The 68,420-nt window shown below is 36.1% G+C and overlaps 10 protein-coding genes, 1 non-coding gene and 1 pseudogene across 19 annotated transcripts in view; 4 read left to right on the top strand and 8 right to left on the bottom strand.

Moving 5' to 3' along the window:
* The first annotated feature begins 67 nt into the window (after positions 1-67).
* Positions 68-3,378, top strand: LOC117621545 (protein RST1-like). 6 transcript variants are annotated; one of them, XM_034352121.1, is made up of 9 exons: positions 369-627; positions 756-1,768; positions 1,989-2,085; positions 2,205-2,301; positions 2,396-2,459; positions 2,527-2,603; positions 2,724-2,802; positions 2,966-3,034; positions 3,212-3,378. In XM_034352121.1, exons 2-9 carry the CDS (start codon positions 1,742-1,744, stop codon positions 3,242-3,244), a joined length of 543 nt encoding a protein of 180 aa, XP_034208012.1. In that variant the 5' UTR covers positions 369-627; positions 756-1,741; the 3' UTR covers positions 3,245-3,378. The 6 variants fall into 6 exon arrangements, with proteins under 6 accessions (XP_034207997.1, XP_034207988.1, XP_034208029.1 ...); XM_034352130.1 differs by having other exon boundaries at positions 3,126-3,256; XM_034352114.1 differs by having other exon boundaries at positions 2,966-3,256.
* Positions 3,379-8,483: 5,105 nt separating this feature from the next.
* LOC117615837 lies at positions 8,484-11,717 on the bottom strand (annotated as a pseudogene).
* Positions 11,718-17,219: 5,502 nt separating this feature from the next.
* On the bottom strand, positions 17,220-19,753 carry LOC117614579 (pentatricopeptide repeat-containing protein At3g12770-like). The gene is made up of 2 exons (XM_034343439.1): positions 19,576-19,753; positions 17,220-19,439 (listed from the first exon to the last, which is right to left on the bottom strand). Exon 2 carries the CDS (start codon positions 19,376-19,378, stop codon positions 17,489-17,491), a length of 1,890 nt encoding a protein of 629 aa, XP_034199330.1. The 5' UTR covers positions 19,379-19,439; positions 19,576-19,753; the 3' UTR covers positions 17,220-17,488.
* A 1,280-nt stretch (positions 19,754-21,033) lies between these two features.
* On the bottom strand, positions 21,034-22,185 carry LOC117614489 (myb-related protein 305-like). Its single transcript, XM_034343314.1, has 3 exons — positions 21,982-22,185; positions 21,753-21,882; positions 21,034-21,666 (listed from the first exon to the last, which is right to left on the bottom strand). Exons 1-3 carry the CDS (start codon positions 22,139-22,141, stop codon positions 21,192-21,194), a joined length of 765 nt encoding a protein of 254 aa, XP_034199205.1. The 5' UTR covers positions 22,142-22,185; the 3' UTR covers positions 21,034-21,191.
* A 2,869-nt stretch (positions 22,186-25,054) lies between these two features.
* LOC117616774 lies at positions 25,055-29,203 on the bottom strand. The gene is made up of 4 exons (XM_034346185.1): positions 28,538-29,203; positions 26,884-27,639; positions 26,304-26,467; positions 25,055-26,211 (listed from the first exon to the last, which is right to left on the bottom strand). The coding sequence occupies exons 2-4, from the start codon at positions 27,494-27,496 to the stop codon at positions 25,135-25,137; spliced, it is 1,854 nt and encodes a 617-aa protein (XP_034202076.1). The 5' UTR covers positions 27,497-27,639; positions 28,538-29,203; the 3' UTR covers positions 25,055-25,134.
* A 1,116-nt stretch (positions 29,204-30,319) lies between these two features.
* On the bottom strand, positions 30,320-31,668 carry LOC117614831 (myb-related protein 305). The gene is made up of 3 exons (XM_034343744.1): positions 31,496-31,668; positions 31,174-31,303; positions 30,320-31,076 (listed from the first exon to the last, which is right to left on the bottom strand). Exons 1-3 carry the CDS (start codon positions 31,653-31,655, stop codon positions 30,563-30,565), a joined length of 804 nt encoding a protein of 267 aa, XP_034199635.1. The 5' UTR covers positions 31,656-31,668; the 3' UTR covers positions 30,320-30,562.
* Positions 31,669-41,562: 9,894 nt separating this feature from the next.
* Positions 41,563-44,069, top strand: LOC117615791 (surfeit locus protein 6). The gene is made up of 2 exons (XM_034344947.1): positions 41,563-41,868; positions 42,757-44,069. Exon 2 carries the CDS (start codon positions 42,764-42,766, stop codon positions 43,808-43,810), a length of 1,047 nt encoding a protein of 348 aa, XP_034200838.1. The 5' UTR covers positions 41,563-41,868; positions 42,757-42,763; the 3' UTR covers positions 43,811-44,069.
* Positions 44,070-44,252: 183 nt separating this feature from the next.
* LOC117615906 (membrane protein PM19L) lies at positions 44,253-45,678 on the bottom strand. The gene is made up of 3 exons (XM_034345083.1): positions 45,387-45,678; positions 44,900-45,077; positions 44,253-44,797 (listed from the first exon to the last, which is right to left on the bottom strand). Exons 1-3 carry the CDS (start codon positions 45,514-45,516, stop codon positions 44,563-44,565), a joined length of 543 nt encoding a protein of 180 aa, XP_034200974.1. The 5' UTR covers positions 45,517-45,678; the 3' UTR covers positions 44,253-44,562.
* Positions 45,679-55,494: 9,816 nt separating this feature from the next.
* Positions 55,495-62,519, top strand: LOC117636714 (histone-lysine N-methyltransferase family member SUVH9-like). The gene is made up of 2 exons (XM_034371363.1): positions 55,495-57,842; positions 61,997-62,519. Exon 1 carries the CDS (start codon positions 55,770-55,772, stop codon positions 57,777-57,779), a length of 2,010 nt encoding a protein of 669 aa, XP_034227254.1. The 5' UTR covers positions 55,495-55,769; the 3' UTR covers positions 57,780-57,842; positions 61,997-62,519.
* A 525-nt stretch (positions 62,520-63,044) lies between these two features.
* LOC117616471 lies at positions 63,045-66,888 on the bottom strand. The gene is made up of 4 exons (XM_034345798.1): positions 66,538-66,888; positions 64,647-64,717; positions 64,260-64,395; positions 63,045-63,399 (listed from the first exon to the last, which is right to left on the bottom strand). Exons 1-4 carry the CDS (start codon positions 66,692-66,694, stop codon positions 63,314-63,316), a joined length of 450 nt encoding a protein of 149 aa, XP_034201689.1. The 5' UTR covers positions 66,695-66,888; the 3' UTR covers positions 63,045-63,313.
* A 929-nt stretch (positions 66,889-67,817) lies between these two features.
* TRNAS-AGA lies at positions 67,818-67,899 on the bottom strand. Its single transcript has one exon. It is a non-coding gene; the product is annotated as a tRNA-Ser (tRNA).
* Positions 67,900-67,981: 82 nt separating this feature from the next.
* Positions 67,982-68,420, top strand: part of LOC117615694 (glutamyl-tRNA(Gln) amidotransferase subunit B, chloroplastic/mitochondrial) — a 5,315-nt gene continuing 4,876 nt past the window's right edge. For all 4 annotated transcript variants that reach the window (XM_034344827.1, XM_034344829.1, XM_034344828.1 and 1 more), the window contains exon 1: positions 67,982-68,255. The gene's annotated coding sequence lies outside the window, so the exon portion shown is untranslated. The remainder of the gene's footprint in view (positions 68,256-68,420) is intronic.

The raw sequence follows: 68,420 nt of genomic DNA, 5'->3' as shown, positions 1-68,420 counted from the left end.
TCATTGGTGTCATGACTCGTGAATAGCTGGTATCCTGCTAACTTTTTTTTTTAAACAGTAAAAACATTATTAAAAAAAGGAACAAAACCCAATATGCAAAGTATACTAGAGAAACACCTTGAGAAACTATGACCTGATATTACAATGATCTAAAGAACTTGAAGGGAAAAAAGAAAAAAAGAAAAGAAACAGGAGTGACAAATAGACAGCATTATCCAACTAGAAAAATGATCTCAGAAACTGAAGCTTCAACTTAGTGAGTGAAGTTCTGACTCAAATAGCAAGAAAAGAGGAAAAATAATTTACTCAGTGAAGTTCAAGGCTCTCCACGGTCTGATATATTCTCTCTTGCAGGTTTAACTTTTATAATTTGTAATGTCTCTATACTAGGTCTTACATGCTTTACCTCAACTTTAAATTTTGGCTATGGTTGCTGTTTGTTAGGTCTTGCCTCCATCTGCTCACGCTGTTAAATCAGATGCCTCAAAATTTCTGTTGAATTGGTTGGTCCAGCATGAACATGAACACCGCAAATGGTCTGCTGCGATTTCTCTTGGATTGATCTCAAGTTGCCTACATGTAACAGATCATAAGCAAAAGTTTGAGAATATCACTGGACTTGTTGAGGTTTGTAAATTTCTATTTGACATTCTCAATTCTTTTTTTTTCTTTCTTATTTGTTCTTCGAAAAGCTGGTGTTGATCTCCCCCTTTTTCCTTGCCTGTGTTTTTTTCACTAATAGTGCATGCTTTCAGGTTATGTGTAGTAGCAATAGCACCCTTGTCAGAGGAGCCTGTGGGCTTGCCTTGGGTTTTTCTTGTCAAGATCTTCTTACCAGGGTTGATGCTGGTGATAATTCTGACATGGACAAAGAAACAGGCAAGATGACAGAAGCAGACTTGCTTGGTATGATAGTTAAGGCATTATCACTCATGATAGGTCAGCTCACTCAGTTGCCATCTGATGTTATGGAAAGTCTATCTGCCTACTTTCCACCTAACACATTTGGTATAGATATGAATATAACTGCTGAACTGTCACATGAGAACTCTGATGACTCTCTCGAAGATATCTGGGGTGTTGCTGGACTTGTTCTTGGTTTGGCGAGTTCTGTTGGTGCACTGTACAGAGCTGGGGCACATGATGCTGTTCTCAAGATAAAAGACTTGATCATTTCATGGATTCCACATATGACTACATCAGTTCAAGGGTCTCGGTCTTTTAGTGGGGTTTCTGAGATAGTTTTATCAGTAGGATCCTGTCTTGCACTTCCCATTGTAGTTGAATTCTGCCAAAGATTAGAACTGATGGATGATAATAAAGTACGCCATTTAGTGAATGGCTACAGGGAGCTCATTTCTGAATTATTGTCTGTCAAAAAATCTGGCACCTTCTATCACAGCTTACTTATGGCATCTTGTATAGGAGCAGGAAGCCTCCTAGCCTGCATACTGAATGTAGGATTGCCTTAGAAATTGGAAATTGGAAACTTATCTTGCTGCTAATATGGAACTAATCAAAAGGGCAACTGTTTTTAAAGTACTTTCGGTTATGATCAAGTAAAAAGGGTTAAACGATGGGGTCCTGTGTTTATGCCATTGGGATTGTTATGAAATCATAGCAGATAAGTGGGAGTATTTAAGATTGTTGTGTGTTTTTGCATCAAATTTAGTTTTTCATATTTTTTTAGTGCTAATGTGTATTTGCAATACATGTGGTTTTGCAGGATGATACTCAAATTATGACAGCTTCTGGTGATCATAACAATGTTTTCATCTTCCTTAAAGGATTTTAGAAAATTGGATTGAATTTATTAGGAATAAGCTCTTACTACAATGTGCTATAACTTTTAAGTAACAGATAATTCTGTAAATAAAGCTATGAAATTTGGTATAAGGAAGGTTATATTTACATAATTGTCCTTAACATCACAGCTAGTTCAGTTTCTTATTGACTGTGTTTTCCTTGGCCTTTTTATCTTCCTCCAGATCAAGGTATGGGATATTCAGGAAAAGAAATGTACTGCAATACTGATGGGGCACACAGGAAGTGTGAAATCTCTCTGTCCTCATCCAACTAATCCTGGTAGGTTTAGATTTTCATCTGTTGTTGGTTTTTGTACTCATTTTCTCTTATGCTATATTTGTGAAATAACTAATGAGAAATACAACTAATTTAAACCACTGATTCTTCGTATCTGACAGAGATTATTGTCTCTGGTTCGAGAGATGGCTCCTTTGCTCTTTGGGATATGAGATGTAATTCAAGCTCCAAAAATATTCACGGGGAGATTGCAATATGGTAAATTATTTCATGTAAAGCTATTTTCATTTTCAAGAATCGGGATAAGTTTGTTTTCTGTTTTCCAAAATAAATTTATAATATTTTCATGCAGCTCAACTGCTGTGGTTAAAGGGGCTCATCTTTTTCCACGGGCAAAGCGTGTAAGGCGCAGAAAGGTTTGTTTCTGATAATAGGTCTTATTAAATTTGTTTTGTACTCTTTACTCAGATTTAGCTTTTTCAGGCTGCTTCCATGAGCATCACACCAGTTCTTTATCTTAAAGACGAGGTTTCCATTGCTACTGCTGGAGCTGTGGACAGGTATATACGGAACAGTGGCAGTGAAATGGCCGAATTGAATCCTAAATTTCTTACTCAGACGTTATGTCATACCAAGTGATATGAGGTTATTGTTTGATTTGGTCTTATGCTTCATTTCAGCATTGTTAAGTTTTGGGATACTAGAAGTTTGAAAAATGTCGTCACACAGACATCCCCTCACCTAGAGTCTACTGAGAAGGTTAAATGTCGTATGCACTTAACCCGTGAAGATTATATTGAGCTATAAAGATGAACTGAGCCTTAATGTCCACCTTGCTGTTTAAAAGTGCACTAACCCAGTTTGTCATGTCAACTGATTTCCTGCCGACTTACTAGTCTTGGTTTCAATTATGTAATTGCAGTCAATTATTAGCCCTGATGCTGCTCACATACTCAGTGGTTCCAGCGATGGAAATGCCTACATTTGGCAGGTAAGATTTGTTCTTTTAGGAGCTCTTGATATTGGTCTTGATTAGAGACTGACCTTGTTGGCAATGTCTGTTGAATATTTGGATTTCTAAGGGAGCTAAAGAATGTACTGAGTGAGAGAGAGAGCAGAGAAACTGAGATTGTTATAACAAATTGCTTACTCTGCATGAACATTGCAGCAGAGCTTATATTCCCTCATGACAATAGCATGATCTCTTACATCAGTCGATTCCAAATCTAACGGATTGTAATAGTAAGCCAATGTGAATATGACACATGGCAATACACAGCTGTCCTAACAGCTGGGAATAGAAAACAGACTCAAGCATTGCACCTGGCATATAAGCTCAAGGTCCTCAGCTAACACAAAGATTAGAACAGATTAAATATAAACTGACTTAGAACTTACTAACTAATCTGAAATTAGCTAGGCAGTTTACATTTTAACACTCCCTTCTAAAGTGCTAGCTGATTTCACTCCAAGCATTCTCCTCAAATAGTCGAACATGTCTTTGGGAAGTGCTTTGGTGAAGATATCAGCAATCTGCTCTTCTCCCTTGCAGTAGAGCAGTTCAATCACTTCTTCTTGTATTGCTTCTCTAATAAAATGAAACTTTCTTTTAATGTGCTTGCTCCGTTGATGAAAAACTGGGTTTTTAGCCATTGCTATGGCTGAAGTGTTGTCACAAAACACAGTTGTTGCAGTGGTCTTTTCTTCCCCAAAATCTTCAAGAACAAACCGGAGCCAAATGGCTTGTGATGTAGCTTCTGCTGCACTCACATACTCTGCCTCTACAGTAGAAAGAGCCACACTGTGTTGTTTGACTGATGCCCACGAAAAAGCACCACTTCCAAATGAAAACGCATATCCAGAAGTGCTTTTCATATCTTCCTCAGATCCACTCCAGTCACTGTCACATACTCAATTCCATAATCAATTGTGCCTTGTATGTACCTTAGAACCCTTTTAGCTGCCCCATAGTGCATCTTAGAAGGGTTGTGCATGAATCTTGCAAGCAGGCTGGCAGAGAACATGATATCTGGCCTGGTTGCAGTGAGATACAGCAGGCTACCTACAATTTTTCTGAACAAACTTTCATCTGCAGCTTCACTTCCATCCTCTCTTTTCAATTGATCAGTAGCCACTAATGGAGTGCTTACTGACTTGCAGTCTTTGAGTCCAAACTTATCCAAGAGAGTGAGAGCATACTTCTTTTGATGAATGAAGATGCTCCCTTCAGTTTGTGTTACTCCCATACCAAGAAAATGGTGGAGTAAACCCAAGTCAGACATCTCATACTTGCACATCATTTCAGCTTTGAATTCTTTCACCATTTCATCACTACTTCCTGTATACACTATGTCATCTACATAGATTGACACTATTAGTGTTCCCACACCTTCCTTTGTTCTCACATAGAGAGTGGCTTCACTTGGACTTTTGTGAAAACCACACTGATTCAAGTAGGTGTCGATTTCACTATACCAGGCCCTTGGAGCCTGCTTCAACCCATAGAGAGCTTTTCTTAACCTATACACCTTATCCTCATCACCTTTAACCACAAACCCATCCGGTTGATCAACATAAACTTCTTCTTCAAGGACACCATTTAAGAAGGCTGATTTGACATCCAATTGCCATAGTTTCCAGCATTTCTGAGCAGCAAGGGCAATGAGAGTTCTAATGGTGTCTAACCTTGCCACCGGAGCAAAGGTTTCATTGAAATCAATCCCTGGTTTTTGTGTGTATCCCTTGGCAACAAGCCTTGCTTTATGTTTTTGAATGGAGCCATCAAGGTTGAGCTTAATTTTGAATATCCACTTCACTCCCACAATTGGTTTACTACTTGTCCTATCAACCAATTCCCAAGTGGAGTTTTTCTCTATCATAAGTATCTCCTCAGTCATAGCCTTCCCCCAAGCTTCATCTTTGACTGCTTCTTCAAAATTTTCAGGTTCAATGATGCTCATCTTGCATTGAGCATACACTTCACTCAAACTCTTCCATTTCTTTGGGGTGTTATCATAAGTTTCAAATGGAGCAGAGTCTTGAGTAGCATGCAGATCACTACTTGTTTGTGTTTCCATAGGGGACTGCACAGTCTGTTGCTGTAACAGATTTGGTTCTGAATCCAAATCTGATACAGTTGAACTTGCTCCATCACCCCAAGACATAGGAATTTGCAATGCCTCATTTGTTTCCCAATTCCACATTGCTTCTTCATAAAAAAATAACACTCCTAGACAGCTCAATCTTTTGAGTTCTCAAGTTGAGTACTCTATACCCCTTTTCACATACTCCATATCCTACAAATACTCCCTTCTCACCTGTGTCTTCCAGCTTGTGCCTTTTCTGTGTGGGGATGTGGATATAGCATAGAGAACCAAATATTCTCAAATGCTTAACACCTGGTTTTCTTCCACTAAACTTCTCAAATGGAGTGGAATTGTCCAGTGCACTTGTAGGACTTCTGTTTTGTAGATATACAGCTGTATTGACAGCTTCTGCCCAAAACTTCAAAGGGATTTTCTTCTCATGCATCATGGCTTTTGCCATTTCCATCACAGTACGATTCTTTCTCTCTGCAAATCCATTCTGTTGTGGAGAGTAGGCTACTGTCAGTTGCCTTTCTAATCCCACCTCTTCACAGAACTTTGAGAAATCCAAAGATGTGTATTCTCCACCTCTATCACTTCTTAGCTTCTTAATTTGATAACCACTTTGTAGCTCAACCATGCTTTTGAAACTTTTGAATATGTTATCTGTTCCCTCCAAGAGTGGTGGTCTGCATTGGACCACATATATCTGAATGAATCAGTTCTAGTGGATGAGAGGCTCTCCAAGCTCTTTCCTTATCAAATGAACTTCTGTGATTCTTGCTTACAGCACAACCAGAGCAGACCTTCTCATATTCTTGTAGATTAGGCAATCCTTGAACCATATCTTTCTCTTGTAACAGCTTCAAACTAATATAGTTTAGGTGCCCAAATCTTCTGTGCCATAGCCAGGATGTTTCTCCAACTGTTGCTCTGTTTGCCATAGGAGGATTGACATAGTTTAGATTTAAAGGAAAACATCTGTTTCCCTTCATTGGCACTCTTGCAATGCAATCTTCCAGCTGCCTATCTCCATAAATATCAACTGCATTATCACCAAATACAAGACAATGCCCATGTTCTATCATTTGACCTACACTTAGCAAATTTTCATCTAAACCTGGTACAATCATGACTTCTTTGATATATCTAGTCACCCCCTTCATTTCTATAGCCAAAGTCCCTTTGCCTATTGACTGCACTAGATCACCAGTCCCCATTTTGACTTTACTCTTCACACTTTTATCAACATTTACAAGCAAGGACTCATGGGAAGTCATGTGATTGCTACATGCACTATCAACATACCACATATTCACATTCTTTCCAATTGTTGCAGCATGACATGCATAGAACATACTGGCAGGTTCAGTTACCTGATTTGCAATGTTAGCAAGTTTCCCCGCCTTGTTTGCTTGGTCACAGTCCTTGACAAAATGACCAAATCGATTGCAGCCATGACACTTTGGTTTTCCTTTAAACCAACACTCACCATAGTGTAGCTTCTCACAATGTTTGCATTTTCCAGATTTGTCTCCTTGACTCGATTTTCCCCCTTGATTGGCATTGTTTTGAGGTTTAGAATCCCATTTCTTATCCTTGGACTTCCAGTTCTTCTTTGATTTATTGGTGCCAGGACTAGAACTTGACTGAGATCCTTTTGAGTTTATGCTCATGCTGCTGAAAGCTTTCTCAGTGGTGCTTTCAGCATGTCTGTCAAGACGCTGAGCAAATCCTCTTAATGCTGCAATTACCTCTTGCACTTCAATGGTTTCAATGTCCCTAGTTTGCTCAATCACATAGCAGACTGGATCAAACTCCTTGGTTAAGCTTATTAGCAGTTTTTGAACTATCCTCCCTTTGGTCAGATCTTCCCCATATCCCTTCATCTGATTTACAAGCTCAAGTAGTCGAGTGATGTACCCAGACAAGATCTCATCATCCCTCATCCTGGTGTACTCGAAATCTCGACGCAGACCCTGCAACATGATGGATCTGACTTGCTTATCACCATGAAACTCCTGATGCAAGATATCCCAAGCACCTTTTGAGGTTTCTTCATTTGAGATTCTGGGGAAGATATCACCTGAAACAGCACCTTGGATAATACCAAGAGCCTTAGCATCCTTCATCAACAAGGACACCATCTCTGAATCTGATGACCCTTCTTCATCTACTTTTGAATCTGGAACCTGAAGACCTTTCTCAACCAAATTCCAGATTCCATGAGATTTGAAAATTGTTCTCATTCGAATCTTCCAAAACTCATAGTTCTCCCCATTGAATATTGGAGCTCTAAGATCACTCCCTCCTGACCCAGCCATCTGAGACCAGACTCAATGAGCTGAGAGTTGGAAATTTCTCGTTGGATTTCCAGACTCAGCTCACACAGTTTCAACGCCCACTATCCAGATCCAACCTGCGCACCTGATACCATGTTGAATATTTGGATTGCAAAGGGAGCAAAGAATGTACTGAGTGAGAGAGCAGAGCAGAGCAACTGAGATTGTTATAACAAATTGCTTACTCTGCATGAATATTGCAGCAGAGCTTATATTCCCTCATGACAATAGCATGATCTCTTACATCAGTCGATTCCAAATCTAACGGATTGTAATAGTAAGCCAATGTGAATATGACACATGGCAATACACAGCTGTCCTAAATAGAAAACAGACTCAAGCATTGCACCTGGCATATAAGCTCAAGGTACTCAGCTAACACAAAAATTAGAACAGATTAAATATAAACTGACTTAGAACTTACTAACTAATATGAAATTAGCTAGGCAGTTTACATTTCTTTATCGTGCATACTCACACTGAGTTCCTTCCTACGCAAATAATGCTGCAACCATAACACAAATTCAGCGGTTTATGACTTTCAAAAAAATCAATGGTGGTGTATCTTAACAATCGTTGAAGAAGGATATACTAGAAATTATTTTTTTCAAAATTTATGGAGACAAAAAACTTCTTATAAAGATTCCCATGGAACTACGAAAACTTGAATTCAGAATGCGATGGAATTATAAATGGTTAATAAACAAGGAAAACTAGATGTAAATAGGTAATGGTGGGAAAAAAAAAAAAAAAAAACAAATCAAAAAACAAAAAAAAAGCAAAAATATTTGGAAATGATAAAGGCTCAGGAGTCAGGACTCACAACTCACAAGCACAAGCAAAAAGCAATAAAAATGGAGAAAGAAAACATAGCTAAACAAGGGAGCCCATATTCTGTTGGTTTTCTACTTTAATATTCTCTCTCTGCTTCATTTTATAACTAATAAACACAAACCAAACCACCCATTTCGCTTTAAAATTAAAAAATTAAAGGAAAGAAATTACCTTGCCATCACTGCATCGATTCTCCAATTACAAGGGAAGGTACATGTTGAATTTTATAGAAATCCTCTCCATCTTCCTGAATCCGACGATGGAGTTCTCTACACATCCCTATGATAGTTAATTCCCTGAGATTAGTAAGATATCTCAGCCCATCTGGAAGTGTAGTCCATCCGAAGCAAAACACGACATTCAATCGACAAAGACGAGGCATGGCTCCTTCCTCTACTCTCCACTTTGTTATTCCGAACATACCATTAACGAAAAGATATTGAAGAGAAGGAAAGCCTTCTTTGGAGAAAACCAGTATCTTTGTATTCTCCTTGAAAGCTTGATTCTTAAGGTTCAGAGTTGTTAGGTTTGGAAGCTTCTCTAGTATTCCCATTTAGTCCTCCTTGAGACCACACCTAGCCAATTCTAACTTGGTGAGGTTTGGATAGTTGTGGAGCTCTTTCGGTAATTCTGCGGTTGGGCCTTGCAACTTCAATTTGTATATACCCCGACAGCTTGATACTATTTGCATAGTTCGCTCTTCACAGCTATACTTTTCCACAATTAGAGACCGGATACGGTTAAGCGTGCTGTCGGTAGATTTTAAGATTTCCTCCAGATTTTGCAAAGACATTAATACTCTTATTCTCAGTTTTCTAAGATTGGTTAATCTACCAACATCTTTCAAATCACAATACTCAATTGAAAGGCTATTTAAGGTCTGTAGATGACCAAGAGTAGATAGCTCCAGCTTACCCTTTGCTATGTAATTCCAGGGTAAATATAAATGTCTTAATTGTTTCATCTTCATTATCACATTTGGGATGACCATGTCTTCATTCTGAACACGAAAATCAAGAGTTTGCAAGCATGCTAAATTACCTAGGGATGGCGGAAACCTTTTTATATTGCTAAGCCTAACACTTAGAAACCTTAAGTGTACCATATTTCCAATTTCACTTGGCAACTCTACTTCTACTTGATAAAGACCTTCAACCTTCAAAACCCTAAGCACTTTGAAATCCTTCAACAGAAGTAGTAATCCTTTTTCCTTCAGCGGAGATAGTAATCCTTTTTCACTTTTTCGCCTCCATTCTCTTGGGCCAAAGAATAATAGAGACCTTACGTGCCCATTTGTTTCATCTCTTGAAGAAACCAACCTATCTGCAGTCTCATCCAAGTAAATTGCAAGTCTTCGAATTTTCTCCAATTGTGTTGCCTTGGCTGCCATAGAAGAAGAAGTTAATGGATTAGCTACCTCATTTTCTTGCAAAGAATTGTTAATCTGGAGAAAGCTTTCCTCTTTTGCCTTTAACAAACACATGTCTCGTACAAGATCATGGATTCGACAACCTTTAATTGTTCCAGTTGAACCACTTGTTCCCACTTGAACCAAACACCTTTCCACCAACTCATTTAAGCAATCACGTGCTATATCCTCCATTGTTTCCCTCGAACGATGTCTTTGTTGTCTCAAGGAGATAAGAGCTTCTGCCACCCATAACTTAGTCAATTCGCTCACCAAAAACTCAGAGTCTTTAGGATAATGACCTAAATATAAAAAACATGGTTTTAAGTAATAAGGTAGGTCATCATAACTCAATGCCAAAACCCATGATGCACCTTCATATTCTTCTTCGTGACCTATCCCTCTCCTTATGTATTCATGAACATTCTCATGCACTCTCTCCCACTCTCTAACGGTGTTTTTTCTTGTTAGAACTCCAGCAAGCACAATAATGGCCAATGGCAAGCCTGCACAATATCGAAGCATATTCATTCCTAATTCTCTCTTCTTTGTGAAAATTCCCAAATCTGAAAAATAAGAAAGAAATAAAAATCAAATACATTCTTGTAGTATGAGCAATTGTCGTGCATATCTTGTGAAATTCCAAAATTTACTAATATCCTTTCTTATTATAAGTTTGGATTTTATAACACACGCCAAATGGAAAACATTCAAAATTAAATCTGGACCAGCATAAAAAAGTTTGGGATATGTTCGGATTGAAGAGAAGGTTGGGAGAAATTTTTGAATTGTCTAGCATTGTCCTTATTATTATTTGCAATTGCATAAGATAAATCATCTGCTACCCAAGTAGGGCAGTTTATAAAATTGCAATTGCTACATGTTTGACAATATTATAAGTTGTGTCATATGCAATGTAATGGTTTCTATGTAAAGAAAAGAAAAGAGTAAAGGTGAGAAAATACCGATATCAGCCCTTTCAGATGTTGCTTTCTTCTCAAGTAGGTTCCAACTCTCATTCTCATTGAGTGGCTGGAGTTCGTGGAGAAAAGCATTTCTATTTGGGAGCGTGGCTACTTTTTGATTGCGTGTAGTAAGCAATATTGTGCTCTCTGTTTCTACATTTGGAAATGCAGTCTTCAAAAGATTCCATGTCTCGATTCTCCATATGTCATCAAGGATCACCAAACATTTCATTTCTTGCAAAACACGGAAAAGCTTCTTTGCTATTTCATCATCTGTCATGTCCTTCATTTCTTGTTTTTGTTCCTTGGTAGCAGAAATGACTCCAAATAAAATTCCCTCCCAAACATTTCTGACTTGACAACGTTGAGATACACAGACCCAAGCAAAACTATGAAAATGCTGCCTTACTTTTTTGTCATGATAAAGCTGTCTTGCAAGGGTGGTCTTCCCTAAACCGCCCATACCCCAAATAGATACAACTCGATGACGATTTTCATCTTTCACTAAATGCATAACCAATTCTTCAACGTTGGACTCTAACCCAACAACATCACGTTCAACAACATAAGAATAACTTCTCCTTAGCTTCTCATGCAATTGCAAGGAAGATTCACCACCACCGTCTCTGTCCGTTGTTAGCTCCTTTATGTTATACTTCTGCAAACTTGACCTCAAATCAGAAATTCTGGTGGTGATATTCTCAATTTTTTTCCCAATCCTGTGAACATCAACCCCTCCCTTGCAAAATCTTTTGAGAACATTCTTGAGGCCTCTTTTCTTCTTGGAAACCACTTTCAAGCCATAAGTTTGGATGACATCCTCCAAATCATAAGCAGCATCTCTAATCTTGGCAACCCAAATACTGACTGTTTCATCTTGTCCTTGTCTTGCATCTGCATCTTTGAGGAAGCCCTGCATCAATTGTAGCTCAGTTTGTGCGACCTCAACTTGATGGCTGACTCCAGACAAGAACTTGGCTTCCTGAATGGTGCAGTCGCTTACACTTTCGAGCACAAAGGAAACAACTGCCTCAGCCATTCTCTCTACTACTTACTCTCTCTTCACCAAAACGAAAACAACAACTAAACCTCCAGATCTAATTTGCAGCCAATTGGTTAAATTTGAACCCAACAAGAACTCATCAACTTTGTCGTTTTCTGACCACCTTGTTCTAAAATATAATGTAATGCAAGTTGTAGTAGGTGAACCAGAATTAGTTTTTAGATTGATTTAGCAATTTCTATCTGTCTATGTCAAGTAAACTAATAAATAATCGTCCCAACATCACTAAAATAAAAAAATAAATAAAAAAAATAGTCAACATTGGCGTTTGCTGACCACCTTCCTCATCAATTATATATATTTGTGCCACTTCTTGTATCGCATACACCAGACAACCTTCAGGAATCTTCAAATAAATTATTTTTCCAAAACTGGTGCAAGTTGTATAATGTTATCACTTTCTCTTTAACAAGTTTTTATTTTTCTCGAATTTTGAGTTTGAGTCATTGACGAGGCTCACGGAGTAAAGAGAGACGGTTCGGCGAGCGATGACAGGCAATATCAACAAACAAGGGGAAAGGATAGACACTACGATAGAGAAACTATCATAAATACATAAGAGAGAGAAACCATCAGAAATACAGGAGAGAGAGAAACCACAATTGTAGACTAGGAAAAGTGAAAGGAAAGAAAGTTTTTTTTATTATAATAAATTATTTTATTTATAGATATGGGCTTCTAATAAAAACAAATAAAAACAAAATAAAAGAACGGAAGCATTAAGGTGAGGAGCACGAGTGTTTGGGTAGGAGAGAGAGATGAAGCTTAAGGGAATGAAGGGGAAGCATGCGTGTAGATAGATAATGGAGAAAGAGAGGGAGTCTTGATATAACTAGAGAAAGAGAGAGAGTTCAAGAGGGAGTTTTGATAGAGAGCTAAACACGGAGAGAGTGAAAGATAAAGGCTCATCAATGAGCAGAGAGCTTGACTGGGAGTGTTGAAAAATAAAAGGAAATGGCAGCGGCAGAGAGAGAAAAAAAAGATTTACTGATTATAGAGGGGAGGAGAAGATGGAGTACTATACAGAAGCAAACACCCTTTCGGGCAAGGAGAGCCAATGACTCTCAATGTTGGCAAATGAAGGATCACTAATTGGTGTTAGCCATTAGCTCTGATACCATGTAGAAACTGATTTTCCCTTATATTATTCATATGATCATTATACAATATATATATAAAGTCTGTAGAGAATAATCTACAGTTACAACAAGTCATTATCACAAATATAGATATGGAGTTATGGTTTAATAACAACGTAACTGACAACTGTCCATTTCCTATCATTAGTAGGATTAACTATTGTAACTGTAGAAACTGATTTTCCCTTATATTATTCATATGATCATTATACAATATATATAAAGTCTGTAGAGAATAATCTACAGTTACAAGAAGTCATTATCACAAACATAAATATGGAGTTATGGCCTAATAACAACGTAACTGACAACTGACCATTTCCTATCATTAGTAGGATTAACTATTATAACTCCATAACACTCCCAAGCAAATCAAGCGCGCACAGCATAGCAAGATTTGAATGAAGAAACCACACGGTGATGGAGATGGCAGTAGCAGTCGCCTGTAGTAGTCTAATAAGGGAAACAAAAAAGAAGAACTCCATAGGTGCAACGGCTTGAGAGAAACAAAGTAACAGAAAAATAAAAATAATGCCCATTGAGAGGCAGCAAGTGAAGGAGCGCATGGTCTCATGGAAGGAGAGAATAAAATGAAGGGCTGACATACAAGTCAAATGTACCTAGGGAACAACTCTAGGCACCTGAGAAACATAACTCTACCTAGGAATCACCTCTACCTAGGAATCACCTCTAGGTAGGATAAAGAGCATGCGATAAGCGGGAAAATAAAGGGATGGGGAAGTGAAACCCATCATCAAGTGGGAAAGGCCAGAAAGTGGTGCACAAAGAGAGAGAAACACAATTTTAAACGTAAAGGGATGGGGAAGAAAAAAAAAAACCCACAAAAAAGAGAGATGATTGACCCAAAAAACAATAACAAGAAATAAAGGAGGAAACCAAGTGAGACAGAGAAAGGAAAAGAGAGTGTGGGCAAAACACACAGAGTTAAAATCTTTTCAAAATAAAGATGGAAAAAGGGAAGAAAGAAATATAGGAGAAAAGGTGACACCCATCAAAAGGAGAAAGTAGGCAAGAGAGGGAGAGAGAACAAGAGGCAAGAGACAACCCATGAAAAGGAAAGGAAACTCAAGATGGCAGAGACAACCCATAACAAGGAGAGAGACAACACAATTGAAAAGAAGAGAAGAGAATACCCCAGTAACATAAAAGAATTATAAAGAAAAGAAAACAATACCCTTGTAACAGAGAAGAAGAAAGGCAAGGCAAGAGAGCATTGAAGAAGACAGAGACCAACAGTAAAATCAAAGAAAGAGATTGGGCTTAAGAGGGGAGGAGAACACATGTTGAGCATGGATAGAGCGTGAGAGGCCGATACCAAGGCAGAAGCACAGAGGAAGAAACAGGGGCTGTGCAAAGGGAACACCAGCAGTGTAGCACGGCAGAGAAGGCTTGGCAAGCATTGACGAGGCTCACGGAGGAAAGAGAGACGGCTCGGTGAGCGATGACAGGCAATATCAACAAACAAGGGGAAAGGATAGACACCACGATAGAGAAACCATCATAAATACATAAGAGAGAGAAACCATCAGAAATACAGGAGACAGAGAAACCACAATTGTAGACTAGGAAAAGTGAAAGGAAAGAAAGTTTTTTTATTTTATAAATTATTTTATTTATAGATATGGGCTTCTAATAAAAACAAATAAAAACAAAATAAAAGAACGGAAGCATTAAGGTGAGGAGCACGAGTGTTTGGGTAGGAGAGAGAGATGAAGCTTAAGGGAATGAAGGGGAAGCATGAGTGTAGATGATAGATAATGGAGAAAGAGAGGGAGTCTTGATATAACCCGAGAAAGAGAGAGAGTTCAAGAGGGAGTTTTGATAGAGAGCTAAACACGGAGAGAGTGAAAGATAAAGGCTCATCAATGAGCAGAGAGCTTGACAGGGAGTGTTGAAAAATAAAAGGAAATGGCAGCGGCAGAGAGAGAAAAAAAAGATTTACTGATTATAGAGGGGAGGAGAAGATGGAGAACTATACAGAAGCAAACACCCTTTCGGGCAAGGAGAGCCAATGACTCTCAATGTTGGCAAATGAAGGATCGCTAATTGGTGTTAGCCATTAGCTCTGATACCATGTAGAAACTGATTTTCCCTTATATTATTCATATGATCATTATACAATATATATAAAGTCTGTAGAGAATAATCTACAGTTACAACAAGTCATTATCTACAGTTATGGTCTAATAACAACGTAACTGACAACTGTCCATTTCCTATCATTAGTAGGATTAACTATTGTAACTCCATAACACTCCCCCGCAAATCGAGCGCACACAGCATAGCAAGATTTGAATGAAGAAACCACATGGTGATGGAGATGGCAGTAGCAGTCGTCTGTAGTAGTCTAGTAAGGGAAACAAAAAAGAAGAACTCCATAGGTGCAACAACGGCTTGAGAGAAACAAAGTAATAGAAAAATAAAAATAATGCCCATTGAGAGGCAGCAAGTGAAGGAGCGCATGGGCTCATGGAAGGAAGGAATAAAATGAAGGGTTGGCATACAAGTCAAATGTACCTAGGGAACAACTCTAGGCACCTGAGAAACATAACTCTAACTAGGAATCACCTCTAGGTAGGATAAAGAGCATGCGATAAGCAGGAAAATAGAGGGATGGGGAAGTGAAACCCATCATCAAGTGAGAAAGGCCAGAAATTCGTGCACAAAGAGAAAGAAACACAATTTTAAACGTAAAGGGATGGGGAAGAAAAAAAAAAACCACAAAAAAGAAAGATGATTGACCCAAAAAAACAATAGTAAGAAATAAAGGAGGAAACCAAGTGAGACAGAGAAAGGAAAAGAGAGGGTGGGCAAAACACACAGAGTTAAAATCTTTTCAAAATAAAGATGGAAAAAGGGAAGAAAGAAATAGAGGAGAAAAGGTAACACTCATCAAAAGGAGAAAGTAGCCAAGAAAGGGAGAGAGAACAAGAGGCAAGAGACAACCCATGAAAAGGAAAGGAAACTCAAGATGGCAAAGACAACCCATGACAGGGAGAGAGACAACATAATTGAAAATAAGAGAAGAGAATACCCTAGTAACATAAAAGAATTATAAAGAAAAGAAAACAATACCCTTGTAACAGAGAAGAAGAAAGGCAGGGTAAGAGAGCATTGAAGAAGACAAAGACCAACAGTAAAATCAAAGAAAGAGATTGGGCTTAAGAGGGGATGAGAACACAGGTTGAGCATAGATAGAGCGTGAGAGGCCGATACCAAGGCAGAAGCACAGAGGAAGAAATAGGGGCTGTGCAAAGGGAATGCCAGTAGTGTAGCACAGCAGAGAAGGCTCGACGAGCATTAACGAGGCTCACGGAGGAAAGAAAGACGGCTCGGTGAGCGATGACATGCAGTATCAACAAACAAGGGGAAAGGATAGACACCACGATAAAGAAACCATCAGAAATACATAAGAGAGAGAAACCATCAGAAATACAGGAGAGAGAGAGAAACCACAATTACATACTAGGAAAAGTGAAAGGAAAGAAAGTTTTTTTTTATAAATTATTTTATTTATAGATATGGGTTCTAATAAAAACAAATGAAAACAAAATAAAAGAAGGGAAGCATTAAGGTGAGGAGCACGAGTGTTTGAGTAGGAGAGAGAGATGAAGCTTAAGGGAATGAAAGGGAAGCATGCGTGTAGATAGATAATGGAGAAAGAGAGGGAGTCTTGATATAACCAGAGAAAGAGAGAGAGTTCAAGAGGGAGTTTTGATAGAGAGCTAGACACGGAGAGAGTGAAAGATAAAGGCTCATCAATGAGCAGAGAGCTTGACAGGGAGTGTTGAAAAATAAAAGGAAATGGCAGCGGCAGAGAGAGAAAAAAAAGATTTACTGATTATAGAGGGGAGGAGAAGATGGAGAACTATACAGAAGCAAACACCCTTTCGGGCAAGGAGAGCCAACGACTCTCAATGTTGGCAAATGAAGGATCGCTAATTGGTGTTAGCCATTAGCTCTGATACCATGTAGAAACTGATTTTTCCTTATATTATTCATATGATCATTATTCAATATATATAAAGTCTGTAGAGAATAATCTACAGTTACAACAAGTCATTATCACAAACATAAATATGGAGTTATAGCCTAATAACAATGTAACTGACAACTGTCCATTTCCTATCATTAGTAGGATTAACTATTATAACTGAAATACTATTGTAACTCCATAACAGAGTCGTTAATTCTATTCACCACTTGCAAGAAAGTTCCAGTCTATTAATTTATTCGAACTGGTAAGGGTTTTTGCAGTTGTTATTAGGATTGCCAAACCATTAGTTAGGGATGGAAAAATCCTACATCCAATACAATGTGTGTATACACGCTTGTCACAAGCAGGTCACATAACCAACTATTGTGGGATAAACACAGTATACACCCGTTGCATATAAGCCAGATGAGGCCCTTAGATTACTTACATTAGGAAGACATGAATCTAGTAAAGAACAAGAAAAAAAAAAAATTACAGAGTTGTGTAAGCAACTAACAACAATCATTAGATCACTAAATGGTACTTGTAATACGAATCCTGTCCCTAACTGTAGTAGGGTCTGCAAAGTATCAACCCAATATAAAAAGAATCTATGCTGGATGTTCAAAATCATCAGAATAGCTGGCTCCCTTCATCACTAAGATAAGATAGTCAAGCATCTGATAGATCGAATTAGAACAAGGATGTGCTTTATCAGCAACATAGAAACAATGAGTCTTTGAATTAATGCTTATCCAGCTGCACCCAGGTGCCTTCTTCAATCCTCTTTCTTTCATCATTCTTCTCATTTCAGCTACAACGTCCCACCTCCTAGAAGAAGCATAGAAGTTCGATAGCGAAATATAATTTGACGGGTTTTTGGGTTCTAGTTGAATAAGGAACCTGTAAGCTAGATCTTGCATGTCAAGATTCCCATGCAACAAAGAAGCAGTAACTAAAGACCCCCAGACACTTGGACCAGGTTCTACAGGCATTGTTTTGATGAAATTTAATGCTCCATCGAGGTCTCCTGATCGGCCTAACAGATCCACCACACAAGCACAGATCTCAACTGTTGGTTTAATTCCAAAATCAGTTGATAAAGAGCTATAGATGGAAAGGCCTTCGTTTACCAGTCCTGACCTGCCACAAGCGGAAAGGATCCCAACTATAGTTATTGTGTCTGGTTTGATTCCAAGGTGAAGCATCTTACTATATAAAACAATGGCTTCCTCACCTATTCCATGTAAACCATATCCTGAAATCATTGAACTCCAAGAGATTGCATCCTTACAAAAAGAATCATCCTCAAAGACTCGCCTTGCAATATCCAAGCTCCCACATTTCGAATACATATCGATCAGAGCATTACATAACGATACATCATGATTCATTTCCTTCCTGATAGCAAACCCATGAATTTGTTTCCCACACATTAAACCAGCATGTGAACTACAAGCAGGGAGGACACTTACTAGGGATACTCTATTGGGTTGTATTCCATCTTCGACCTGCATCTTTTGCAAAAGAACCAATGCTTCGTCGGGAGCTCCACTCTGCACATAACCATTGATCATGGCCGTCCAAGCATATACATTTCTATACATCATGCGGCCAAATACCCGTCTACCCAAATCAACTCTATAACTCCTAGAATACATATCAATCAAACAACACCCAAGATGAACATCTGAATCCCACTTCAAATCCAATTCATACTTCACAATATAACAGTGAAGTTCCCTACCATAATCCCATTTCTCAATATCATCACCTCCACACAAACGCAAAAGACTTGAAACACTAAATCCGTCAGGTTTCACCCCATTCATCAGCATGCATTTAGCAATTTCCCAAATTTCCTTATCAGAACCATGATCCACGGAACTTGCATATCCTGCTATTATCGCATTCCAAGACCCTACGTTTCTCTGAGGCATTTCCTCGAATACTTTCCTACATTCACTAAAATTCCCACATTTACAATACATAGACATCAGAGAATTGGCAACAACAGTATCCAAAACAAACCCCACTCTTATACTCTTCCCATGAACAGATTTCCCGGCAACCAAATCCTGAACCTCCCCAGAAACTTTGGCCATGGTCGCTAAGGTATAATCATCCGGCAATACATTACAGTTGCACATTTCGTCGAACAGGTCAAAAGCTTTATTATAAACACAATTTCTCACATACCCATTAATCAATGAGTTCCATAAATACATACTCTTGAGCTCAACAGAGTGGAAGACGAGTTTCGACTTGGTTGGGTTTCCACAAAGAGCATAAGCAGAGATGAGCTTTGTGGCGAGAAAAGGGTTTTGTTGGAGGCCATGAGTGAGAACTTGAGCGTGAGCTTGTTGAGTAAGTGAAAGAGAGTGGTGGGTAACTGAAAGCTGAAGAAAATGGTGGAGGTTCAAAGGCTGGTGGAGCACAGCACAAGTGTGATAGCGTGAGGTTATGAGGGCAAATGTCTTGCGTGCAGACGAGAGGTTCATTAAGCACGGAGAGGTAGTTTGTGTATCCGTGTCCGTGCTTCATCCAGCAACCAAACATCACCTGATTAAAAACACACCATTATCAGCTCTCTATCTATTCTAGTTATGCAAAGCGGAAACAATGTTTAATAGAAGAGGCATTATTTTCTATAAAATTTAAAAAGCACTGCTGATAAATATTATTGCCCTGCCATCACCTTCAGCCCGCTTCGAAAACTATGTGGCTCTGTCAATCAAACGGCATGTGAGCTTTGCCGTTTCACCTTTTACACTCACCCACGAGACCAGCAGGAGAAGTTGATTGATTGAAGTAAACAGAAAAGAATAAGGGAACGTCCACCGACAATGAGAGACTGAAGAATAAAGTAAAGAGAGACAGACTGGGAGAGTTGCAGAACGGAAAGAGTGAGAAGAGGGGGGGAGTTTGAAATATAGTTGGCTCGGCTGGAAGGGGTTGGGTTGCTAACGTCTGGGCCTAGGGCTAAGGTGGACTTTGGGCCTTGAAATGTTTGGGCTTACGAATATTTTGACTTATTATAATCCCCTCTTCACAAAGGAAGTTGGTGACCAAATTACAAAAGTATCCTTATAGTTTAGTTTCATTTGCACTGAGGTCCCTATAGTTTGGGCAGTATTCCCCATGTAGTTATTTGATATTTATGACCATAAAATTCTTATGATTTACCCATGTAATGTAATTATTTGACATTACAAGTAAAATTCTTATTTCCGTAAATTGAGTAGACTAAGTGGTCATTTTGTGTGAATATATGTTGGACGAATGTAATTTGGCTTGATTTTCACTAGAGTTTATGTATTGTAAGTAAAAAAAAATTATGTGTACTCGACACATAGCCAGTTCATCCACTCAATTAAGATAAATAAGAATTTGTATAAAGTAAATAAGAATATGAGTTATATTCTTAAAATTAAAATTGAAAGTCGAATTAGAGACTAGTTTTGCACTAGGCAAAGTTAACTTACTGTCTGGTATAGTTCATCTAAAGGACGGATGTCCAATTGGATAATGAGGAAGTCACAAAAGATAACATAAAAAAATAAGCACAACTAAAAGAATCTAGTTCTTATCTTGATACAAGACAAGACCCTTGCAGTATAAATAAATGATACAGTAAGATTGCACATTTTCTCTCACAATAGCATAAAGAATATGAAGACAAAGATGTCACTAAAAGCTTGACACGACTAAGCTAGCCTAGTACTAATCTAAACAAGTATTTAAGATGTCATGTGCTCTTCCGTGTTTTTCAAAGTACAAATTAGGTTTGATTGAGTGAATTTGTCCACGAAAAAAAAAAAAGGGTTTGATTGAGTGAGTGATCTTTTTCATCTTTTGTCCCCTGGGTGGAACACGTCACTCATCTAGTGGCATACATAAAAAAGAATTTTATGTGTAAATATATAGTTTGTTTTCTGTTTTTTGTTTGTGTGTGGCTGAATGAGTGATGCTATCCTTCGCCGGAGTCAAGAATTTCTCTTTAATTTCTTGCTCAATCTGTCTTTAACACTTTCCCTTCGGAGAAACATGCTCCTTCAATTTGATTATTCTTAGAAAGTATAAACAAGCAACAAAAGAGAGAAAATTTTGGTGTTAAGCAACCATATTTATTGGTGTTAAGCAATATAAACATAATTAAAAGGCAGAAAGTTTAGCCTTTTATGAAAATTTGCAACTCCATACTTTAAGCTAGTGACATTTTGATGACACTAAAGAACTCTAGCTATTAATATTACACCTGCAAAACCAAAGATTGCTCAGATTTAACATAAGGGAACACACAAATTGTGCAAACTAGCTAGCTTTTCCTGTTGCACATGTTGAGCTAAAATTGCCATGGACATCATTCAAGTTCCACAAACCATCCCACAGAAAATTGTCCTCATTATTGGAGGCTTCAGGCACAGACACATTTCCATTGAGCATGGAATAGTTGAAGCCTTGCTCCTGATGATCAGTTGTGTGATGAGGATATGTACTTATAGTCTCCATGCCTTGCTTAACTTGAGGCCAGAAGCATGGCATTTTAGTGTCATTATTTTCATCCAGCAAGGCCAAGATTCTTTTCACTTCTTCTTGATTCACTTGTAAATGTTGTTGTTGCTGCTGATGTTGCTGATTGTGAAATTGCTTCCTCCTCAAGAAGCGATTTTTCGCCTTTTCGGAGGCATCGGAAGGCACTTTTGCCTTTTTCTTGAAATGGGTTCTCCAGTAGTTCTTGATCTCATTGTCAGTCCTTCCAGGCAAGCTTCTTGCAATTGTTGACCACCTGAATTTTTTCAAAGCAGAAACTAAGCTCACTAAAACAGGAAAAAGATCAAACTAAATAAAACAAAAAAGAAGAAGAAGACATACCTATTCCCCCATCTAGCATGTAGCTCTAGAATTATGCTCTCTTCATGTGGAGTTATTTGCCCCCTCTTAAGTTCTGGCCTCAAGTAATTCACCCATCTCAATCTGCAACTCTTTCCATTCCTTTTCAGTCCTGTATAATCAAAGTGTACAAATTTTATGCTTTTGTTAACCCTAATTAGACATAATACAAACTGCATCTAATTAAGAATTAAGCTGTAATTATAAATACCTGCAAGCCTAGCCACAGAGTTCCATCTTCCTTCACCATGAAGCTTTACATACTCAGTAAGCAACCCATCTTCCTCAGCAGTCCAAGGTCCCTTTCTCCAACCCTCTTCTTCTATTATACCCCAACCCATATGATGACCTGCCATCATCCCCAAATACATGTCAAAACCACAGAATATTTTTATGTGTTTGTTTAGCTTATAAAGTTATGGCTTCAGAAACCTCATGGCATTTTTCCGTATGTTTGGTTGCATATTTATATATCTGCAGCATAACCATTAGCCCCCTACTTTGTTCCACCAGTCAATTTACTGTCATTTTCAAATCCTCCCCATGCTTTCGACTTTTTTAATTAAGGTACGGGTAATCTGATCTCTCGCAAATGCCATCATCAGATCTGTAATGACAGAACCACTTTGCCACGCTTATATCCATTTGTGATTTGTCTGAGATTGTTCCATGATTTCTTTTTGTCACTTTATCATCATCTCTATCCTCACCTTTAATGTGTGATATTTTACACCAAGAATCAACTAGAAGACATGTGAGAGTGACAATCATTCTTGACGCATCAACGGTTGAAAGTCGTTCATGTCTAATATAAAAAAATGAATTACAAGACATATGTTAGTAATTGTCGCCTACACCCATAAATAGTTATTAATCACTAATGCAAATAGGTCTCTTAATACATCAACAACTGACAATCAACTCACACATAAGCAACCCAACCTAACTTTTGTCAACTACAAACTTTATACCCATCAAGTGTATGAGTTCATGCAGTTAAAAATATTTCACTCAAACATGGGCATTTGGGGAAACCAAAAGTTTGCTATTGTACTGGGTGACATATTCTAGTAAGGATCCAAATCTTTTAGTTGAAATTAAAGTGTTGGATGCTAAAGTGAGACAAAAGATGAATAAAGGATCCCATGGCGTGAGGCCACGTATGTGGAGCTTATGCATTTGGACAAGAAGAACTAGTAGCCCGATAGCATGCTAATTAAGCATAATTTAAGAAATTTCACTGTAAAAATAAGTGGGTGTTGGAACTTTCTTAACTTGAAAATTAGAGAGCCAATGGGCTTGCACTAGGTGCTGGATTTACTTACTTCTTAAAGAGATTGTTTCAAAGTAATTACAATAAAATCTGAATTAAATAATTTAAATATACTTTGGGGCTATTATTCTGAAGAAGAAATTATAAAATACTACAATAATATGAACATGTGGTACATTTTGAAGGGACTAATGATTTTGGAATGTCACGAAAGTCATATGTGGTCACACCTCTCTCTCTCTTGTTGGGTTGTGCAATAAAATACTTCTGCACCCGCTAATTTTCGTAGTGCAGCAATTGAAAAATGTTCCTTAACTCGATAGTCTCCATTGTACAATGACACAAATTAGGCATGAGATACTCACACGTTTGTTAGCACCGAATCATCACATCTGATTTATTCTTTTCCTTTTTAATTGTTAGTTAACATTTCTAGAGACAAATGCTAATCCGTGCTAAGTACGGATAATCAAGAAAAGTGAACCCCCTTAAAACTTATTTTAATAGCTAAGCATGTCAATGTCATCTGTGCTTAACTCTAAGCTAGAAAAATCTGATGTGGGTTCCTTATTCTACTACCCTTTGCTTTGTTTTACTTTACAGGTGTCATCTCAAAGTAGATTTAGGATAAAATTTAGGGCATAATGTGGGGTTACAAGGCCCAATTGTTTAACCAAGAGTTTCTAGAAACATATAGGCTGTTGTCATATTTTGAAAACTCAGTGAGTTGATGATGATGATCTGTATATAAGTTGTGTCCCATTTTGGTTTATTTAAAGCTGGATGGGTCTTGATATTTTTGTTGAGATAGAATTTGACTAGGGAAGGAGCCAATTGCTGTTCTTTAGAATTACTTTAAGTTTTTTATTTGAGTGCATGTAGAAATGGTGCCAAAATTAGTATGATTAAACAAATCTTAATTAAGACCAAGTTATACGATTGTATCTAAGTGTCTAGGTATAAAAGATTTGCTCAATTGCAATAAAGCAAGATTCATAGATATGAAATCCATGCAAGTGGAATTGTATGCATCTTTAAACTATATTTTTATCATATTCTTTCACCCTTGTTCTTGTAAGTAGTGAATTTTTAAAAAATATATATAAACGGTAACCTAAGCTATAAAGGGAGGAGAATTTTCTCACAAACACGCATTATCAAAGTGCTATAAGAGTTTGAATCTCGTATCATTAATCTGCATACTAGAGGGAAACTCAGGTTGAAACTTTCCTGTCACTCATCCTACTACGTGGCAAGTTTTTCTCTACATGCACTTTAGTAGTACCCTAGTAAACTATCTGATTTTACCCTCACTCATCCTCCCGTGCGGCAGTAAAGTGCCCACAAAAGTTTTTAACTTGCACACCCTTTAGTAGTGGCCTAGTAAAGTATTTACCTTTACCCTCACTTATCCTCTCATACTCTAAATCTTAGACCTCTTTGTATCAAACAAAAAGAGTTAAAATATGCATGCCTATAGAATGCATATCAGTGTTCATGATTTGAGATCGATGTATTTAATTTTGTAAATCGTTGTCTTCAAAGACTGTTTACAACTAGCCGACCCACTTAAATTCTTTAATACTCTGGTATTAATTTGCATTATCATTTTCTTATCCAAGTTATTGTTTGATCTTGAGTAAGTGCTGTCCAATATTAACAACAGTACATAGGATCTTGTGAAATTTACATATAGTGAGGCCTTTTTGTAAAGTTGTTGCGTTCACTTTGGCTCTACAAAGTATCGTACTTTCCTTCAAAAAAAATAAGAAAAAAGTATCCTACTTTCTGAGGCTTTGCAATTGTAAGTGTTTCCCACTAAAACTGCTGAGGCGTGCATGACAGAAGACAGAAGTGTGAACGGATGAAAACATAAGTGTGAATGGATGAAATTAGTGCAACTTTGAATGGACGGGCTTCCTTTACCTACAGTCATCCAGGAAGGTTCTAAAATATCCTGTAAATTTGGCAAATGAGAAACATGCCTAAGGGAAAAATTAGCCACAAAAAATAAGAGCTTTAACAAAATTGAAAATACAAATAGGTTACAATGAAATGAAGAGATAAAATGTGTATAACCGCTAAAAGATGCTATGACTTGTGACAAACAACAGCCTTGCAAGAAAAGTCATCATTTACAATCCAAATACCCAATTCTTGAAGCCGCTTCCGAAGTAAATCTGAAGCCATATCACTAGACCAAAATACCATCTGTTTTCCATCCCCTAAGGATTGATTAACGTTACTGTTACCGATCCTGAGACATAAGCTTGTCTCATCAAGATTCTTAACCCTCACACCCTTCTGTTCCAAAAACTTTGCCATTATATACCCAAAACTTAGGCTGTGTCTTTTGGCTAGCAAAGAGTTCACCATCATTGCAAATTTGGATAAAAAATCATTGCCCCCGATACTTCGTGCAGAGGATGATCTTCTGGCAAAGAAAAGCTCCGAGCTCTTCCCTATATTGAAATCATATGAAGGATCAGATTCAATAAATAGGTCACTGTTGACAGGCAGCATGTTCCCATCCACCACCCAAATATTGTACCTAGATTCTAAACACTTTTTTAGTACATAGGCCTTGACTAATACTTCCTTGATCATTTCCACATTAGAATCCTGGAAAGACATCAACTTGTAAGCTCCTACACTCCTTAGAAACTGGTCTGTACCAATTACTGGATGTCCTCTTCTTGCCAGTTCAAACAGGAAGTCAGATTCGGGGCCAATAAGTACATAGTGCCACAAATTTAGACTCTCAAAGTGGCAGAGCAAGTTCCTAATTACCATCTCTGGAACCCCAAACAGACTCACAATAATAACAGTGTCTTGTTTCTGCACAGAATTAAGAACAGACCCAAGTTCATCAAGGCTTCCAACAACTCTTTCGGGAAATATTTCTCTGAAACAAAAATCATACCACCTCAAATCACTCAACGGTTGCATATCCCAAAAACCGAAATCAAGAGAACTTTCATCCAGTATATGGGAATCAGGCCCAGCTGTTTTCCCATAGTTAACACCAGCATCCCTGTGAGAGACGCTAAGCGCTCTCTCATGTAAAAAATTGGTGTAGATATTAAAATAACCACGAGTATGGATAAATTTAATGAACCAAGGTGTCCATATCTTTTCTCCAATCTTTTTGTACCACCCTGTTGTCACCTGCACATAAATTTCAGAGCTAAATTGAGTAATAAGTGAAATTTAAAAAAAATCAAGAAACATATTTCTAAAAAGTAAAAATAAAAAAGTACCATGCCATCAAGAAATGGTTTAATGCCTTTTGCCTTGTGATTGTCATACCACAACCTGAACTCTTTCCAAGGTTTAGGAAAGAGAAGCTGACCCCAAGTGCCAACCAGTTGGTACAAGAAGAGTCGTGTTCTATCATCCAACTGTATTTTGTTCCCGCGTTTACCTATAAGCCAGAATCAAACTAATTAAAAGGAAATAAATAAAAAAATTAATATATATATATATATATATCCTTTTCAATTCCTTTCTTTATGCCTGAATAAGAAGAGTGAAAATATGTCAAGCCAAAAGATGATTTAAGTGGAACAAATTCTCTCCTGAAACCTTTGTTTTTCCTTCACCTATTTATTAAAATCCAAATATTCAAAACTGAAATTTGATTTGTTTTATAAACGTTCTTGCATGATTTACATCACTCGGATCAGATAACCAGTATCAGAAAAGGCCCAAAGTAAAATCAATTCAGTGCCAGTACTAACCATAAGCCCTTTTCCACTTTCTTTTAGAAATTGAATTAGAGACAAGGCATTCAAAGATTGGTATTCCAAAAAACATAAAGAAAACAAAATAGGATGGTACCTGGGACAAACCTTGGTCGCTGCAGCGAAGCCCCGTAGATGTATGGACGATAGTTGGAGGCATTATAATAGTAATTCACAATCAAGCTTCTTAGAAACTTGTAATAAAGTGGTGAGACCTCTAAGTCATCTTCCACAACAAACGCAAACTCGTTGTCCGAGCTGGGCCACCAGGCCTCCAACCATTGGGCCTGCAGGCCCGCATTGGCAGTCCTGTAATGGATTAGCTTGTCCCCATATTTCCACTCAAACCCGTCTACAAACTCCAAAATCCGATGTGACTCCTGCAACTTCTGACCAACATTTGAAGATGCATCCCCGAGTGCAAAATGGTCAATGTAGACGTGGAGTTGGACCTTGTCAGTGAGGTAGTCGGCAGCAGCAAGGGAACGAAGGCAGCGAGCAACAGATTCAAGGCGGTTGAAGGTCAGGACCTTGACAATGAAGGTGAAATTGGGGTCAGAGTTTGGGTCTTGGGCAAGAAGAGTGAAATTAGGGTTTGGGTTTGGGTCTGGGGAGGAGAAGGGGAGAGAGGAGTGGTAGTAGGAGAAGAAGAAGAGGACGGAGACAGAGAAGAGGAGGAGTGGGAGGATGTGTCTCCTGGGTCCCACCATTTTTGTAGGGTTAGGGCTAGGGCTTGAAGGTAAAGAAGGGCATTGTGCGCTCGCTGGTGAAGATATCAAAATTACAAGTAGGAATAAACTTAATGAACCAAGGTGTCTTCTCTCCCATCTCTTTGTACCACCTTTATTGTCATCTGCAAGTAAATTTCACACCTTAGCTGAGAAATAATACTATGATGAGTTTGGTCTAATATGGGACTAAGAAGATGGATTTGCTAGATAACAATTTCTCATATTGATTCATAAACATATTGATAAAATAAATTTTACAAAGATAATATCTTCAATATATCTTGATGGCATAAAATATAATTCATTCGAATCAGAACTTAACTATTAAAAATGACACTGAAATTTAAAAGCAACCATGTTATAATTTCAATTATTTGCACAACCTAGAACAAAATAAGGAAGACACATTTACCAAAACTGATCAGAAAGCTTTTCATTTCAACCAAGTTCATAACAAGATATCCAAGATATCCATTATCTCAACACAAGAATTAGAACAAAAATTTACTGATACCAAAATAACACAACACAAATTAATCAAAATGCAAATTTGTTTTCCGTCTAATTTTTCTTAGGATCACACCAAATCCCTGCAATCACAAACCACAGAATATAGATTTGTTTTGGAAAACCTATAAAAACACAAACTAAACTCTATGAAACATAAGTTTAACTTGGAGGAAGATATAGTGTTGTTGTTTAATTCCATTCCCGCAAAATAAGGAAGAGGATCATATTTAGAACTAAATGATACTTAAAAAGAACACTCATGCTCACAAATGTCCATCTCCGTATCCAAAACCAACACAATTAAGCAAGAAGAACCATATTGTGAGTTCAACAGATTAAAATGTGATAACCAATATCTCCACTGCAACAGACTATATATCAGTCTTGATATAGCTGAGATGTATATCAGCAACAAACAAGTAACGAAGCAGAGTTCCCAGTGATATACATGGTTCAGTCTTCAGCTCCATTTATAAAAAGAACTTATCAGCGCTAATCAGTGATATTTACCTGTTAGTGATATGCATGGCTCAGGCTTCAGTCTCCATTTCTTTTTTCAAAGTTTAATGGCATACTGGCATGAGCATCGTTAGTGAAACGCAATGCCATCGTCAAGCTTCCAAAGGCATAGTAGCTCAAATCCTGTGATGTAAACGTGGCTGACCAATAAGAAATGCAAAAGGTACAGGAAAGGTAATGTTTCGAACAATAGATCAAGACAACGTATTAAAGCCAGAATTTTTATTACAGAAGGATTAAAATCACACAAACCAGGAAACTATATGCAGGATAAGATAAATTTAGTTATGGGGCCAAAATATCATTCTTTAGTATATGTTTGGCCTGAACATAGATTCAAAACACGCCATCTAAACAGGACATTACAGAACTATGGGAGAAAAACTAAAGGCAGGATTAACTGCACATTGTTTTTTTCTAAACGTTTCGAGCAAATAGATATTTTAACTTCTGGGTTGTCTTTGTTCTAGAAGAACTAGTGCCTAACACAATTACCATTGTCTTTACCACCAGCTAGGCATCAGAAAAATACCCAACCCAGTTAAGCATCAGACAAACACCCAACCCGGTTAACAATAACTTTTCCATTTAGCAAAACCCAGCTTCAATTTTCTGCACCCAACTTAGTTTTTATCAGCTACCGCCGAAAGAGTAACACGAGACAATTTTCACAAGTACATAAAGAGATAATAAAAAACATATAAAAAATAAAAAAGATAACAGAAACTTCCTTGCCTGTGACCGAGATGCGAGAGATTGAGCTGTGAGATCTTGAGATAGCTGCGAGATCTGTGAGAAAGAGGGTGAGAGATCCAGAGAGCAATGAAAATCAGAGCCTAGGCTGGGGATGGTCGTCGGTGTGGCGAAATGGCCGGAGACGGTTGAAGATAGCCGGAGAAGAAAATTGAAGCTGAAGGTGAACAAAACGCGACCTTTGTTTCTATCGCGGGTACGTTTGTTTGGGCTGTTTGACGAAAATTATCCAACTCTCTTTTTTGTCCTCTTAAAATGGTGGTGGGCTTATTAACATCCCAGTCCAAGTTCATTGATCCAAGCACAAAATTGGACTAGACTTTTTATTGTCTTTAATAATTACCGTTCATGAGAGTTGAAAAAAGGAAATAACTATTACTACCAATATGGGTTAATTATCGCCTATGAGATTTGAAAAAAAGAAATGACTATTAGTATCAATGTGGGTCAGTTGACCAAAACAGTGTATCCGCCTCCTTACACGCAAGTTTGATATCACTTCTCGTACATTAGAGTAGTTTAGAATATGTTTTGTTTATAAAAAAAACCAAAAGAAATAGTACTAGAGATGCTATTATTTTAAATTCCAATTATGTGGTAGTGTGTCATTTATTTCCTACCTGTGCTACTCTGGATATTATTTATTTAATGAACAAAATTTGGTGTAATAAGTTCGTGTCTTTAGAAATTTCTAGAGAATAATATTGTTTTGAATGAGTAGAAAACAATAGGATTGCATTTCTCCATGAGATTTTTTTTAATAGTGAATCTCCATGAGATTTTTTTAATGATACAATAGGATTGCATTTCCCTTAATCCATTATTTAAAACCAGCATAAAGAGTGTGACGACAAGGATGTCACTAAAAGCTTGACATAAGTAATCTAGTACTAATCATGTGTGCTTTCATGTTTCTCGAAGTACAGATGACAACTACTATCAATTTTCATCCTGATCAAGACAGAAAAGAAGAGAGAGAAGAGACAGTGAAACCTGTATGAAAAATATGCAAGTCTATTCTTCAAAACTAACATGATATTTTGATATCCAAGAACAACTTTCCATTTATTACAATTCTCATACAAATTGAAGTGGTCGACAATTTATTGGAAAATAAATAGCTAATTAAGCCTGGATTGCATATCTTTTGCAAACCCAAATTCCACTCCACTTTGAGAGAGAGAGAGAGAGCCTTGGATCATTTTGGTGATACAAGCTAGTAAATATTACACCAAACAAAATCAAAAGCTGCCAGAATTTTAATTAACAGAAAGGAACCACCAAGTTGTGGAAGCTAGCTTTGCCTGCTGCTGTGCCAAAATTTCCATGGACATCATCCAAGTTCCACAAACCATCCCACAGAAAACTGTCCTCATTGCTGGAGGCTTCAGGCACATACACATTGCCATTGAGCATTGAATAGAAGAAGCCTTGCTCCTGGTGATCAGCTGTGTGGTGAGGGTATGCAGCAGAAGAAGTTTCCATGTCTTGCTTCACTTGAGGCCAGGATGAGATTTTGTTATTTTCGTTTTCATCCAATAAGGCCATGATTCTTTTCATCTCTGCTTGATTAATCAGCTGCAATTGCTGCTGTTGTTGTTGCTGCTGCTGCTGCTGTTGCTGCTGCTGCTGAAACTGCTGCCTCCTTAGTAGACGAGTTTTCGCCTTCTCGGAGGCATCAGAAGGCACTTTTGCCTTCTTCTTGAAATGGGTTCTCCAGTAGTTCTTGATCTCATTGTCAGTCCTACCAGGCAAGCTTCTTGCAATTGTTGACCATCTGAACTTGTTCACCACAGAAATTAGTTAAACCCTTTGGTATATTACCAAATAACCTCAAACAAAAAAAGAACCAAAAAGTATATAAAAATATTTACCTGTTCCCCCACCTAGCATGTAGCTCTACAATTATGCTCTCTTCATTAGGAGTTATCTGCCCCCTCTTAAGGTCTGGCCTCAGATAATTCACCCACCTCAATCTGCAGCTCTTTCCATTCCTTTTCAGTCCTATAAAAAAATAAAAATAAAAACAGAAACCAAACATTTTTTCAATGGATGCACAAGAAAAATGGCCACTGGCAGCAAAAATTATTAACAATAAACAAGGGTAAAATTCTATGCATATTAAAATTTGAGCTGAAATTAAGAGAGTGAAGTTGCATCTATATATATATATATATATATATATATATATGTTACCTGCAAGTCTAGCAACAGAATTCCATCTGCCTTCACCATGAAGCCTTACATATTCTATAAGCAACCTATCTTCCTCGGCAGTCCAAGGACCCTTTCTCCAACCCTCCTCTTCTATTATACCCCAACCCATTTGATGACCTGCCATCACCCCCAAATACATGTGAAAGCACAACTTTTAGTTTGTGTTGTGCTTAGGTATGCTACCTAATCCTGTGGCATTTTGGCTAGTGCTTGTTGCATATTTATACATCTGCACCATAGCCCATACTTTTGTTCCATCAGTCAACTGTCATTTTCAAATCCTTCCTATACTTTCCACTGTTTGAGGCACGGTGATCTGATCTCTCACAAATACCATCATCGATTTTATTTTATTTTACAAGTGATATCGGAGACTAGAGATGGAGTTCCGAATACGGGGCGTCTACCACTAGACCAAGAGTAGTTGATCACATCAAAATTGTAATGAGAAAAGCACCCTGCCACACTTTTATCCATTCATAATTTGTCTGAAATGATTTTGTGCCTTTAATTAATCGCTTTGTAGGTGCGTTATTGATTCGAATACTCATTTAACGAGAACAGAATCTAATGAATTGTGATTAATGTTTACCTTTCTAGAGAATAATGAACTCGCTTACTCATTAAATGCGAGTTTGCATAGTAGAAAAATCTTTATGTACCAACTTTGAGCCCTCACCTTTGAGGTGTGATTTAACATCAACATGATCAACACTCAAATATTAAAGCAATCATGTGGTTGCAATGATTCAATCACGCAGATGAAAACGTTTGGCTCACACAAGGGCATTTTAGGAATCCGAAAACATGCTATTCTACTGGATGACATAATCAAGGAAGGATCTAATCCATCAGTTTAAGTTGTTTTGATGCTAAAGTGAGACGAGATAAAATAGGGTTACCAAGGATTGAGGCCACGTATGCCTTTGGACAAGATGAATTAGTAGCTCCATAGCATACTAAGCATAGTCTAAAACATTTTCTAATCACAAAATTAGTGGGTGTGGAGTTTTTTAAGTTGAAAATTACCACAAGACCAATGGGTTTTTACCAGGTGTTGGATTTGCTTACTTCTTAAGGAGATTGCTCCAAGGAATCACCATCACACATGAATTAAATATAATTTGGTGATGCCATTTTGGGCACTGGGGCACTATAATTCTCAGGGAATTGATGGTTTTGGAACGTCACCAAAGGGACACGTGTTGTCTTTTATTATATTCTATGATATTTTTGGTATGATGATGCTTTATGGACCCACGCGGCGTGGATTTTTTATGTTGTGAACTTGTAATGCTTTCTGGGTGAGGCTGATGGTGTGAAAAATTGATGACCTGTCCATATATAAGTTGATAGATTTTGGGACAAATTCGGTCGAATTTGAATTATTTTTTGGGAAACTTATTAGGTTTATATATTCGTGGGAAATGTTTGAAACCACTCAATTTCTTTTAGAAATAAGCAATATTAAAAAAGGGAGTTTTCTCACACACTGTCAAAGTGTCGAAAATAATCACTTAATAATTTTCCTATGTTTGTTACACAACATGACATATTGATGTGATAACTCAGGATAAGGATTTGTTACTTGTTAGTTTCTTGAGATCTTAGCAAAAAATGATATATACATGCATTTTTAATTTGATTAGTAATGCTATTTGTTTACAGTCCATGCTTGTTGCTTTTATTTTCCAGAAACAAAGACAATCAGAAAGAGATTACTACTACTCTATGTGATTTGCCTTTACCACCATCATAAAATCTTATCCATATATATATAGCGCAAAATGCGAAGAATTGTAAAACATTCAAAATACCAAAAAATATTATTAGTTAATGCAAATATTAAAATAACTACCTATTATCTTTTTTAATTTTAAAATAAATTTTAATTTTTCTAAAAAAAAGCCTCATAGACTAATTTTTATTATTTATTTATTTCAGCCACCAACTTTAAAATGCATGAAATGTTGATAAGTTTCTTAGTCAGAATATCAAATCAGATTTTCCCTGATTAATTATTTCCAGACAACACCAATCCGTGTTTAGTACGGATAATTAAGAAAAGTGAGATCAATTGAACTTGTTTAACAGCTAAGAATGTACGTGCTTAAAGCTAGAAAGATCTGCTCATGTGGGTTCCTTATTCTATTAACCCTTTGCTTTGTTTTCTTTCTTTATTTAAGGCCGGGTGTCATTTCAAAAAAGATTAGGATCAAATTTAGGGCATGATGTGGGGTTCAAAGCCCTAATTTTTTAACTAATCTTTGCTTTGTCTTTTCTTCGTTGGAAGGGAATTTTAATTAACCAAGTTTCTAGAAACATTTACTGTCTAATCCCATCTTTGAACTTAATCAAGTCTCTCAGTTCATGATGATCTGTTGTAAAACTCATTTTGGCCCTTGATATTTTTTTGTTGAGTTGGAATTTCACTAAGAACTTTGGAGCCAATTATGATTGATGAGAATTAATTTAAAAATTAATATGATTACAGAAAATCTTAATTAAGATCTTAGTTGTACGATTCTATCTAAGTATGTACGTATACAAGATTTGTTCAATACAATAAAGCAAGATTCATAGATAGGGAATCCTTGCTAGATAACATAAACTTATGTTAAAGTTTTTTCCCCTTTTCTTGTCAGTGCATTTGTAAGAATATGTTTACGCGATCAAGAAACATTACTTCATAAGTAAACCATGCATAATTTTAGTGTAAGTTTATAAAAGATGCATGTAGTCGGTTTCATATATAGTTTCATTAGTAAATTATATATGTACACTTTGAGAATTACATTTATACTCTCAACGGATTTGCAACTCAAATCAACTGTAAGTCGGTGTTTAATTTTCCGCTCTATGGTGATATATTTCGTTCACCTTTCTCTTTACGGATCCAGAATTTTAAAATGAGTTGGGCTAGATTTCCTTTAAGGGTGGAGGTTAGATTTTGGATTGGACTAAGCTTTAAACCCATATACTAACTATAGGGAAAGAAAAAAAAAAAATTCTTATTTGGGCAGGTTGCCCTTATCTTGAGACCGTCCCGTCTCTCATCGCATGATGAGAAAAATAGATTAAAAATGTATAAAATATGAGATAACACAAGTTTCTTCTGTGTAGACGATGCCTTTTATGAAGTGTTGCTTTCTCTTTGGCAAAATAATGAAGTAGTTCGCTTTTAGAGAGCAATCACTCATTGGACGGCTTTGCAAAAGTGTAATTAATCTTTCTCTATGAACTGTTGATCGAGGGTGTGACGGAAGACTTGTGCAAATCATTTTCCTTTGACATTTTTTATTTGGTAAGCTCTGTAAGGGTAAAAACTATTTACGCATGAAATTATGCAAATCTGGGTGGACTATCAGTAAGTAATTTTTCAAAGTCATAAATGGGGAAAATTCCTACAATAATAGTATTCGGTTAAAAGTAAAAAGTAGGCATAAATATCAAAGGCTTTAACCACACAATTTCACCTGCAGTCATTCCCTCACATCATCAAAATAGTTAAATCTTGATGGTAAAAAATTAAAGAGTATATTCTTTTATTCTCTTTTTTATATCCTCGTTCAGCTTATAATTAGCTTAATTATGGTTAGCGTTAGCTTGTGTCAGTGCAGTGCACCAACAAATCTGATCACTGCAGCCTGCACTCAAATGAAAAACATCTACGAACCTAACCTTTGCCCTGTGTGTGATTACAATTTTTAAAATTAAAGCGATATTTAAGCCGTGGTTGGCTCTTATTTTTTCTATTATTTTTAAAATATTGTATTACATCGATAATTATTTGGTCTAATCACACAAACTGTTGCTTTCTTTCAAAGAGCCACTTGAGAATTGAGAATTGAGAATTGAGATATTAATGGTCAAGGTAGGTAAACTTGATTAAGGTTAGTCCATGATATCTTCAGCTGTAGTACACAGAACATAACCTATTTGGATTTGCAAATTTGACTTGTAGTCTTGGGTTGACCGTTGCTATCTTAGCCGGTAAAAAGCAATGCAATAAACTAATTAAAGATAATAAATAAATAAAATCAGATTTATACACACCACCAGTTGCAACATGGGTCAAACTGATTCTCAATTACATTTCCTGCCCTCCTGCTTATTCCTTGGGACCCCAAACCATAGCTTTCGGTGTTTCTTACAATAATTTAGTTACTAATGCACACCTAATTTTTTATTTGAGTTATACAAATATATATATATATATATATGTGTGTGTGTGTGGTGAAAGGTAAAAAATTGTGAAACATTAAAAAATATTAGAAAATACATTTGGTTAATATAAATATTAAAAATTAAAATTATTAATTAAATGAGGATAATATGATCAATTTATATTAAAAATAAAAAATAAAAATAAAATCAGATAATGAGTTCTATTTTTATAGAACATAACTACCTATTTTATCTGTTCTTAATTCTACAAAAAATTAAAAAAAAAATTTAAAAAAACCAATTGACACACACGCGAGCATGTGGCAAGGGCTAGTATATATTAAAAATATATTTTGAGTATAAACTTAGTTCAATGTTATTTCAAAAAGTTTGAGTTTATCAATAAATTTAAAAAGGTTTGAGTTTAATCTAGGGAGCTGATTTTCTCATTCCCCTTTTCTCCACTTACACATTTTGCTTTTTAATACTTTTTAATCAATTTTGTTATTTCTTTTTCCTATTCTACCCTTGCCCAACATTAATTTATTTTTACTTCATTTTGCCATTCCACCCTTGTCGTATATTAAGTAAGAAATTAAACGTACCATGCATAGTATTTTGAGAATTAGAAGCATTACTAATCTCTGTCATTCCACTCAAATCACCGATGCCTACTATGTTTAAAATCCTCTACAACTTAGACTTTAATGTTTGGCCTTCATTCATAGCTAACCTTTCACCAATAATTAAAGAGTATTTTCTTTGAGTAGGACCGTAGGAGAATGATTGTTCTATTCTATGAATTGCTTTGAGAGTAGCTTTGGGTAGGAGAAGTGGGAAAGACATAATGAAGGAGAACAAGACGCTGCGATTTTTTATTTTTTATTTTATTTTTTCTATTAACTTTTCTTAATTTAAGCTATCAAAACTTTAATGTAGGGTAAGGGTAGAATAGGAAAGAAAAAGAAAAAAATAGAGTGTAAGTGGAAAAAAGAATAGTGGGAAAATAAGCTCCCTTAATCTATTCCTTCTCATTTTGTGGTATTTTCTCTTCTTAATCGTCATTCTCTCATGGATAAAAGTAAAATACAATTCATTTGTAAATCCTTCTAATAAAAAAACAATTAACTGAATTTTTTCATTTCCCCATGCATTTTAATTATTCATCAGCCATCATTTCTTTTGTTAATTGATTGTGTCCATATTGTGTTTGTTTGTTTATGGAAAATAATTTTCAAATTGAAACTCTCCCTAATTTTCAATTGTTTGTCATAAATTTAGAATTTTTCCATAATTTTGTAAGTTTTTTTTTCTTGACAAATGAAGTTCTCATTACACAAAAGAAACAAGGGGCGAGGGGGCGGTTAGGGGCTAAATTCTTTGACATTTAATCAAGGTAGGCAACAAACTCATAAGAGCACACATTAAAAAGAATCCAAGGTTTTACTTGGTTCAACACCTCACAGTTAATAATGGGAAAGTATTATTAATTATACTTCAACTTAGATTGGATTATGGCTATCCCTACTATAGAAATTAACTAATTAGCTTCTTCTTTTTTTCAAACGATTGGAATATATCTATAAGATATTTTTATAAGGACCAATAAATCACCTACAACAAAGCTACATCACAATTAGGTATCTCTAACTAGGGTCTTGATCTCTTGGACTACAAGGATCCAAGAGATTTGTGGTCACTCACCGTTGGATGTAAATTAAACAGTTCACTCAATCTTGCACTCTTTTTAAGAAACTTTTTTGAACCATTAAATTAATATCCAACGGTGGGCGACCACAATCTCTTGGATTCTTGTGGTCCAAGAGATCGAGACTGTCTCTAACTATCGTCCTTATCAACTATGTGAGTTAAATATGAGACTTACTCCAGCCAAATAAAGACAAATATCGCTAAACTAAAACTAGTTGGTAATTAACTAAATTTGATTTAGATTCTCCACACATAAATAAAATATGCCAAATTCTATTTTATACTCAATTTATTGATATTTGATATTGTACTCAGTAAAATTTAGAGTTAATTGTAACAATAGTACAAAAAAGTTTGTCATGTGATCAAAATAGGTGAAAAATTAAACGAAAGTAAGGCACTTAAAACAAATTCATGGACGGCATACACAAATATAAACCTTATTCTCTCTCTCTCTCTCTCTTTGTATATATATATAAACCCTTAAATAAAGAACTATAAAATGCTTAACTCCTAAGCTTTATCATTGCTTACATTCAAGCACAATATCTACGTGAAAAACGCAATACGAAGACTCTTCTTCCATAAATATATACGGATCGGAAATCGTTGCAATTGCATAATTGTTCATTATTTCAAGTATAAATTTTGGGAATTTGTGTAACTAAAAAAATTATACATAAATTCAGTTTATAATGTTGCTGTCGAATTAATCCCAAACTATGTTTACTAGCTTTTTATTAAGGTAAAATATCATTTTGGCATTTGGTCACTGAAGAAGATGCGTTATAGTTGTTTTGTACTTTTTTCTACATTAATAATCAATGATTATTTTATAAAATAAAAATTATATAGCATCATTAGATGTTTTACTTCTCTCTCTTTGGAGCCAACCCTTATCGACATCAAAAACTTTAGGAAGAAAAAAGGCTAACCAAACTTGTTGTCGTAGATCAATCACAAAACTATCAATTTCATTGCCGACTACTCTAGTTCATGTCGGATTTACTTTCAACCCAATAAATGATATCAACAAAAAGTATTAATATTTGACTCATCAAGATTAGATTAATTAATTCCTCTTTCTCTATCCAAATCTCTCATTAAGCACTAAACCCAATTTGGGTGCAGCTGGGTTCAAGTTCAAGCTAGCTTCTACTTTGACTATACCCCCCTACATATACCTTTCCAAGCAAACTTTTTGACCTTTTGAAAATCAAAACACCAATTATGCTCTAGTTTTGGTCAACCAGTCAGCCCTTTGGTTTGTCATTACCTCACTTCCCCACCGCACGCTTGGGTAGGCACACATTGCCATCATCTCGTCACCATTATTTACTTGATAATGCAATATCAAGCGTCATCTATATCCCTTTGGTTTCTCTGTGTTTTGTTGTTCCTTTCCCAAATAGGATAAGTCTTGTATGCATATAATTGTTCTCAAGCTGTCATCCATATTGTATATTTCATCACTTGTAGTTTATTATCTATGAATATACTATTTTAAAGTGCCAATATTAGAATTGAGTAACGAAAGTTAAACATGCTAACGTACATATATAATACAATAAAAGTATTAGAATCATATTCTTATATTTCTGATTAATACAAATGACGTGACTTTTAGGGTTGTAAATATTATCGAGTAATGAGATATGAAGACTTAAAAATGCACTTGTGCATATTCTTTGTGTTTGTAACACCACGTAATATGGTGAGTACGAGCTCACTTAAAACAATAATCTTGATACATATGTATGTGTTATAATTTGAATGAAGTTATAATACCACATCATCATGCTTGCCACTAGATATTACGTATGTTCACATACAATAATTTCTCATAAGAAGATAACATGAAAATACAATACGAGATATCATATATGAATCAGGGATATATATATATGTCATACATCCCCTATTTAAAGAAATAAATAAAAAGGGTGTGAGAAAGAAGGCTCTCATCAAAGAAATTAATTGGAATATGTACCGTGCATACTGCCTCAGTGTTCCAGCAAAAAGCGTTCATCAATTCGAAAGTCCAAAACAAAAAAATAGTTTGGCACATTTCGTTTTCATCAGTTTTTAAGATATATGGGAAGCAATGGACTTGATCATTTTGCTTGCTTTTGTAACAGTGAACTCCAATTCTTCCTGGCATTGTTTTATTTTTGTGGAAATTAAAGAGATTTTAGGTACCTTACATAAAAGAAAGAAACCCTTTGCGCCTAATATTACTGCGGTACGTTTCTAACACAATGCCAGTGCGGAATTGTAACACAATCCCACTTATCTTTGCAACCCAAATACAAAGGAATCAAATTTTCCTACTGCTATTAATAGGAGTGTCTCTCATCATATGTTATTCCAACTTGAGGCTTTCTATTGCCACATTTTATTTTGTTGAAGTGTATCCAATATAATAATTAATCGCAAAATACACTATATACATAACAAAGAATATTATTTTAAGAATAAACTCTTGTTCTAGCCCTCTTTTCCTCAAAAAACACTCCTAGCGCCGTTTTCACTTTGAGGAGGAAATTTCACATTTAAATCTTATGTTATGATATGCATAACATACAAAATTATAATGCAAATTCATTGGAGGAGGAAAATGTCTGATGTAGTTTCTTTCAATACTCTCATCAACTCAAGCTTTTGGCAAATACAGCTGATAGCTTTTACAGTCTTCACCTGGGATGGAGCCACACTTCGGCTGGAAGTGACCATGCCACCCTTTTTTTTTTCTTTTTTTTTTTTGTTGAGAAATTCTATGATTGCATTCATAATTCAGCCAAAAAAGCTACTAGCCACAAAAGGCCAATACAAACTAGCCACAAAAGGGCCATTACAATTAGGCAAGATCGAAGAAACTGTGGCATAGGCATCCCAACTAAGATTGCAAACTTAGAATAATAAAAAAGATATAAAGTTTGAAAAAACCAAGCCATAACAATACAAATAAAACTCTCACCAAGGAGAGATGAAAAGCTCTCACAAAGGAGAGATGAAAAGCTCTCACAAAGGAGAGATGAAAAGCTCTCACAAAGGAGAGATGAAAAACTCTCACAAAAGGAGAGGTGAAAGCTACACAGAGAACCCAAAGAGTCTCTGCAACTTATTCCAAACATAAAGAAATTGCAAAAAAGATGGTGGTGGAGATCCGATGCCAAAATGCAGGTGAAGATCCGACGTTGAGCTGCAGCTGCCTTTAATGATTGGATGAAAATCATAACAAAACTAAGACAAATAGGGACAACCCTTTGTCTCTGAAAATGGGGAAAGAGGTGAAAGGAGGAAGAGAGGAAGAGTATAGGGGAGAGGGGGGAAGAACAATGGCTTCCTCCCCCTCAAAATGAAAAAGGTTCTAAGAGTATTTTTTGGGAGAAAGGGGCTAGAGTTTTTGTGTTTTGGTCGACAAATCATGGATAGTGACCATGCCACCCTAACTCTTAACATTTCATAAAAAAATATATATTATGCATTTGTAATTGTTGGAAAAATATTGAAAAATCAATTTTATTGGCCCTCAAGTAATAAATATGTGTTGTTGACCACACGAGAAAATGGAAGCTAATTCTACCACTCTTCTTCACAAAAATCTATGCGTCTTTCATAAATAGTATGTTAAACATACATATTTTTTTTCCCTTTAAGAAAGATAATCGCTTGAAATCAAGTAATTATTCCGCATTCTCCTCATATATGTTTCTTCCAAATATTTTTTTAAATACAAGCAATTGTCGAATCTACAGTAAATTAATCAACTTTACGGGGAGATACACTCGAACTTGGATGCAAATGGTGGGACTCACTTCCCTCATCTTGAAAAAAAAAAAAAAACAATTGTGGCTTATACAGTTGTCGAATTAATAGTGAAGCATCAGTAATAATTTGTTTGGTGTAAAAATTAGAACAGGCCTCTGCCAAACCATAAATAAAAAAGAATGCTGGGCCGCCACTGTAGAGACTACAGAGCAAGGACAAACCCAAGGCCCAGTACTAAGCGAGGTCACACTCTTTTAAAAGGCCCAGGACTTATTCGGTTTATTTATCAAAGAATTTGGATGAATTGTAACCTGGCTGAAAACCCTACGCGGCCCTCTATATACACAAGTCCGAAGCCCTAACCGTTCTCTCAGTCTCGTTTCAGCAGCAGCCGAAATGTCGAAGCGAGGTCAGCTCGCCTCCTTAGCTCTCTTCCTTTGTTTCTGCTTAATTTTCTGTTCGTTTCTCATGAAAATGTAGCCCAAGCATGCTAAAGCCCATCGCTGTGAGAAATAAATATTCTCCAGCCCAAGCTTAATTGCACAGTCCATCTTGTTATTAAAACGTCGTCGTACTCTCCTTCCTAGGGTTTCAGCTTCATACCTCAATAGAATCACGCTCCCTGTATCGAAGTCTCTGTCTTCAACCCCAATCCCTCTCGAAAACCCGCTCACTTTTGTGTCTTATCAGCATCATCTTCCTCAGTAAGCATTTCACTTTCTATAATGTCTTGAGTTCGCGAATAATTTAATTGTTCCTTTTTGCCTATTGTTTCGTCCTTTATTTGTAAGCATGTTATTATTTTCTGGGTTCCTAAGAACTGAAAAATATCGGTGTCTGTAAGAATGCTTATGTTGAATTGTTAAAGACTTCAGCTTTAATTAAAGCTTCGGGATGCTAATATGAACCACCATATATTGAAACTTTCATGCCTCCAGATTTCCCCCTTTTTTTTTTGAAACTTTTGTGAATCTTGTAAGCTTTAATCATTGAGTTTTGTAATAAAATTAACACCCCCATTCAAATGGAGTTGTCCATTAATTAGAAGTTTTTTTTCTATGTTTTTGTTATTTAATGGTATCTTCTTCCTCAATCATGGGTGTAGGGCTTTTATTTATTTGATTATTTATTGGTATCTTCTCCCTCAAACATGGGTGTTGTTGACGAGAGGGGTTATATATGCTGAGGGTTTCTAACAAGTTTGTCTACGATTTCGTTTCATGGACCGTAAATGTTTTTGAGGTGCTGAAATTGGATGAGATTGTGCAACACAGCTTTGTCCTTTCTCATTGTTGAGCTGTGTCTTGCTCTCAGTTGAAACTTTGCTCAATTTAGTTAATCATGGTAGAAGTTTTTAAGTAATGGGTTGTATAAACCAACAATGGAATAGGCTTTTTTGATTTGTACAACTTCATCCGCATGAGATTAAATAAGAGGTGGCCTTCTTGTGCTTGTGTGTGTGAGAGAAATCCTTAGAATTAATTATTTGTGGTGGTTTGGTTTGATTCTTTCAATTGAACAGTGGTGCGTTGTTTTTTTTCTTTTTTTGTTGTTGTTATCTGACACTTGGAATTTACCTCAATTTTAATCAGTTTGAAGATGAAGAAGAAGAGGGCAAGTCATGCCATCCATTCCAAACCAGTTCTGGATCTGAAGTCTATTATTCATCAGAATTCTCAGTTCTTCGACAAGTTAGTTGAGCTCATCCCTGCCAGGTTCTATCTACCCATTGACGATGATGAGAAGCCGTGGTTTCAGGGTCTCAGCAAGTCTGCCAAAGCTTCAGCAAAGAAGGAATCAAAGGAAAACATTAAGAAAGCTCGAAGACAACGATTGGATCCAGAGAAGTCTTCTACGACAACCCTCGATTTGCTAAAACAAAGTTTGGAAAAGAAGTCAAGTGATGACAGTGAGAGTGATGAAATAGAGGTTAAACCTGTGGTGGCTGGTCTAGAAGATGATGACCGGTCAGTGACATATGAAGAACTCCAGCATCGTCTTCGTTGTAAGATAGAGGAGTTTCGGGCTGGTCGGCATTGTGATGGTTCAGAGAGAGCAAGGAAGAGGATCGAGAGACATGAGAGATATGAGAAGAAAGGAGCTGACCCGAAGAAACGGAAGAGAGAAACTGCATCTGATGGAAAGAAATCTACTAGTGATGATTCAGTGAGGAAAGATGCTGCAGAGGCTTCGAAGGAGCTCACATTCGGTCATGTCAAACTTGGGAATGAAGATGAGCTGGGGAAGAAGAATAAGAAGAGAAAATTGTCAAAGTTGCAGGAGCTTGAGAGGGCAAAACAGTTGGAAGAAGCCAAGAAAGATCCCGAGAAAGGTGAGATAATCGCAAAGAAGCATTCTTGGAAAGCAGCAACAAGTAGAGCTGCTGGGATCAAGGTTCATGATGATCCAAAGTTGTTGAAACAAAGCCTTCACAAGGAGAAGAAGAAGCACCAGAAGAATGCCGAGAAGTGGAAGGGAAGGGTTGAAACCACAGAGAAGATGAAAGCAGACAAACAGAAGAAGAGATCAGATAACATATCACAGAAGAAGCAAGAGAAGAAAATGCGGAAGATTGCGAAAAGAGAGAAAAAACTCATGCGGCCAGGTTTTGAAGGTCGCAAAGAAGGTTTTATCACTCAAGGTTAAGCATTAAGTTCTCACAAGAATCAAGTCCAATCAGCTCAGGGGAGGTTAATTTGAGGGTTTTTTTTTTTTTGTTCTCATAGAGCACAGCCCTGCCCTTCTCCTTAAATTTTGATTTCCTTCTGTTTGCCTTTTGTACTTTATAACTATTTAATGCTTAGGAGCTGATATTCAGTAGATGAATGTGATTCAAGCATTTTCTTGCCCTTTGATGCTATAAAGGATTAGTCTGAATTTACCACAATCAGTATTTTGAGCTTAATGATTGCTCTGTTTCTAGGCTCAGTGAAATCTTTCCTAGACCATAATGCTGATAATCTTACATCAAAATTAGAGGCATTCCAATTGTAATAAATCTGAATATTTAAGGGAAAATCCAGAATTCAAAATGATGCATAACTGTTCTCCTGATTGGTATCAGGCTGCCTGAGAGATTGATACCATGTAAAAATATCAAGACAAACTAATATTATTTAAATCAAAGAGAACGGTAACCAAGCTTTAATTAAAAACCATACATTATACTCATGATGCACGCATAATGCTGAAAACTAGCTGGTTCCCACATATGTGGTACAAAACATGCACAACACACCACTTGGTCACTGATTACATCCATCTACAACCACAACCCACAAACTAAAACTTGGAACCCCATATCAAATTATGACTCCCACAAAAGGAGAGGAAAACAAAATAGACAGTCAATTCTCATCTAAATGTGGAAGTCACACTACTATTACTATATGAGATCCTCAAACAACCCTAGTGGCAGGGACTGCTCCAGCTGTGCCCTTGTGTATTGGATCCACACCAGTAGCCGGGTAGTCGGTGTCGCGGTAACCCGGGCCATACTTGCTGCTGAAGACTCCGGCATGAAGTAGCAGGATGTACAAAAGCTGAGTGAATGCTAAGATTATTATGAAAGCCTCCAAGATCTTCAGCCTCCATCCTCTGTATCCTCCAATGCTTATTTGCTTGCATGCCAACCTGTGCACACACACAACAATTATCTCAATTAGTCAATTGGTTGATCTAATTGTGTGTTGTAACTATTTATGTGAATTGATCAGATTTCTTAGATTTGTTTACCCAAAGGCTAGTGCAGTGAGAGCCCATGCCACAACTGATGATGATCCTGCTGCAGCTAGGCTGTCACTCCTCCAAGCTCTGATATGGTTTGCTCCAGCCAACTTTGATGCTATGCCCATCACCCCAGCCAATATGGCGAATATCAGAAAGAACATTGTTGCTCCATTTCCTCCAAAACCTGCCCAAAATTTGTACGCAGTGTGATATCAAAAACCCAAGAAAAATCACTAGGACTTGAAAGTCATAGGGATCAGTGATGCTAGATAGGCCAATATTCCATCCTTTTTATGTAGAATCTTCTCTATATAATCACTTTAAGTAGTTTTAAGTGATATTTTTTGAAACTCGCACTGAATCGCTCAAAGTGATTACATGAATAAGCAGGTGGAAGGTGTTTCTCCTTTCCCCGTAAGTGATTCTGAACGAGCTCATAATTAAACAAGAAAACCCATGAAGAAAAAAGAGAGGTAATATAATATGAACTTACTAGGGTGGTTGGTCTGGCCATTGATGAACTTGTTAAGACACCAACTAGCAAAACCAACTACAATAAAATACATGATCAAGTTGAGAAACAGCAATGGAGCTGCCACGTTCCTTCCCACTGTCTGAGCCATATCTCCTTACAAAATCTCACAGATAAAGCAACAAAACTAACACCAAGCAAGCTCTCTTCCTTTCAAGCACAAACTTACTGCTGCTCCCTTTGTTTTTTGTTGAAGGCTTTGATGAGAGCAAAGAGGTTGCAAGTGAGGCTCTATATAGAAGAGGCAACCGATGCAATGATGCTAGAAATGAGATACGTGTAAAGCAATCAGATTTGCATGTGGATTATTGGTTACAGGTGGTAGGACACTTGTCAAGATTTGGTCACTCTGCTCCCCATGAAACCCTCTTTCTGTCTCCTGGCCTCTCCAAGTTTCAAACTTTAAACAGACAGTGCATTATCCATACACCAGAGAAATGTCTAGCATACTACTCAGCTGCACTGCCTAGACTGGTCCAGCACCCCAGTGGGCCCACCCCATCAACGGTGGAGATCAAAATCTCCATGTATTGGAGGGTGATGATGAAGAATGTTCCAAAGTTGAAGCATCTTTGATGTGGGGTTGCCTCTACGAGCTTCATGTGTTTCTGATGATCACGTTAGCGTTTGATATTTATGGTTTTGATATTCTTCCTGTAATATATATCTGGCAATTAATATACAGTAGCAATCAAAAGGGGTTTCTTTCTGGAATGATCCTTTCCTTGTTGATTCTTGTTTTATCCAAACTTTTAAAAGGACACAATCGTCATAATAAAATGTAATATAAATACAAGTGCTGGGAAATACGTGTTGCTACTCTTTTAGCCAAACTTCTTTGTCCTTACTCATTCTCTCTAGTCTTGTGAATTGCTGCAAAACGAAGTTTCAGGGGTCTTGGAATTCTTCAACCAAGCATGTTTATAGTGGGCAAAATTGTGTTATGCTCTATCGCTATATGAGCTTTCTCCTGCTCTGCATATATTTGATGTGGAGCCTCCTTCCTTCTCTGATGTTCTAGGTTGTTAGGGATGGCAGAAATTCCCCTATGGTCGTGGCCTTACGGGGGAGAGTTTGGGAGAAAATTGAGGACAAGTATGGGAATTCCTTGAATTTTAAAAGTATTCGATTGAGGATGGCCAAAGATGGTATTGTTATTCATATCCCTAGACTAGGTCCGATAAGTGATATATTTATTTTAAAATAATATAGAATATAAAATAACTATGTATGCTTATAATAATATAATATTTATTTAGTTGTCTCAAATTGAATTGAGATGATTTTGAGTGGTTGAGTTAAATTTTGTAGTTTAATTGAGTGGTACTTGAGTTGAATGATATTTTTTGGTGAAATTTAAGTGTTATAATGTAGGATAAATATTTATATATATATATATATTTAAATTCAAGAATTCAAGGCTAATTTGTGAGATATCCCCCAACAGGTACATGGACGAGTATTACCTCAAAATTCTTACCGGAGATGGAGATGGAGACGAGCGCAAGGATGGGACACATAAATAAGGATGATAGTGTCATATGCGGTACTTAATCGGCCGGTTGTCTTCCCTATAGTTGTTGATGCCAATAATTTGGCATTCTTTTTGTTGTTATTACAAAACCAAGGTCTGGAATTATTTTAATCATGAGCTATACAAATATCTATTCAAATTTTTTGCATCATTTTCGTATGATATCAGTCACTTTGTTTTTCATTCTGTTAGTAAGCGTAAACTACATGTGTGATCAATCTCCATCCCACTTTTAGACTTAACAAAGGAATGGAATCCACATAAGTCGAAAATGGGCCAATAATTCCACAAAATCTGAGATTAATATTCCTAAATACACAAACACAGAACTAAGCCATGTACCCGCATCCATTAGATTCCCAAATATAGTAGCTGAATCCAGAAAGTTTCTAAAACCACTCTCTAGACTCAACATATTACCCAAAAAAAAAAAAAAAAAACTCAAGATATTAGATATATCGTGATCGACAGAAGACTGGTATAACCCAGAACTCAGAATTATTATTGTTTTTCCCTCGGTATGTTTTTAAGCCTAAAAACCAACAACCCATACCTTCCTTCCACCCTCAAGGCCCATCCCCTAACCCAATACCCTTAGGCCCCATTTGGTTCATGGAAAATGAGACTTGGGTATGGGAAATCAATTACTTTCCTATGTTTGGTAAGTCCAGGCATGAGAAATCGTTTCCTGGCCCATAGGAAAGTAGGGGGGAAAGTTAAGTCATCCTCCCAACTTGGGTTTTGTTTTCCCTTCTTATGGAAAAGTTTGGAAAAATGAGTCAATATTAAATAAACATTTTTTATGACAATTTTGTCACCATTAACAATTTAGAATTACAATAAATCATTAATGCATTCTTTTTTTTATTTGATTTAATATGGGTATAATTGAAAATTTATACAAACTTTGTTTTCTATTCCTACTCAAAACAAGCATGGGAAATGAAATAAAGTGATATCTCTCGGTTACTTTCCCAACATTACCAAACGTGAGACATGAATCTTTCATTTCTCATCCCTTGGGAAATGACATAGGAAATGATTTCCCCTCAAATTCATTCCGTGAACCAAACGAGGCCTTACCCCATTTGGTTTACGGGAAATGAGGATTGGGGATGAGAAATCATGGGAAATGGTTGCTTTAGCACACAGTATAAGGAAAGTGAAGCCCTTCTCCCCTCTTGGGTTTTGTTTTCCCTCATCATGAGAAAATTTGGGAAAATGAGCAAACATTAAATGCACATTTTTCATTACTATTTTGACCCCATTAACAATTTAGAATTACAATATATCATGCCTTTTTTTATAAATATTTTTTTTTATATTTACAACATTCCTATGCAAACCAAACATATGAAAGGAAATAAAGTGGTATTTCTTGATTACTTTTATAGCATTACCAAACTTAAGAAAAGAATCTTCCATTTTCCATCACTTAAGAAAAACATGAGAAATTATTTCTCATCAATTTTTTTCCGGAACCAAATGGACCAACCTTTGTCCTTTAGTCCATCTAGGGATGGCAACGGGCCTGGTATGACAATACCATCCCCGTCCCCGCTCTCCATCCTTGCCCCCATCCCCCAACCAATCCCCATTTAATAGGTTTCGGGGAATCCCCGTCCCCGTTCCCGTCGGGGAACTATCCCCATACCCGCCCCGAATCCCCGATTTTTTTTGCACAAAAAATATTTATCATATATTTTAACATTAAGTTTCATATTAAATTATCATTCAACACATCCAAATTAACTATAAAGTTCAGCTCAACTATTCAAAATCACATCAATATGAAATTCTAGAAAAGATTAGGAAGGATTAGGAGAGAGAGGTTAACTTAGTGTTAAACATAAATATTATAATTATATATTTATTATATATATATTTATTTAAATATTATAATTATATATTTATTTATTTAAATATAAACATATATATTTTCGGGTCGGATTCGGGGATGGGGACGCAAATACCATCCCCTCCCCATACCTGTCGGGGATTTTTTAAGTTCGGGGATCCCCATACCCGATAACCATTTGGCCCCGAAATCTCCCCCCATTAGGGTAGGGGACCCGCCCCCGCGAAGATTTTTGCCATCCCTAAGTCCATCCCATTTGTAATGTTTTTCAATTCAGGTTGGGAACAATGACGGGTCAAATACATTTTCCAATACCGAATGTGTTGTGTTGATGCAACCCAAAAAAATAACATATGTGGTAACCTTAAATTAGAAATTTTTTATTACTTTAATCTGACATATTATGTTATTAGATTGATCCCAAAAAAATAATATATGTGGTAACCCTAAATTAGAAATTTTTTATTACTTTAATTTGACATATTATGTTATTAGATTGTCTATCTAAATTATTATTTTAATTAGAATCATTTATGAATGTTTGGTACTCATTCATAGTCTAGTATTATAACGTGCTAGCAATTGTCCAGCAAGAGAACATACAAGGTAAATATTTTCTTGCCAGATAAGGTTTTCTTGTCAAACACTTTATAGACAATCTAATGTATTTGTGGACAGGTAGTCAATCTCAACCATTAATTAGTTGAGTTCGAATATGTGGTTTTGGTTCATAGTTAGGTAACACAATAGACTAGACTGACCTTAGGGTGTGTGTATTTATTTATCAATATATGAGAATGAGCAATATACTTACACGATTATGCGTCTATCAGAGTTGGTTTATGGAGCTCCTATTCTCATTGGAGGCTGGAGTTTGATTCCCACTTATGCACTCACCAAACCACTAGATTAGGCGAGTTTTTATGGAAGTTAGTTGTGCTTATTTACTTTACAATGGTATATGTTTATTTTTGCTCCGAATATATGTATTTAACTTAGTCAATTTGTAGCGTTAAAACTTTTAGGCTCCCCTTGGTTCATAGATCGTATTTGAGGGGAAATCACTTCTCATGTCATTTCTCAATGAATGGGAAATGAAGATTCATTTCCCATGTTTGTTTTGAGTAGAAATGGAAAACAAAGTTTGTATAATTTCCAATTATACCGATATTAAATCAAATAAAAAAAGAATGCATTGAATGATATATATTATAGTTCTAAATTGTTAATAGCGACAAAATAGTTATGAAAAATGTGCATTTAATGTTGGCTCATTTTCCCAAACTTTCCTATGAGGAGGGAAAACAAAACCCAAAAGGGGAGGAGGACTTTACTTTCCCCCTACTTTTCCATGTTTTAGACAACGATTTCCCATGTTTAGACTTACCACACATGAGAAAGCAATTGATTTCCCATCCCCAAGCCTTCTTTCTCATGAACTAAACAGGTATGAATTTGATTTGTGATTGCAATTGACAATGAAGTTTAGTTTTAAAAAAAATTATTTTATGGCATCAATTCATGGTAATTTATTATTTATTATTTTCATGTCATATGAGGGCTCGAATTTAATTTTCACATAAGACCCTCAAAATCTCAATACTAACCATGACAATAGACCATATATATGGCGAAAGAATAATATAGTATGCTTGGAATATTTTATCCTTAGCAACTTAGCATGTTATGTTGTCATCCTGTTATTTCGATATATTGATTAGGTGTAGTGCCTTGTGCTTACCTACAACAGGTCATATTATATTGTCAGACTGTTAATTTAATATCATATGTGGCCAACATATTAATCTAATCTGATGAGCAGGTTACGTAATGTTTAAATATGCTACTGTTGTCTATAGTTTGGCAATTTTATGATGCTTACTATTAATAAAATTCATTGATTAGGTTAAGTAATTTTTAATTATGTTGTCCTCATATGTATCATAACATGCCAAATATATGATAAGAGAATATTACTCCATATATGGACGACATAAATATAAAATCTTATCATTATTAATGTGATAGATTAGAAAAATTATTATTTTTAAAGATGACTTAAGAAGTGATATTTTTTGTTGTTGTTGAGTATAAGTAATAGTCTAAACTACAAATGATGGAGTTTTTTTTTCACACAAACACAACTAAGATGCAATGGAGGTTCGAACTTGAGACATCTTGTCTACAAGTTAAGGTCGTTTTCTACTGAGCTATACCCCATTAACAGGAAGTGATATTTTAAAAAACTCAAGGTATCACAAAAATTGATTATGTTAAAAAAAAAAAAAAAATTTAAAGGAAGAAGAAAAGAGTGAGACGATTTTTAATACCTCTTTGTCCACTCAATATCTATATTATTACTTAAGAGAACTTACCATTATGAATCACTTTCATAAACTTCCACTTACGCCCTTTTTATGTTAAATCCAATAGAGAAAAGTAAAAGTAATAGTGGTCTAACCCAATAGAAAATGGTGTGAATTTTCACGACATCTTGTTAGTGTGTGTATGTGTGAGAACTCCTAGTCCTCTTATAATTTAAAACTAATATAATAAGGGTATACAAATAATTTAATGTTATAAATACATAGGATGTGGATGACCTTTTGATATATTGTAACATATGTAATTAGTAGCCTTTAACTCATAATTTGTGGGTTATCTTCCTATCATTGTAAGCCTATAAATAGGTGATCATCAAAGAAGAAGATGACAAGTTTTTAGGGACTAATTTATATTGTCTTCCTCTATTCCTTATTTCTCTCTACAAATTCCCTTGGTTATATAACAATTAAAATAATTATAAAAAAATTTGCTCCACATTTCTCTCACCACCTTGTCTTCCTATTCTTTTGCAGTAAAGCATTCTCACATGGATAACATTTGGTTAGTCTACTTTTTCTATGAAGTTTATAAATTGATATTAGAGCATCTACAATCATGTTCCTTATTTTTAGTTGAAATTTAGCTAAAAACACTAGAAAGCTATTTTATGAGCTCTCTATAAAATATCAATTCCAACAATACTCCTTAGGAGGGTGTATTCAATTTAGATTTTAAATGATTTTAAAAGAGTTATAAAGTTGATGGAGTTTAATTGAGTTTGACTGAATTCTACAAACTCCACATAGATTTTGACTAATTCGTGTATAGATTTTAATTGAGTTTGTTAGAATTTTATTATTGATTTTAATGGAGTTTATCATGATGGCAGTGGTGGTGATGGTGGTTTGTGGGGGAGGTAGTGGTGGTGGAGGAGGTGGGTGTGGCAGTGATGGTAATGATGCTGGCAATGGTTGTGGTGGTGCTGATGGTGGGGCTAAGTGGGGGTGGTAGTGGTGGTGGAGGTGGGGGTAAGGGTGGTGGTGGCGGCAGTGGTGATGATGGTGCTTATGGTAGTGGTGGTCACGGTAGGGGTGATGGTGGGGCTGGTAGTGGGGGCCGCGATGAGTGGTGATGGTGTTCCCGGTGGCGGCGATGGTGATGGTGGTGGCAGCGACGACGGTGGCTATGATGATAATCATGATAAGATGGTGGTAGTAGAAGTGGTGAAATCATATCTCGAGAATAAAAATAATATATCTATCAAAATCTCTAGAGGAAAATAAAGATTTGTCATTGCCTAAAATTAGTCTATTATCAAACGAAATCCACCACTTTTTGTATTTCCTTTAACATCAATAAGTTTTTTAATACACCCAAACTTTTATGAAGTTTTTTTTAAAGTTATGATTGAATACATCCAAATTTGAATGGAGTTTAAAAAGTCTTAATTGAATACACCAAGAATTGAATAAACTTCTATAAAATCGTGATTGAATACACCTAAACTTTTAAACTTCTTTAAAATCTTTTAAAATCTAAATTAAATACACCCCCCCTTAGTTTAGGTAGTCATAAATGCTTTAATTCTTTTTAAATTTATTTTTGGAATAGAGTGTAGACATAAAAAAAATAATAACAAAAATTACTCAGCATTAAATAAATGTTTGAAATAGTATTAAAATAATCAATATTAAATTTTAAGGAGTCACTAGGAGTCCTTTCTCTCTCCTTAGATTTAAGAGCTCCTAGAGGTCCCCCTATTTTAGGAGGTGGATTGGGAGCATGATTGCAGTCGTGTATTTTCAATTCCTTCCTAAAAATTGTCTGATGAGTTGGTTTAAAGAGCCTATAGTAGATGCTCTTACTCATTAAAGAATTAACGAAAAGAAAAAAATCTTTATATGTTTTCTTTTCTCTCTCTGCCTCCTTTGCAAAACTTAGAGATGCCATGCCTTTTATTTTATTTTTTTGATCCATAAAAAACGATGTATTCAAACTTGGGACATTTTCCAACATTGAAATGCGACATATAATTAGACGAAGAGTTAATTAGTTATTGTATTTTTTTTTTATGTGTAGCTAAGTTTAATTGTATAAACATAATTAGAGTGAATCCAATTTAATTTATAAATAAAATACAAGCTAAATTCAAATTAGGTACATTATTTTTTAATCTATATTATATTAAAGATAATTCTCTTATCTTGATAAAAAATTTCACATATGCGTAAGGGGCTTGTAGCTAAAGTGATTAAGAGTATTTATCTATGCATCAGAGTTCTTATGTTCGATTCCCCGTCCCCTAATATTACTTGTATAAAAAAAAAAAAAGAGTCAAATATGCCATTTATTCTTTTGTGTCAATTAAATTGGATTAATGTCATGGCTGATGTATGGTGAATTTATAAATATTAGGATTCAATTTATTAAACTGGAAAATACTCCACATATTGTGTTTTGGAAATCTCATCTAGAGTGGTGTGATTCATAAGAGCTGGCTTGGATTGAATTACTATCCAGCCCAAATCGAGCCACCAAACGAAGCATAATAATTATGGGTAGAATAGTAATTGCGTAGAATCTCACTTTTTTGTTTGATGGAGGTAGAATCTCACTTTATTGGTTCCAATTTTTACTCTCATTTTACTTTTTCAACCAATCCACTCATTTCACATATCTCACTTTAAAAAAAAAAAAAAAATTTTATTTTTATTTTTTAACACTTTAACTTATGATACGTGCATGCATCACATGTGCATCATTCTAGTTATTTATGGATCTAAATTTCATTTTTTTTTATAACAATTTGGTACTTATATTTTATCTTCATGTTATTATAGAATGGAGGGAGAAAGAAGGTGAGTTTGTAAAAATTGATACATTCATATAGTGGTAAAAGGGAGGAGAATTTCTCACACACACACACAATGACAATATACTATGGGGGTTCAAACTTGAGACCATTGATCTATAGTCAATACCCTTTTTTACTGGGCTAAACCTCATTATAATTGGTTACCATTAGTTTTGTTGTTGTTGTTTCTTCTATATATATACTAGCGTTTTTTGCGCTTGAGAAAGGCTTTTTATTTTTTTAAATTTATTTTAGAATTAAATAAGATAATGAGTCGTCCATTATCAGATTTTTCTTTTAATTTTAATTTTTTAATATGAAAAAGTATGAATTTACCATATTATCCTCATTTTATTAATTAATTCAATTTTTAATGTTTGAATGTTTTACCATTCTCTGCCTTTTGCTTTATATATAGATATATTTTTTTTCCATTTTAACATTAGGGAAAAGAAAATGAGTCTAGTTGTATTGCATGAAAATAGGATCCAAGATCTCATTAATTTCTTTTAATATAAAAACGGTTAATTTACTATATTATTCTCATTTAAAGAATAATTTCATTAAATGAAATATTGATAATTTACTATACTATCCTTATTTAATGATAATTTTATTTGTTAATAATTCCGTAAACTAATGATATTTTGTGGTATTTTGAATGTTTTATCATTCTATGTCTCTGCCTTTAGTAATAAAATTTAAAGTTCATGATAATAAGGGCTTGTTTTGGAGTGCCTCTAGAGAATTAAAAGCACTTTCTGACAACTAAAAGCGTTTCTGACTGTGTTTGGAATGAAAGTTTAGAAGCGCTTTGTGATGTTATATGCTTCTTTAGGAAGCACTCCCAAGTGCTTTTCAGGAAGTAGTTGGATTTTTTTAAAATGAAAATTCAAGCTTTTTAATCATAAAAGTACTTTTGTTTATCAATACATTTTTGCAACAAATTTTCTATAAAGCATTTGGATTTTTTATTATATGAAAATTCAAGATTTTTATCATAAAGACGCTTTTGTTTATCAATAAGTTTTTGCAACAAATTTTCTATTTCCTACAACCACCATTATTCCAATACTCTGGTTAATTTGGGATTGCTTATCTAAAAAGCACCTATGTTTGTAAGTACTTTTAGGAAATGAGCTTTTATTATAAAAAAAAACTTGAAATTAAGGTAAGAAAAAGAGTGCTTGCTTCTTGGAAAAGCACATAACATGTGCTTCTCTAGAAAATATTTCTATAATTCGTAAGCACTGTCAAATTTTTCTATCAAACACTGTCAAAAATACTTTTAATTGTTAAAAATCTTTTTCAGCTCTTCTAGAAGCACTCCCAAACTAACCACTCATATATGGTAATTTTTGAGTGCGATAACTCCCCTCACAAGCATAACATGCGTAGCTAGTTCTGGATGAAAAATTAAAGTGGGACCCAAATGGGTGTTGTAATACATCAATCGTCAACTGATATTTGCTGTCCTAAGCATCCAATGCTCACGTATATTTTATACTCTTTATCTTAGGGACAGAGGGGCAATTCTGTCCAAGAAAGTCAGTTTCATTCAATTTTAATCTAATTTGCTGGGAAATTTGGACGCCAAAAATTGACGCCCTTGTCATTTTTACATTTCAAAATCCGCCATGAAAGTACCTCCTTCAAATTTCTCTGCAGAACCCTAACAAAAGCCCACCCACAACCACAACCGCAACCTTCCATGCTCAACCTCCACAACCACACTGTCTTCCCACTCAAACCCATTTCATTTCTCTTGAAAAAATGGGCTCTCTCATCCCAATTCTAGACCTCAATAACCTCCCAGAATCAACCGCAGGCTCAACCCCAACCAACACCACCACCATCGCCATGAAAGTCCCGAAAATCGAACCCAAGCTCGAACCTTTCGACGAGCCACTCGATACCCAACTGCCCCAAGAACCCTTCGTTCCCACTCCTACCCCCAACTCTTTCGCTAATTCCCAATTGACCCCTTTCTCCGACCCCAACCACACCCCTCTATCTGAATCCTCCACCGTACCCTCAGACCAAGACAATGTGTACTCGGAGTTCCATCGGATTTCCGAGCTTTTCCGAACAGCTTTTGCAAAAGGGCTCCAGCGTTTCGGTGACGTCGACGTTTTGGACCCGGATTCGCGAGCAATTGTCCCAGTTTCTCAAGAACAACAGCTCCAAGAGGTTGTCGTTGCGCGAAGAAAATACCCCCAGCGGTCCTCTGAGCTTGTCCGGGTCACCGATCTCAACGTTGAGGACCAGCGCTACTTCCGAGACGTAGTGCGAAAAACCCGAATGCTATACGATTCGATTCGCATTCTGTCAGTGGCGGAAGAGGAGAAGAGGGCCCCGGGGCTCGGGAGACGAGCCCGAGGCGATTTGCGAGCCGCTTCGGTGCTCAGGGATCGTGGGTTGTGGCTCAATCGCGACAAAAGGATTGTTGGTTCGATTCCTGGGGTCTATGTTGGCGATATCTTCTTTTTTCGGATGGAGTTGTGTGTGGTTGGATTACATGGTCAAGTCCAAGCTGGGATTGACTATCTTCCGGCGAGCCAGAGCTCGAACCATGAGCCAATTGCAACCAGCATTATCGTTTCCGGTGGCTATGAAGATGATGAGGATGCGGGTGATGTGATTATCTACACTGGTCATGGAGGGCAGGACAAGTTTAATAGGCAATGTGCTCATCAGAAGCTGGAAGGTGGGAATTTGGCATTGGAGAGAAGCATGCATTATGGGATTGAAGTGAGAGTTATCAGAGGGATCAAATGTCAAGGCAGTGTTTCAAGTAAGCTTTATGTCTATGATGGCTTGTATAGAATTTTTGATTGTTGGTTTGATGTGGGCAAGTCTGGCTTTGGTGTTTATAAGTATAAGATTTTGAGAATGGAAGGGCAAGGGGAGATGGGTAGCGCTGTCCTTAAGTTTGCCGAGAGTCTTAGGACTAGGCCCTTGTCTGTGAGGCAGTCGGGTTATCTTAGTTTGGATATTTCTAATAAGAAGGAGAATGTTCCAGTTTTCCTTTTCAATGACATCGATTCTGACCAGGATCCCTTGTACTATGATTATCTTGTGACAACTGTGTTTCCAACGCAAGTATTTCATCAGTCCGGGCAGGGGACTGGGTGCGATTGTGTTGACAGTTGTTCTGGTAATTGCTTTTGTGCTATGAAAAATGGAGGCGAGTTTGCTTATGATCAGAATGGGTTTCTATTAAGAGGCAAGCCTGTGGTTTTTGAATGTGGGACCTTCTGCCGTTGCCCCCCCCACTGTCAGAATCGTGTCACACAAAAAGGGTTGAGAAATAGACTGGAAGTGTTTAGATCAAGGGAAACAGGTTGGGGAGTTAGGTCCTTGGACTTGATACATGCTGGTGCCTTTATATGTGAGTACACAGGTGTTATTCTCACTAGAGAAATGGCTCAGATTTTTGCAATGAATGGTGATAGCTTGGTTTATCCACATCGGTTTTCTGATAGATGGACAGAGTGGGGAGATTTATCTCAGATATATCCTGATTATGTACGTCCATCTTATCCTTCAATCCCACCATTGGATTTTGCAATGGATGTATCGAAAATGAGAAATGTTGCTTGTTACATGAGCCACAGTTCCACTCCAAATGTGCTGGTGCAATTTGTACTGTATGATCACAATAATCTAATGTTTCCTCATATTATGCTATTCGCAATGGAGAACATCCCTCCCCTGAGAGAGCTGAGCCTTGACTATGGGGTGGCTGATGAATGGACGGGGAAACTTGCTATCTGTAACTAAATAATTTTGATGGCGTGATGCTTTTTGGATCATGCAGACGGTTACCGGAATATGAGTACTGAGGTAAATCCAAATTCTTTCTCAGGCAATGTATTTATTTATTTTGGTTTTGTGTTGCATCAGATCAGCTTGCCTTGTTTCCCTTCTAATTGCTGAGAATCTTAAGCAGTGAGTTTCTCTTTTCTTGTGATCTGCTGTAGCTCTAGTTCAAACTTCAATGCCACCTTAGCACCAATTTATAGCCTGCTAGGTGTGTGATTCCTTGTGCAATGATGTACTCTAGTAATCATATGGTGAAGCATATCCGGAGGAAGGGGCCTTTAAGATTCTCTGTGATGGAGGTGATTTGTCTTGTTACAGATAGTAGCTGGTCATGCTAATCTATGTACTTAGGATTCACCTTTTCCATTTGTGCCTCTTTGGATCAAGACTGTTTCATTCATTTCCATTGTCGGTACTATCATGGTGCATGATGCTTCCTATAGATTATAATCATGGAATTTTATTGTTAAGTTTTATAATTTTCTAAGATTGTATGTTCGTCTAAAGATAAATGATTGAGGGATAAAAGTTGCTCAATCTCTTTATCTGTTTCATGGTTGTGTCTTGTACGTGTCTGGAGTTGTACTTTTAAATTTGTTGCATTAGAAATAGGTGTTTGGATTGCTGTTGTTAATCTAGTTATTTGCTATGAGATATAGAGGATATCATAGTCACCTGCAGCGAGAAAATAAAAGTAATAAGGAGTAAAGGGGGGCATGAATGCTGTTTAAAATCAGCAATTAGAATAGTTTGTCACCTCACAATTTGTTTGACTCCTGCAATATGACACCGAGTATCCAGAAATTTTCCATTTCTGTTCATGACCCCTAAGGGAAAAAAAATAAAAAATTCAATACCTCTTGCAATGGAAAGAGATTTGACCCCTTGACCTAGCCTAATCCTGACCCATCACCCAACCCTCTCTCCCAATATTGCTCTACGTCAATAAGTTTCAGATAGAACTTTTGTTCAATTTACATAATGATTTCTTAACATTGAGCAGGGGTGGGCCTGTGTTAGTTTTCGCTATTCTGGGGTTGTATGTTTATGTGAGCAGGGGAACATTGAAAGATTTTTTTAATAGTGGAGCATAGTAGCCAGTTGCCAATAAATAGAATTTTTTTGGTTACACTTGTACAATTTTAAATTTGAACTTCCTACATGATTTCTCATTCTACAACAAAAGTATTTGCTTTTCAGTCCTGAAAAATGATACTCCCTGTTGTATGTTCAAACACATTAAAACAAAAATCCAACCCTCTAAATTATATATATTTTTTCAGCATGAAATAAAAATGATGCTATTTTAAATTTTTTTTTTCCTTGTTAGGGGTATAACTATTTAGTGCTTCTAGCAGGAGCGATTTTGTCATAGAGTCATATGCCCCATTGCTTGTAATTGGAGTCATCCTTTGGGTCTGCATGCCATTATATTACTAATGAGCGCAGCTAGAACAATATAGAGCATGCGTCATATTTGCACCTTTGGGTTCTGAAACAGTCTGTGTTTGTATTTGAGATATGCCAGTTATAGGAATAGTTGTTATTTGAAGCAGTTATAGGAGTAACCTTTAAAGACGATGCTTTTGTTGGCAAAAGCTACAACTACGTAATTATGATCTCTTTATTTTATTTTATTTAAAACAAAATGTATAGAAAAATTAATACTTACTATTGATGAAAGGGAAGTACAATCAAAGTCCACAAAATATATGACCCTTTACTTACCATACAGAGAAACTTATAGCACAATAACCGCCAACCCACCCAACCCAACAAAAATAATGGGTCCTACCAAACTTCAACCAAAATAAGACACTGCAGTTCCCAATCCCTTAAAAGGAGAAAGAACGGGTAGTCTCTAAATGCAGATGAAACTGAAGCCCAAAGTGAGGCTTAATGTCTAGCCTTGTCGCACATACTTTTAATCTATTATCCAGCGACTAGGAGAAAGACGGTATTTGATTTGTTTAGTGTTTCTAGTATTTCTTCAAGGGGACTTTAGTACAGGGAATGTTAAAGAGATTTGTGTGGAATAGATACGTGAAAGTCAAATGAAGCGAAAATGTAGTGATCTACCTATGGAGTGTGGTTGACTATAATAAAAGGCAATAATTTGAGTTACTGCAGTAAATATGAGACACCCCAATTTTATATTTTTTCCCTAGGAAAAATTCCTGGAATTGATTGATGGGAAAGTAATGTAAAGACAAAGTATTACCCTGATTTCACTTCAACTGACGCATTCATTAATCACCAAAGTAAATAGATTAGAAGTATTAGAAGCATTAGATTATGAGTAGATAACAAAGTAAGTTTTACCTATGGAACTAGTTCTTGTGTTTTAAAGAAAAAACTGCAAGGCAAATATGCAAAGTTTTTTTGCAGGACCTGTTTTATACCTATGGTATACAGCATAGTTGTTGTGTGTATGGGGTGTTTGGAGGTAATTTACTTAAATTGTACAAAATAAATGCTAGGGCTACAACTAAATGTCAACTTACTATCGTGTATGTTGATTTGGGAAAGGATACGCCCAAAAAATAAGTTGTGTGAATCTTTGGCAAATATTTTTGGCAGCTACGAATGGACCAATTAATATTCAGTTTCTTTCATGAATGCTATATGCTAATTTAATGTATGTGTTTGTAAATAAAAGGAACTTCTTTAAAAAGGTGTCCACATTTTAAGAAACGTGTGGACTTCTTCTGTTTGGGTGACCCTGCAATTAATGTTTAATGATTCAAACCGCCCATTTCTTACAATATTTGTTCAATGGATCATCCTTGGAAAAAGTTTGGCAAATAGGGAACCATTTTAGTCATCAAAGTATGATCAAATAAGTTAACGAGCACAATGTTTCCGATAAGATTGAAATGATGACCATGATAATCAAATGACTAACAATTTCTGATTTGTGTAATATTTTGCAGAGACAAAATTGGTAGGTTTTCTTTCATCATATACTAGTTGAACATATAATTCTTTCCTCATTGAAGTTCTTGGTAGGTTCTCTGTACATGAAAGTGAAAACACATTTGTTCTCTATTTCTTGCCGTTATCATATCAACTAGATAAAAAAATACATTTGTTCTCTGCACTGACTCTATGGCTTCAGACAACATCTTGTCATCTTAATTGCTTAACCAAAATATTCAAACCATTTTTTAAAGGCTTGTTTTTTATCTTTCAGGTATGGTAGAAAATAAGGAATCCATGTTGGAATCATGTTTCTGTGTGACAAAGTCACTACTAGTAAAATTAAATTCTGTAAAAGTTCATTGCAAATTGACTAGAATAAGCAATAATTTATTTTCAAATTGAAATTCATGTTTTTTATTAAAGGTGTATTTCTTTCCTTTGTTTTCTTTAAAACCAATTCATTTTTTAGGTTTGTAAAACTAGAAATTCGTTTTACTTCTGCAAGTGAAGATTCAAAATGCATTTTAAGATAACATTCAGTTGGCCACTTTGCAGAAAGTGCCCAATGTATTCAAGCTCTGCCAGGCTGTATTACCACAAACCTGTTTCATGCACTTGCCTGCACATGTGAAAACACACACGCCACACGTGAGTGCACATAACTTGTTCCAGGTGTATATTTCTATTAAAATTTTAAGTTGGTTCATTAACTATAGCTAAAGCGAGCGAGTCATGAAAATCTTTGCATTTAGAAAAGGGAAGTTTTAAAGTAAATTGAATAAAGGAAGCAGCTTGCTTCCCCAGGGGGAGTATGATGAGCCTCTATTGTTTATTTCTGCAGTTGTATATTATTTGCTTTATATAATTTCGACCAAAAGTTTGCAAATGGAAAGGCAATTCTCACTGGCCAAAAGTATGATGCACTAAATATTCTATCATCCAGTTATTAGTTCCCTGTTCTTTATAATCGGAATTCAGTTCATTAGATTTCTGTATATGATTCATAGTGCAGACTTTGAAAGCTTACTCAGCCTTTCACTGTTGTGATCTGAAGCCATTAGTAGGTCATCTGGTCAATATTATTTTCTGTTTCATTGTATGTAGGTGTGCACATGGAAAAAGATTGTGAAACTCTGGTTATCAGACTATGATTGGATATGTTTGGTTATTGTTGCAATTGCATTTATAATATTAGATAACCAATAATCATTCTAATCATTCTAGCTCACAAATTTTGTTATCTTATTTTGCAGATGGCATTCGGACTACATAGCTCTGTAGTTTTCTTAGATGGCTTCTGAATTCTGTGGTCCATGAATTTTTCCTCAAAAGTAGATGCTGAAAATGTAAATTTTGCTATCAGATTATCCAAAAGCATTGACTTGGCTCATGTACATGTCAAATTGAAGTCACGAGGTGTAGAAAAAAAAAAAAAGAAATGGGAAAATGAACTGGAATTGAGAACTCGCTGACCGAGCCACAAATGCTGCTGTGATGATTTGCTCTGACATTTTAGGCATTTTTCTGTTTCCTGGACTAAGTCTTCATACATGCAATTCCACTGCAAGTTGCAGTCTGCAACTGATGGTAGTTGCCATTAGGTTTGTTAAGCTTGTAAGCACAACTGTAGTAATCTTCTGTACTTGTAGCTTTGTATATATAATGATCCAAATGGCTAAAGTTTGTACAGGAATTGTATAATTAGTGCTTCCACATATGTTTGAATAGAGTCCATTTGTTTGGTGCCTTGGATAATTCATTTGTAGTGGATGATGATGATTAAGGGTTTCCGGTAACTTAAAATCAAGGATAAACTACTGCACTCCTGAATGATCTCTACTTTAATATAACTGGCATGTGTGAGAAAATTCTGGGCCATTGTGGTGCCTAAAACTTCCATGCTCAGGGATCATTTGTTCAAAGAACTTTTATATGACTATGGAACTTGCTGCTTCCATGAACAAGACATACGTTTCATTTGGAGTCTCTTCTCATCTTGCACTTTCCGGCAAAGCTTGTTGACTATGAAGTTGAAGGACGAAAAATGACAATTTTGCACACCTCATGGACCATTTGTGATAAAAAAGCCTTAAATTAATAATCCAATTTTACATTTCAATAGAAAAGTAATAGCAATGTTTGTTAAACCTAAGACCTGATGAATATTGATTTTAGACAAATCGACCAGGCTAGAGAGAGGTGCTGAAACTAACTCTGATTGTTTCCTACTTAAAGGAAAACGATGATTTAAGCAAAATGATAAACTAAGAGGGTGAGAAAAGCAAGTTACCCAACAGCAAATAAACAAAGCATTAACTTTAACATTACTCCAACTGAGACAGGCCAAGGAACATATTACATATTCGTGTATTGTGCAGAGAGCTTTTGAGTACTGCATCTGCACAAGAATGGCTATGATTGCCAAGTACAATTTTTCTTTTGGTAAGATTTTGTGTGGTCATATATAAACCTTTTTTGTTATATAATCAAAGTTGTAATATACACATTTGCAGACAACTCGGTCTCTGAATTCCGGTATAATGTGAGCAATAATTTGTGAAGGGCATGGCTCATGCTTGAGATGCGAGTGTTCCATTTTTTTCTAGTTCACGTAGTCTTGCTCTCTCCATCTTCCTTTTACGCCATTCTTCCAAGGCTGCAGGACATTATGCAAATTGCTAAAATCTAGTTCATAATAAATAAATAAAAAATAGCATCTAAACAAGTAATAGGAACTCAAAACCTTGCTATTTCCGGACCTCAAATAGAGGTCACAGCTAGTGAAAATATGGGAAGCAAATGCATAAAAAGGCTAAATGTATCTTTCTTGCATGTACTAATACTAGAAGTTGGAAAAATAATTTGACAAAAATTTTCATGAAACTCCACATTCATTTTGTAGGCTACTTAATTCACACAAGAAACAAGAAATGATGAATCCATCTGCTCTAGCATCAATTGAGTGAAGAATGTTTGATGAGTTCTCTGAAAGATTAAGGTTAACATCTAACTTAAAATGCGAGCAATTATCTGATTTCATGAAGAACAAGTAACTGACACAGTCGCACAAGTAGCAGGCAGCATGCTTCTAGACAAACACATGATAGACACATCTAAGGTCAGATTCAGAACGGTTCACAATATCATCAATTGTTTTTACGTAGAGAGGAATATGCAATATCACATCAAAAAAATACCATCATGGAAAGGTGAGTATTATGAGGGATTCCGTAACCAGAGAGTTCCATTTCATAAACCTCCTCCTGATAAAGATATAATTCACCCAAAAACATTTCTGTTTTGGGTTCCCAGAGAGACTGAGATGCTTATAATGCAGACACAGGGATAGAGAACGCACATATCCAATTTAAAGCATGAGCTGGAAACACAAATGCTCTAAAGGCCAGTACTAGAATACAGCTTCCAGCAGGAAGAGTCATTATATGATCCCAAAAGGGAAAAACAGCTGTTTGACAAAAAAAGCAGATATGTAGAGGAAAAATGACAGATTTTCACCTTTGAAGCTGGTAGCATCATTAACAGAATGCAGATCTTTCAATCTTTTAGAAAGGTCACCTGCAACGTTTTGCTTTGTGTCTTTCTCTTTAACTGTTTCTGGTTTTGCATATACTTCTTGTTGGATTTCCTTCACCTGAAGATGGAAGAAAATTTAATGAAAATCAAATTGTACCAAACCATGAACTTTTACAAGGTTAACTATTGAAAAATTCCAAAAGTAAAAAGTTACAAATAACTCAAAATGGAAAGTGCATATTCAAATCAGAGAAGCAAGCAGTTTAAAACGAGATGGGTTCGGCTTTTACATGGGGCACTCACCACTTCATTTAAACTAGCAATAGAAGGAATTTTTTACTAGAATTATAACACTGATGCCATACTTACTCTTTTTATCAGTTCCAAGGGTCTCATAGCAAGACGAATTTCTTCAGATTCTCGAACATACCTAAGTGTGGCTGCAGTTGGAAGTATAAACAGTCTGTTCCAGTCAATCTGAATGTTCAATGCTCATAAAGTAATGCATATATACAGGGAAGATTAAAGAACCCAATTAAAGTCAAGAATATATCAAAACAAAGCATATGATATATCCCACATGAAGAACAGAAACCTTTCACAGTTTCATGATTCGCGTACATTTAACTTATTATAATGAATGCATCAAAGTTTAACAATCACCATGTTTTCTTAAATGAAAACTGCAGTCCTGGTATTGTAATGCCTCATTGAAGAAATGTCTTAACAATCCCCATGTTGGACCATTTTTCCATTAGAATTAACTCATTATTACCATCAAGGTAAATCCCATGCATTTAGAGTCAGATGAATCTTGTCCAAACATGTTCTCAGCTTCTGCTGATCCTCCAGTCCTAAACTTAGGGTCACAGAAGCAAAGAAAAACTTAGAAAGAAAACCTGCAATGAGTAAGACGTCAGTCCTAAACTAGGGCCATATTAATTTTGAGTCCAAAAGCTTATCTGCCTTCCAGTTGTATGAATCCAAGAGAGCTTAATTGATTTTGAGTTGAATACTGAGCTCTATTGAGTCCTTTTGACAGCCAGTTACGAGACTTGATTGGTGAAAACCACGTGGACAAATCCCACAGCATGATAGAATGGTAAAGTAATATGGTCCTATTAGCCAAGTGGTACCTCTCCTCTTTTGATAAGGGGAAGTTCGTAGGTTGAGCTTTTGACGAATTAGGTAGTTGAACGAGAAAGGATCTGGAAGGTTTAGGGAAAGGGACTACTTAAGTATATTTAAATAACTTATGATCCATGGAAGCCAAGACAAGCACATGAATATGAAGCTAAAGATAATACTATATGAATATGACGCTAAAGATAATACTATAGATGAGAGCTAAATGCATCATATGAAATATATTTTGAGTAATTTACAAAATTTCTCTAACCAAAAGTTAATCTCAGGGTAACCAAACAAGAGATAGCAAACAAATCCAAGGTTTCACTAATCTAAACAGGGTATTAATTCTTCTCCAAGAAAAACTTAAAAATGGAATGAGATTATGTGGTTCTGAATTTCAGTTCCACAATAAAATTTCACGGCTGTTCAATAATCCCCATTTGGGGTTTGGAAAATTAAGTGCATGGAACTAAAGTCACAGAATTAATGGGTTTGAAATATCAGCTAGCAAATATCATATTTTACTTATTGATTTAACTTTTGAAATTGAAGCTGGTCCAAGTCCAAACTAGGAAGAAAACCTCATAAAGTTAACATTTAAGGGTTCAATCAACTATATTCAAATCCCAAAACCCAATTCTAAGGAGGACTTCCTAGTTAATTTAGAAAAGATGATAAATTCTGATTTTGAATTAAATAGAAGCCCTCAATCACAAAACTTTTAAGCCTAAAAATCCTAATTTAAAAGCATATGCTTAAACCTTCCAACATCAGCATCCTCATATGTCTAGTTTTTGTTCCAGTCACTTATCTACCATAAAGCTGTGCAACAGGATCATAATACCATTAAACCCCACATTAACCTTCCAAATTCCCCTACCCAAACGAAATGGGTCTCCAATCCAATCAACAAGAAGAAGAAAATAATGGGTCGGCAAGAAAAACCCACAACTCTTCATTAATCTAATCCCCCAAATTTTTTTTAAAAGTCAGGAAATTTAGATGATGGGTCAGCATGCTTCGCAAAGATACAGAATACCCATGTGACAACTTGTTCTTCATTTGCAGAAACATCAGAGCTCCTTCACGACAAACGAAAAATAAGACCGAGAGAAAGAGAGAAAGAGACCTGAATTGAGGTGAGAGGTGGACAATTTGGAGCGAGAAGAAGCAGAGGAGAGAAAGCCCTGAAGCAATAGAAGAGCTGTTATCACGTTCAGCAAACACATCATTATGGTCGCGCTCCTGAACGATAATCTTGGCCTCCATGATTGCTGTCCCTCCATTGCTTTCTTCTTCTTCTTGTGGTTGTTTCGGTAATAATTTTGCTATTGTAGCAGTGAGCTTGGTATAAATTAGCAGCAAATAAGGACTGATCCCAACCCCGTCGTCCCCGGCATAATTACGACTCCAATCGTCCCCGGCATAATTACGACTCCAAACGTGTCTTTTACACCTTTCACTTTCACTTGAGTTCTGCTCTCAAGTCAACATGCTCTAAATTTTAATGGTCCAATTTACAGGTTAGGTGCTACTGCCACTAAAAAATAAAAAATGTAAACAAAATCAAGAATTTTATATAATTTTCTTAATATTATTTTTTTTTAAGAAGTAATTTCATTAAAATGTAGACAAATTTAGTATTTATAAGTAGACAAGTTAATATAGTTCCAACTTATGACGCAACGCAATGGACATGTCTTAACAAAAGATTAATGGGCACGTCCTAATCAAAGATTAAGTCAACCCAATCTAGGTCCAATTTTTTTTTAATACAAGTTGAGCTTTTGTTTTTTTTGAAGGGTTGTTTTTAATTTAGTTTTTTTAAATCCTAATGTAAATTCAAAATATTTAACGCAAGTTGAATTTCTTAAACTTATCCAAAATTTAACTCAAAATTTTCTCCTAATATATATATATTTTTTGTCAATAAGGTATAATTCAATTGGTTCAGCTTTTCCACCAATGGTTTGTACAAAAATTAAAAATTCCTTTTTTTTTTTTCTTTGTCAACAAAGAAAGGAGATTTAGATTTGGGAGCTCTTAAAACATGAAGAGGAGAAATACCAATAAACTTAGAACTATCTTTTTTCCAACTTAAATACAAAGTTTCCCTAATATAAACCGAATTTGGCCTAAAACTTTCATTTAGATTAAAACACATATAAAGTTTGGTAAAGGCCAAAATTTAAAAAAAAAAAAAAAAATTTGGATTGAAAAATTAATTTAAGGTGAGTTGGAGCAAGTCCGTTATGTATGTATACACTTTTCTGCGTACTATGAAGAAAAAGTTGATAATGATATATTCTCTTCCAAAAAGCCAAAAAAATGGGAATTTTACACTTAATAATTGGAATTTGACATGCAAAAACAAAACAATAAAAATAAAAATAAAAATAAAGAAAAAAACGTGAGCGGCAGGATTCGAACCTGCGCGGGCAGAGCCCACATGATTTCTAGTCATGCCCGATAACCACTCCGGCACGCTCACTTTTCTGATGCCCAGGGTCTCAATTTGCACGTTTTGTTGAGTGAGCAGATTTAATATGCGCACACAACCCATACGCGCAAGATAGAAAATCTGTGGGGTTCTGAGGTCCAGTGACTGCCTGGGATAGAAAATCTATCGGCTATTGGATTTAGAGCCAAAGTTTTGTTTTTAATTAACTGCCATAGCTTAAGCGTTGCATGGATGTCTCATGGTAGGCTAAGCCTGTCTTTGGTTCTCTTCTCTAGTCTCCTGCTCGCCAGCTTAAGCAGAGTGTAAGAGGGTAACATCAACCTTCTTTTCAGCTTTGCCTTCATAGCCGAAACAGCGAACCTTAACTTCTGGAAGCACACACACAGGTGAGTTTTTTTCGATTTTCTTATTTCATTCAGTGCTTTTTGTAATGTAATGTAATCCAATGAATACCGTTTTGCATTTTTGTTGTGTTTTTGGGTGGGCGAATTGTGAAATGCCCACCTGTTGTTCGACGACTTGTTTCAGTTGGCAATGGTGCCTTTTGGGTG

The sequence above is a fragment of the Prunus dulcis genome, chromosome 1 (genome assembly GCF_902201215.1).
Source record: "Prunus dulcis chromosome 1, ALMONDv2, whole genome shotgun sequence".
Taxonomy (NCBI): Eukaryota; Viridiplantae; Streptophyta; class Magnoliopsida; order Rosales; family Rosaceae; genus Prunus; species Prunus dulcis.
Note: the sequence above shows the minus strand (reverse complement) of the source record. Positions and strands in the feature narration are given on the sequence as shown.

Coding starts and splice junctions, on each gene's coding strand:
- LOC117616471 (XM_034345798.1), bottom strand. CDS start 66,694: ATGGAGGGACAGCAATCATGGAGGCCAAGATTATCGTTCAGGAGCGCG. Junction 64,718..66,537: donor CACCTCTCACCTCAATTCAG/GTCTCTTTCTCT, acceptor TTCCAACTGCAG/CCACACTTAGGTATGTTCGA. Junction 64,396..64,646: donor CCTTGGAACTGATAAAAAGA/GTAAGTATGGCA, acceptor TTCCATCTTCAG/GTGAAGGAAATCCAACAAGA.
- LOC117615791 (XM_034344947.1), top strand. CDS start 42,764: ATGAAGAAGAAGAGGGCAAGTCATGCCATCCATTCCAAACCAGTTCTG.
- LOC117621545 (XM_034352106.1), top strand. CDS start 759: ATGTGTAGTAGCAATAGCACCCTTGTCAGAGGAGCCTGTGGGCTTGCC.
- LOC117614831 (XM_034343744.1), bottom strand. CDS start 31,655: ATGTATTTGGGGGTGATGGCAGGTCATCAAATGGGTTGGGGTATAATA. Junction 31,304..31,495: donor TTCTGTTGCTAGACTTGCAG/GTAACATATATA, acceptor ATTTTTTTATAG/GACTGAAAAGGAATGGAAAG. Junction 31,077..31,173: donor CATGCTAGGTGGGGGAACAG/GTAAATATTTTT, acceptor GAACAAGTTCAG/ATGGTCAACAATTGCAAGAA.
- LOC117615906 (XM_034345083.1), bottom strand. CDS start 45,516: ATGGCTCAGACAGTGGGAAGGAACGTGGCAGCTCCATTGCTGTTTCTC. Junction 45,078..45,386: donor TGGCCAGACCAACCACCCTA/GTAAGTTCATAT, acceptor AATTTTGGGCAG/GTTTTGGAGGAAATGGAGCA. Junction 44,798..44,899: donor CTCACTGCACTAGCCTTTGG/GTAAACAAATCT, acceptor GTGTGTGCACAG/GTTGGCATGCAAGCAAATAA.
- LOC117614579 (XM_034343439.1), bottom strand. CDS start 19,378: ATGAACCTCTCGTCTGCACGCAAGACATTTGCCCTCATAACCTCACGC.
- LOC117616774 (XM_034346185.1), bottom strand. CDS start 27,496: ATGGTGGGACCCAGGAGACACATCCTCCCACTCCTCCTCTTCTCTGTC. Junction 26,468..26,883: donor GCGACCAAGGTTTGTCCCAG/GTACCATCCTAT, acceptor TCTGGCTTATAG/GTAAACGCGGGAACAAAATA. Junction 26,212..26,303: donor AACCATTTCTTGATGGCATG/GTACTTTTTTAT, acceptor ATTTATGTGCAG/GTGACAACAGGGTGGTACAA.
- LOC117614489 (XM_034343314.1), bottom strand. CDS start 22,141: ATGTATTTGGGGATGATGGCAGGTCATCATATGGGTTGGGGTATAATA. Junction 21,883..21,981: donor CTCTGTGGCTAGGCTTGCAG/GTATTTATAATT, acceptor TTGATTATACAG/GACTGAAAAGGAATGGAAAG. Junction 21,667..21,752: donor CATGCTAGATGGGGGAATAG/GTATGTCTTCTT, acceptor GAAAAAATTCAG/GTGGTCAACAATTGCAAGAA.
- LOC117636714 (XM_034371363.1), top strand. CDS start 55,770: ATGGGCTCTCTCATCCCAATTCTAGACCTCAATAACCTCCCAGAATCA.